The 72,089-nt window shown below is 37.7% G+C and overlaps 1 protein-coding gene across 3 annotated transcripts; it reads right to left on the bottom strand.

Moving 5' to 3' along the window:
- Positions 1-46,700: 46,700 nt before the first annotated feature.
- On the bottom strand, positions 46,701-64,619 carry MRGPRX2 (MAS related GPR family member X2). 3 transcript variants are annotated; one of them, XM_054439136.2, is made up of 3 exons: positions 64,421-64,619; positions 53,203-53,369; positions 46,701-49,004 (listed from the first exon to the last, which is right to left on the bottom strand). In XM_054439136.2, the coding sequence occupies exon 3, from the start codon at positions 48,977-48,979 to the stop codon at positions 47,987-47,989; it is 993 nt and encodes a 330-aa protein (XP_054295111.1). In that variant the 5' UTR covers positions 48,980-49,004; positions 53,203-53,369; positions 64,421-64,619; the 3' UTR covers positions 46,701-47,986. The 3 variants fall into 3 exon arrangements, with proteins under 3 accessions (XP_054295111.1, XP_054295110.1, XP_054295112.1); XM_054439135.2 differs by lacking the exon at positions 64,421-64,619 and adding an exon at positions 64,194-64,319; XM_054439137.2 differs by lacking the exons at positions 53,203-53,369; positions 64,421-64,619 and adding an exon at positions 49,270-49,396.
- Between the last annotated feature and the right edge of the window lie 7,470 nt (positions 64,620-72,089).

Raw genomic sequence — 72,089 nt, 5'->3', positions numbered from 1 at the left:
ATATTTTGTAGTTTTCCTTGCAGAGGTCTTTTAACTCCTTGGTTAGGTATATTCCTAAGCTTGCTTTTTTTTTTTTTTTCAGCTATTGTAATAGGGGTTGAGATCTTGATTTGATTCTCCACTTGGTTGCTGTCAGTGTATAGCAGAGCTACTAATTTGTGTACATTAATCTTGTATCCAGGAACTTTGCTGAATTCTTTTTATCAGTTTCATGAGCTTTCTGGAGGAGTCCTCAGAGTTTTCAGGGACTGAAGTTTTCTTCTGTAAACAGTGACAGTTTGACTTCTGCTTTACTGATTTGGATGCCCTTTTCTTTTTCTTGTCTGATTGCTCTGGCTAGAACTTCCAGTACTATGTTGAAGAGGAGTGGTGAGAATGGACATCTTTGTCTTGTTCCCATTCTCAGAGGGAATGCATTAAAATTTTCCTCATTCAGTATAATGTTGGCTGTGGGTTTGTCACAGATGGCTTTTATTACATTAAGGTATGTCCCTTGTATGCCAATTTTGCCAAGAGTTTTATTCATAAAGGGATGCTGGATTTTGTCAAATGCTTTTTCTGCATCTATTGAGATGATCATGTGATTTTTGTTTTTAATTCCGTTTAGATGATGTGTTACATTTATTGACTTATGTATGTTGAACCATCCCTGCATCCCTGGTATGAAACCCACTTGATCATGGTGGATTATCTTTTTGATATATTGTTGGATTCAGTTAGCTAGTATTTTGTTATGGATTTTAGCATCTATGTTTATCAAGGATATCAGTCTGTAGTTTTCTTTTTTGGTTGTGTCCTTTCCTGGTTTTGGTATTAGGGTGATGCTGGCTTCATAGAATGAACTAGGGAGGGTTCCTTCTTTCTTTATCTTGTGAAATGCTGTCAAAAGGATTGATACCAATTCTTCTTTGAATGTCTGGTAGAATTCTGCTTGAATCTGTCTGGTCCTGGACTTTTTTTGTTGATAATTTTTAGATTGCCATTTCAATCTTGCTGCTTGTTATTGGTCTGTTCAGGGTATCTAATTCTTCCTGATTTAAGCTAGGAGGGTTGTATTTTTTCAAGAATTTATCCATCTCTTCTAGGTTTTCTAGTTTATGTGTGTAAAGGTGTTCATAGTAGCCTGAATGATCTTTTGTATTTCAGTGGTGTCAGTTGTAATATCTCCTGTTTCATTTATTAGTGAGTTTATTTGAATTTTCTCTCTTCTTTTCTTGGTTAATCTTGCTAATGGTCTATCAATTTTATTTATCTTTTCAAGGCACCAGTTTTTTGTTTCATTTATCTTTTGTATTTTTTATTGTTTCAATTTCATTTAGTTCTGCTCTGATCTTGGTTATTTCCTTTCTTTTGCTGGGTTTGGGTTTGGTTTGTTCTTGTTTCTCTAGTTCCTTGAGGTATGACCTCAGAATGTCAGTTTGCGCTCCTTCAGTCTTTCTGATGCAGGCGTTTAGGACTATGAACTTTTCTCTTAGCACTGCCTTTGCTCTATCCCAGAGGTTTTGATACGTTGTGTCATTGTCTTTCAGTTCAAAGAATTTTTAAATTTCCATCTTGATTTCGTTTTTTACCCAATGCTCATTTAGGAGCAGGTTATTTAATTTCCATGTATTTGCATGGTTTTGAAGGTTCCTCTTGGTGTTGATTTCCAGTTTTATTCTACTGTGGTCTGAGAGAGTGCTTGATATAATTTCAATTTTATTAAATTTATTGAGGCTCATTTTATGGTCTATCATATGGGCTGTCTTGGAGAAAGTTCCATGCCCTGTTGAATAGAATGTATATTCTGTGGTTGTCAGATGAAATATTTTCTATATATCTGTTAAGTCCATTTGTTTCAAGGTATAGTTTAAATGCATTGTTTCTTTGTTGACTTTCTGTCTTGATGACATGTCTAGTGCTGTCAGTGGAGTACTGAAGTCCCTCACTATTATTGCATTGCTGTCTATCTCATTTCTTAGGTCTACTAGAAATTGTTTTATAAATTTGGGAGCTCCAGTGTTAGATGCATGTATGTTTAGGATTATGATATTTTCCCATTGGACAAGGCCTTTTACCATTATATAATGTCCCTCTTTGTCTCTTTTAACCATTTTAAAGTGTGTTTTGTCTGATATAAGAATAGCTACCCCTGCTCACTTTTGATGTCCATTTGCATGAAATGCCTTTTTCCACCCTTTTACTTTAAGTTTATGTGAGTCTTTATGTGTTAGGTGAGTCCCCTGAAGGGAGCACATTGTTGATTGGTGAGCTCTTATCCATTCTCTGGTTTTGTACCTTTTAAGTGGAATTTTTAGGCCATTTACATTCAATGTTAGTATTGAAATGTGAGATACAGTTGTATTCATCATGCTCTTTGTTGCCTGTATACCTTTTTTTCTTTTTTGTTTTTGCTTTTTAACTTGTATTTTAGTTTTATAGGTCCTGTGTGATTTATTCTTTAAAGAGGTTCTGTTTTGTTGTGTTTCTGGGATTTGTTTCAAGATTTAGTGCTCCTTTCAGCAGTCAGTAGTGGTGGTGGCTTGGTAATGGTGAATTCTGTCAGCATTTGTTTATCTGAAAAAGACTATCTTTCCTTCATATATGATTCTTAGTTTGCTGAATACAAAATTCTTGGCTGATAATTGTTTTGTTTGAAGAGGCTGAAGATACAGCCCCAACCCCAAACCCTTCTAGCTTGTAGGGTTTCTGCTGAGAAATGTGCTGTTAATCTGATAGGTTTTCCTTTATAGGTTACCTGTGCTTTTGTCTCATAGCTCTTAAGATTCTTTCCTTCATCTTAACTTTGGATAACCTGATGACAGTGTGCCTAGTGAAGATCTTTTTGTGATGAAATTCCCAGGTGTTCTTTATGCTTCTTGGATTTGGATGTCTAGGTCTCTAGCAAGGCCAGCGAAGTTTTCCTCAATTAGTTCCCCAAATGTTTTCCAAGCTTTTAGAATTGTCTTATTTATCAGGAACGTCAATTATTCTTAGGTTTGGTTGTTTAACATAACCCAGAATTCTTGGAGGCTTTGTTTCTATTTTCTTCTTTTTTCTTTGTCTTTGTTGGATTGGGGTAATTCAAAGACCTTGTTTTCCATCTCTAAATTTCTTTCTTCTACTTGTTCAATTCTATTGGTAAGACTTTCCAGAGCATTTCACTTTTTTTTTTCTTTTTTTGAGATGGAGTCTTGCTCTGTCACCAGGCTGGAGTGCAGTGGTGCGATCTCGGTTCACTGCAACCTCTGCCTCCTGGGTTCAAGCGATTCTCCTGCCTCAGCGTCCCAAGTAGCTGGGACTACAGGTGTGTACCACCACGCCCAGCTAATTTTCGTATTTTTAGTAGAGACGGGGCTTCACCATGTTGGCCAGGATGATCTCAATCTCTTGAACTTGTGATCCACCCACCTAGGCCTCCCAAAGTTCTGGGATTACAGGCATGAGACACCATGCCCAGCCTAGCATTTCACATTCCTAAAAGTGTGTTAAAGTTTCCTGAATTGTTTTTTTTTCTTTCAGCTATCTATTTCCTTGAATACTTCTCCCTTTACTTCTTGTATCATTCTTTGGATTTCCTTGCATTTGGCTTTGCCTTTCGCTGGTTACTCCCTGATTAGCTTAATAACTAACCTCCTGGATTCTTTTTCAGGTAATAACTAACCTCCTGAATTCTTTTTCAGGAATTTCTTCTTGGTTTGGATCCATTGCTGGTGAACTAGTGTGATTTTCTGAGGGTGTCAAAGAGCCTCACTTTGTCATATAACCAGCATTGGTTTTCTGATTCCTTCTCATTTGAGTAGCCTCTGTCAGAGGGAAGGTCTAGGGCTGAAGGCAGTTTTTCAGATTCTTTTGTTCCACAGGGTGTTTTCTTGATGTAGCACTCTCCCCCTGTTGCTATGGATGTGGCTTCCTGGAAGCTGAACTGCTGTGATTGTTGTCTCTTCTCTGTCTAGCCACCCAGCTCTGGGCTGGTACTGGTGGTTGTCTGCACAGTGTTCTGTGATGTGAACCATCTATGGGTCTCTCAGCCTTGGATACCAGCGCCTGTTCCAGTGGAGGTGGCAGGGCTTGGGGTGCAATGGACTCCATAAGCGTTCTTAGCTTTGGTGATTTATGCTCTATTTTTGTGCTGGTTGGTATCCTGCCAGGAGGTGGCGCTTTCCAGAGAACATCAGCTGTGGTAGTATGGTGAGGAACTTGTGGTGGGCAGCACCCTAGAACTCCCAAGATTATATATCTTTTGTCTTCCACTGCCAGGGTGGGTAGGGAAGGACCATCAGGAGAGGGTGGGGTTAGGTGTGTCTGAGCTCAGACTCTCCTTGGGCAGGATTTGCTGTGGCTGCTGTGGGGGATGTGGGTGAGATTCCCAGGTCACTGGAGTTGTGTACCTAGGAGGATTAAGGCTGTCTCTGCTGAGTCATGCAGGTTGTCAGGGAAGTGGGGGAAAGTCAGCAAGCACAGGCCTCACCCAGCTCCCACACAAACCAAAGGGCTGGTCTCACTCCCACCATGCCCTACCCCTCCAATATCCCTGAGTCCATTTCCAGGCAGAGGGCGAGATGGGCTTGAAAATCTGTCCCAGGCTACCTGCCCCCCCCAGCTGGAAATGAAAAGGGCTTGGTTCTACCCCCAACTGTGGAGTCTGAACACTGGATGTGCACTCTCCCCCAAGTTCTGGCCAGGAGGCTTCTTACCCTGTTCAAATTGTTACAAAGTTCAGCTAGACATTTTGTTCTCTCTGTGGAGTTTTATCCCCTGCTCCTCTGGCACCCTCTGAATGGATACGTGTGGTGCCAGGCAGGAATGGCCTGCTAGGGGACCCAGCACACTCCCAGGCCTTTCTGCTGCTTCCTCTACCCCTGTATTACACTCAACCCCTGTATTACACTCAGCTCTCCAAATTGACTCAGCTCCTGGTAAAGTCGGAAACTTGTCCTGCAAACGGACCTTTTACTTTAGCAGTGGGGGTGTGTGTTCAGGAGAGGAGAGTCTCCCTTTCCCACTTCTGCTGTTGGGGTACTCACAGTATTTGGGGTTTCTCCAAGGTCCTTCAGGAGCAGTCTGCTTCCTTCAAATGGTCTGTGGGTCCTCTTGGGATTGTTGGTTTGTTCTTGCCATTGATCTCGAGCTAAAATTCACAATGTGAGCCTCCACATGCTGCTCTGTCCAGAGCTGCAGTCTAGTCCTGCCTCCCTGTTTCCTTATTGTTGATTTTTAAGAGATTTTTTAGTATCTTAGATAACTGTCCTTTGTCAGCTGTATCATACAAAATTTACTCCAAGATGGTGACTTGTTTTCTTGCCATCTTTATGTTGTCTTTTGCAGAACAGATGTTTTTAATTTTAATGGGGTCCAACTTTTTAATTATTTATTTCCTATATTATTTCTTTGGTGTTGTATCTAAAAAGTCATCATACCCAAGATCATCTAGGTTTTCTCCTATGTTATCTTCTAGGGGTTTTATACTTTTTCATTTTTATATTTATGTCTATGATCTATTTTGACTGAATTTTTGTGAAGATTTTCTATTTCTTTTTGATTCAATCTTGGTGGGTTGTATATTTCCAGGAATGTATTTATTTTTCTAGGTAATTCAACTTGGTATAAAAATGTTTACAGTAGTCTCTTATGATTACTAGTATTACTGTGGCATTAGTTGTAATGTTTTCACTTTCATTTATGATATTTGAGTCTTCTCTCATTTTTTCTTAGTGTAGCTACATGTTGTGGATTTTGTTTATCTTTCCAATAAACCAACTCTTGTTTATTGATCTTTTCTATTGTTTTTGTATTCTCTATTTAGTTTATTATTTTCTCTGGTATTGATTATTTCCCCCTTTCTGTGGATTTTGGGCTTAACTTTGTTTTTCTTTTCCTACTTCCTTGAACTGTAAAGTTAGGTTGTTTATCTAATATCTTTTTTCCTTTATTTTTTTAAATTTTATTTTAAATTCAGGGGTGCATGTGCAGGTTTTTTATACAGGTAAACTCGTATCATGGGAGTTGTTGTACAGATGATTTCACCACCAGGTATTAAGTCTAGTACCCTTTAGTTATTTAACATTTTTTGTCTTAATGTAGGTGTTTATCACTATAAACTTTCTTCTTTGCACTGCTTTAGCTGCATCCATTAAGTTTGTTATATTGTGTTTTCATTTTCATTTCTCTCATTTTGAAATGTCTTCATTTTCATTTGTCTCAAGATATTTTTTGCTTTCCTTTTTGATATCTTCTTTGACCCATTGGTTTTCAGGAATTTGCTGTAAAATTTCCACATATATTTGAGAATTTTCCAATTTTTGTCATCTCTTTGATTTCTTGCTTCATACAATTGTGGTCAGAAATGATATTTGATATGATCTCATTCATCTTCAATTTGTTAAGACCTTCTTTTACAGCCTACCACATGATGTATCCTGGAGGATGGTCCATGTGAGCTTGGCTGCTTTTGGATGGAATGTTCTATATATATTTCCTAGGACCATTTGGTCTATAGCATTGTTGAAGTCTGCTATTTTGTTATTGATTTTTCTATCTGGATGATCTATCCATTATTGAAACTGGGGTATTGAAGTTCCCTATTATTATATTGCTTTCTGTTTCTCCCTTCTGTTCTATTAACAGTGTTCCTATGTTGGGTTCATATATATTTACAATTGTTATATCATCTCGATGTATTGACCTCTTTATCATTATATAATAATCTTCTTCATCTCTTATGGCAATTTATGACAATCTGTATTTTGTCTAACATAAATACAGCTACCTCTACTGTCTTGCTAACCATTTGAGTGGAATATCGTTTTCCATTCCTTTAATTTCAGTCTTTGTGTGTACTTGAAGCTAAAGTAATTCTCTTGTAAGCAGCACATAGTTGGATCAGGGAAGAAACTTTAAAATACTGTGGATTTCCATTTTACCCACAACTTTGGGTGAAGAGAGAGATGCTCATACACATTTCAGGAGTAAAGCAAGGACTGTCAACTGGGTGTCAGCAGCAGTTGATTGAAGAGTTAATTGATAGTATCTCTTTTAATCCTCTAATTAGTCATGTGAAGTAAGTACTATTATTATTCCTCTCCTTCATATGAGAAAACAGAGAAACAAGGATATTGGGTAATTTGTTCCAGTTCTTCCTCCAAATTGGTAGAGATTGGATTTGAGCCCACAGGTCTGGATTTCAGTCCTCACCCATTACCCATTCTGCTGCACCACATGGAAGGAAAATAAACAGTGAAACTTTTACTCTTGGGGATTGAAAAATAGCAACTCATACTTTTTTTTTTTTTTTAGTAAAGTAGAGTAGGCAAATTTTGGAAATAGCAAGGAAAAAAAACTCTTGAAATATGGAACACACAAAAGGTGAGTGGATAGCAATGGAAAACAAATCCTGTAACTTAGCAGATGCTTCCTATCTTTAAAAAGACCCCAGTTCATTCAGACTGCCCAGTACTGGCACAGTACAGGATGACCTGAGTGGCAGAGAGAAGCAACCTCTGGACATCAAGGACTGACTGCATCTATCATGTGATATCTTGGTCCTTCAAGCCCTGATTGACCTCATAAGAATATGAAGGTAAACCATAACTTCATCATGTTCCTTTAGGGCACCTTAGGCTTTTTATTTATGGAAGTGAACACAGTTTGCAGCTCTATTTTTTAAGTGTATAGTTCTAAGTGTATATTTTAAAAATGTATAAGAAATGATTTCTGGAAGATCACAAACCAAGTGGATGACTGAACTGAAACCAAAGCTCACGGCTTCCCAGATGTTCCCTTCCCAACCATCCCACTGTCTTTTAAGCTAGAAGGCACAAACCAGAAACCTGAGGCTGAATTCAGATTCCAGTTGGGTTCTGTTTGGCCTGCAATTAATTCAAATTAGTTTTTGTCATTTTAAAACATGGGGCATTTCATATTTTTAAAAATAACAGAATATCTGGCAACCTCAGGCTCATATCCCTACATGACAGTGACCAAATAGAGATGGAGAGCAGTTGCCTCCTTGAGGCAGGGCATGTCCAGGTTCCCACAATCCTTGCTTTTATCCCTATTACTAAAGGCATGTGTTGTTTTCCATTTATCAAATGTTTGCTTAGTTCTTTCTCTTAAAAGGGAAAGTCACACATTTCCTGTAACATATTAAAGTATTTCTTACCTGGCCCCAGCTTGCTTCATTTACCTGGAACCTGTAAGCATTTCAGTTATTATCCTATCCCTTCCCCTCTGAACCATGCATTTCTCATTTGCAAAGTGAGGAATATAAACGTGATGATTCCAAGGCCTCTTCTGGTTCTGGCTTCCAGGGCTTTCCAAGTCTACACTTAAGAAATGAGTTGTGGTGTTGACAATACTTAATTGTTCTGCAGATGGTTTTTGAGGGATTGCTCACCCTTGACTCTTTTGTCCTATAATTATGATTTATCTCAGTCCTTGAAAGAAAATTTCCTCTTGTTTTTTGGGGGGTTTATTGTTAATCTTTGAATAAAATGAGTACTTCAAAAATGCAGCATAGCTGCAGTTGCTAAGAAGACGGAACAGCAACAGAGGCTGCCTGGGAACAAGACCATCAGAAAACTCTTAGTTTACTTCCTGCCTCCTTTCCCCCTTCTCTCTTTCTGTCTCTCTCAAAGGTATCAACCTTTTCTACAAAGACAAGTCTTAGTCAACAGTAGTTTAAGTTGTCTTGAATCCAAAAAATTCAATTCTAAAGACAACTCCCAAGCAGCCAAACAAATAGTAAAATAATCTCCTTGGTTTTAATTTTGGCTCTGCCACTAGATAGTCATTTGACCTTGGGCAAGTAATTTATTTTTCTCTAGGCCTTAATTTCCCCTGTGTAAAATAAAAGAGTACTGGAATGGCTGGATGCTCTTGCACCTCCTTCTAGCCCTAACATTTTATAAGGAAACTGCCAGAGATTTAGAGAGTGAAGTAGCACCACAGGGTAACTTCTCTACAACTCTGAAACCAGGTAAGCCAAGTCCTGGGACCCCTTCACCTGGTAGCCATAATACGCAACTCTAGGTCATTGGCTTTCTCTCCTCTGACTCTCTGCTGGCTATCTAATAAATGGTAAAGGAGGGGCTTGCTTGCTTTCTACCTTTCTCACTGTATTTGATGTTCCCTAAGTATCAACTTTGCTTGGTAATATTTCTTTTAAGTTAGTTCCTGTGTTGTAGAAATGGCTAATGACAAGACCTAAATGTCTTTGATTATTTATTCTTCAAGTCCAGAATCACCTTCAGATTCTTCAGGTGCTCAGCTTCAGGGATGATGAAGTGATGATTTAAGCAACATGTTCACTCCCTGGTAACCTGTAAAAATTACAGAAATGGCTCTGCCATTTAACAAACTCTGTCTTGGCCTAACCCTCAAGGTAGGATAAAATGTACCTAAATGTCTTAGAAAGTAAAATACAGTCTACCAATGGGAAAGCTAGTGTGTCTGAGCTTGTATTTTCTCTTTCACAGATGAATTTTTCCCATTTGTCATGGCACCCTTCTGCCACCCAAGTTCTTGACTTAGCAGGATTAGGGGATATAGGGAGCTCAACACCATGCTCCTCTGCCTATCCCTCAATGAAACAACGGAGTGGACTGTTTTGGGAGATGGCATTTAAAAAACTGCTATGTGATTTCCATCCCAGGTAGATCTGGGAACTACTGGTTGAGAGGAAGACTTTCAAATGTTCATTACTTCAATTTAAACTTCACTTAAACTTTGTGTCAATGTCGATGTTGAGATCACTTTTGTAATTTCAGGTCAGGTGCTCCAGAAGCAGAATCCAAGGTGAGGATTCATATGCATGTGACTTGTTAAGGAGTGCCCTCAGGGGAAGCCTGTAAGGGAGTGGGGAAAAGAGGGCAGGGAAGGGGACAAAAACTGGGCAGGAATATGATTTCAGAAAAGTCTAGCTTCAGCTGGCTCCTGTAGGCGGCCCTGGAGTATAGACTGCACTGTAGACTTGTCCAGTTTGAGTCAGGTGAGCTGGGCTTCTGTACACTGCACATATTGGTCAGTCATTAGCTCTAGGCAGCCTGGGTTGGAGATAATGTGAACTGTGAGATCTCTCCAATCACCCAAGGACAATTCACTGGTGAGATTACAAGCATGAGTTGTTAGCAGGAATTCAGTTGGCAGCTGGGGGTAAGTGTATCAAACTGGAAAAAGGGAATCCCTGGGGAAGGGGTCACCAACAGCATCTAGCTGACATCTACTGGATTCTATTCATGTGATTGTTTCCTGCCTCTTCTGCAGTGGATGCTCTCTAGTGGGTATTACTGTGATACAAAGGGCACAGTTCAGTGGTTCTTAAGATATTCACGGAGTTGTACAAACATCATCACACTTTAATTTTAGAACATTTTCATTCTAGAAAGAAACTTTGTACCCTTTAGCAATTATTTCCAATACCTGCTTCTCTTCCCCTTGTTCTGCCTCAGCACCAAGCAACCACTAATTTACTTTCTGTCCCTATGGATTTGTCTACTCTGGGCATTTCATAGAATTGGAATCATGTAATATATGGTGTCTGGTATCTTTCACTGAGAAAAATGCTCTGAAGATTTACTTATGTTGTAGCATAATAATTCATACCTCATTTTTATGCACATTTTGTTTATCCATTCATTAATTGATATATACTTAGATTGCTTCCAGTTTTGTCTATTACAGATAATGCTGCTATGAACATTTCTGCACGAAATTTATGTACACATGTATTTTCATATTTCAGATATTTCTCTTGAGTATCTGCTTAGGTGTGAAATTGCTGGGTCATATGGTAACCCTGTTTGGTGTTTTGAGGAACTGACAAATGTTTCCACAGTGGTTGTACCATTTTGCATTCCTGCCAGGCATTTACGAGCGCTCCATATATCTTCTTTTTCTACCCCAGATGCCTCTAATACCATGGGATCTTTGGGTCATGTGGCTCAAGTGACAGAGTTGCTTGTATTGCAGACTAAACCTGCTACAGGGCCTTTTTCTTGCTTCGGGTTCCCCTCAAAACTGGCATCCTTGCACATCACTCAATAAATGAGTCATCTCAGTATCTTCCAGTGTGAACCATTCTGCCTTCAAACTCCAAAGAGACTGACCAAACCTTGAGTTTTTTTCTTGGCGGTAGGGGGTACAAGGTGCCATTATCTTGTCTTTTACTTTGAAGAAGACCACAAAGTAAAAGTAAACTGAAGCAAACTGCTTCTGAACCTCCTTCCTGATGTATTTTTAAGTAATACATTTTCCAGATCAGAAGCAATACCATACACCCAAGGTCATGTCGCTATAATTGTTACTATGGTCAGCAGCTGTGGTTGTTACTATGATTTGGTAGTTGTCAGTAGACCACTGTCATCTGCAATATCCATTTGCTTTTTACAAGAGTCAGACCAGTGAAAATAGCATGTCATTGAGACAACAACTGGTGCATCATTTAAATTGTTGCAGGTAGTACCAATCTCAGTCACTACCCCTGGAATGCAATGTTATTTTTTACTACTTTGACCAGAAGAGGGTATAATTTCAGGGGCTTCCACTTAGTCTTTCACACTATAGTAGTTTTCATTTCATGGTCAAGGAACCAATATGAAGCTTTTGCTGACTGCTAAGTAAGTCCATACCAATGGTACATTTCAGAACTGGAGAGATGACCACTAGTAGATTTTTGGACCCAGTGGGCTCAGACAGATCTGGCCCAAGATTCCATTTGTTTCTTAATTCCATGTGCCACTTCACTAACGGGGTGATGATGGTGCTTTGTGTCCCTAGGTTTCTGTGTCAGCTGAAATGAGAAATAACAGCCCTCATTAGATCTAGGTATTCTCCTTTATCCAAATACTGGCACTATAGTTACCAAAATACTGGCAATAGGTCTCTTCAGGGAAGGACTAGAGGAATCACTATTACACAGTGGTATTTCAGGGCCCTTCCTTAAGTGGACTTAGCTTTTCTTTCTCCAAAATAAAATGTAGATTATTTTAAACTTTTTTGTTTTGACATGATTTCAAAGTTACAGAAAAGTTACAACAATAGTTCTAAAAAATCTTGTACATCTCTCAGAAACCCCATTCAGATTTCAAGAATATCCTTTATAACTTAAAGATCTAGTCCAGAATCACATATTGCATTCACTTTTTATGTCCCTACGGTCTTCTTCAGTCTGTAGCAGCTTATCAGCGTTTCCTTAATTTTCATGACCTTGATATTTTGTTGAAAATTATAAGCCAGTCATTTTGTAGAATGTCCCTCAATCTGGTTTTGTCCATTATTTCCTCATGGCTAGACCTGGGTTATACATTTTGGCTAGAATACCACAAAAATGATGCTGTGTTCTCATTGCGTGCTACATGATGTGAATTCATCCCACTATCAGTGGCATTAACTTCATCACTTGATCAAAACGGTATCTGCCGTGTTTCTCCACTATTGTTATTTCCCTCCACCCCTACTTTGTAAGTAAGAATTTTGAGAGGAAGTACTTTGAGACTATAATAGATACTATTCCTCACCCCCATTTCAACCCACTAGTTTTAGCATGCATTGATTTTTCTTGCCTGAATTAACTGTTATTCTAATGGTTGCCAAATGTTGAAATCAGGGCATTCGAGTAATTGAGGTAATTGAGAAAAAGATGATTCTTCCCTTCTCATGGTTTACTGGGCTTTATTTTGAATGATGTAGTCGTTCATTTGATAATTTTTACATTTATTTTTGCACAAACTGTATTCCTGTGTGTGTTCAGTGAAGGAATGCAGTTCAATGAACACACACAGGGAATATAGTCTATGCAAAAATAAACAGTCTTGCTGTTCCTTTAGCTTGTACTTCAGCTAATCTTAAATAACAGAGATCTCCTTGAATGCAGGAGGTTAAAAAAAAGAAAAGCAACAAAATTGGAACAAAAGAAAGCAATGTCTCTCCCAACCCAACCCTGTGAAAAGAACACCTCTTCTAGTTTTTGCAGATTGGCTCTGTGTTGTGTTCTTCTTCAACCTTTAGCAAGACTTGCACTGAGCCTATGGATTCAGACTGAAGTGAAAGCTTATAGTCTTCTCAGATGTTTTCTGAGCATGAATCTTGCCCTGAACATGCACATGACTCTTGAAATTTCTCCATAAACCTGAGTGCTTTTGAATGTCCTAATTTCTCAAGGAATGTTCCCCCAGCTTTTCCTCCTGGGTTTTAGGTGATTTATTGCATGTCTTGACCCACAGTCCTTTGCTCCAAATGTCTTGGGATTACTAGTTCACCTTGCAGCATTTTTGAGCAATATCTGCAGCTTTTTTGGCTTGAGTTCAATGATGGGTAAGAAAGAGACGAGTACCTTGCTTTGGGTAGCTCCTACACAAGTTAGATCATACATTCACATTAATTTTCAAATGGAGTCTGCACTGCTCTCTTTGGAACAGGGTCTTAGGTGCCACAATGAAACAGGGGCTGCTGTCACTTCAAACTGTGCTGTGATGGGAAGGATATGGAGCAGATGACTAAAAAAGCCGCAAAGTGTTCCTAGCATTTTCATATTTCCTTTTTCTTGATTCAGCATTCTGTTGGTTGCTGTAAACATTTGACTAGTTTCTAGAGTTCTGAAAAAGTTGTTTTGGACAGTTCCTGCTTGCTTTTTGATGTTTCTGTGAAGGTAAGCTTGGGGCTTCTACTCTCACATTTTACTGAATTTACCCCCTGAATAAATCATTTCTCTAAGAAAATTTAGGGAATTTTTTTTTTTTTTTTACAAAACAATAGATCTCTAGAATTTATCCCATCTTACTGAAACTTTGTACACTTTGACCAACATCTCCCCATTTCTGCCCGCAAGCCCCAACCTCTGGTAACCACAATTCTACTCTGTTTATAAGAGTTTCACTCTTTCTTTTAGTTCCAGGAAGTACAAACTGTATGATGGATATAAGAAGGTGATGGATGTTCTCCATTCACCCTTAAGGTCTATTTGCTATTCTTCTCTAGCACAATTAACAACCCAGTCGGACACATTTCCGTACCTTACCAATGGGCTTCCTTTCCCTGTGGCTCCTTGTAAAGTTCAGTTAAAGGCAAACACTGATGAGATTAGAGGGCAGGATGTGAGGGATATGGGGATTGTTCATCTATCTCCTGGCTCTCTCCCTGCTAGGCTGTGAGTTGACAGTGGCAGTGTTATTTACCTCATGACATAGTCCCTGCCTGTTGACCCTTTCTATAGCTACAGCTATATCTACAGTCACAGCTACAGCCCTCTGAATTCTTGATAGCTGTTCCTTTTTCTTATTTCTTCAGCCTTGTAGTAAAACTCCTCCCAATTAATTGCCTTTGGGTTTTTATCTCTCTTAAGAGTTGCTTGACCTGTCCATTTTTGTAAATAGTGGTTTAATTAAACTCTTTTCAATTATTTCAGTTTGGACCCTGCATTTCATGCCAGGGCACTGCCAGATATACAAAAAGGAAAACTTTTGAAAAGCAAGGAAATCAGTGAAATCTGGGTTATTAACAGCGTTTTAGCTTTGAGAAACATGCATGTGCCCCAGCTTGCCTCTTAAATTAAGGAAAACATCAGATTCATCGCCATGACAGCAAATTAGTGTGGTTTGATGAAGAGAATGGTGAGAGTGTGCAACAAGGGGGCACAGTCCTGTTTTTGAGCATTCAGCTCTGCCACTGTCAAGCCTGCCAGCTCCCAAAGTTGCCAGGAGGGAGCGTCATGTCTCCTGTCTTTTCCTGCTGGAGCCCCTATTGCTCCCTGAATAAGCCATACCAAGGTGGAGTTATGTGAATGTTCACTAAGAGGAAAAACATAATAATGGCTTTGGAAATAAGCTCAATAAATTCTAACATTTCCTTCATTCTCCTTGCTGGAAGTGGCAGGCTGATCTGTGCTCAAGACAGTGACAAACTGCAATTGACACTTGCTAGAGGGCACTTCTCTGACCTACAGAGGTGCCTGCAGTAGTTGAAGGGAAGCCTGGTGCTTATCAAAGTACTGGACTGCCCTGTGATTTCCTGTGCAGGGATCTGCTGGCAAATGAGAGTGCAGAGTCGTTTGAGTCATGACCGCTCACGAGATGTGTCTCACCATTTAGTCTCACTCTACTCTTGTCTTTGAACTTCTGCCTATCCCTGCCCACATCCAATTCCTGTCCCTGTAAATGATGGTTGTTTTGGAGTCTTTTACTGCTCACTGTGTGTATGACCAGCAATGCCAAGCAATGTGAGCCTGTGCTGGGAGAGTTTATAACTAAGAATAAAGCACACCCTCCTCATTTGTCACTCAAGGCCCTCTGTGGCCTGTCCCACCCTTTTTCTTTATCAAAGTAGTAACATGTCCATGTTTACTCTTTCATCCCAGAGCACAGAAATTGTATTAATTCATTCTTGCACTGCTATAAATAACTATTGAGGGAGGTAATTTATAAAGAAAAGAGGTTTAATTGGTTTATGGTTCCTCAGGCTGTACAGGAAGCATGATTGAGGAAGCTTCAGGACATTTTCAATAATGGTGGAAGGTGAAGCAGGCACTTCTTTCATGGCTGGAGCAGGAGGAAGAGAGGAGGGCTAGGTGTCACACACTTTTAAACAACCAGATCTTGTGATAACTCGCTCACTATCAAGAGAACAGCTCCAAAGGGAAAATCTGCTCCCATGATCTAATCACTAGCCACCAGGTCCCACCTCCAACACTGGGGATTACAATTTGACATGAGATTTGAGCAGGGACACACACCCAATTCATATCAGAAGTGTATCAAATACAAGGTCAAAGTCTTCCTAAATCCTGTTCTCTAGAAGCAACAACTTGTTAGAGTTTTTGTTCTTAAATATTTCATTAGTTATGAATATAGCTTTGAACAGTAAATTTTATTACTCTGTTTAACATTTTTCTGTTACAACTGGATAAATTGTCACTCCTTGTGAGATGTAAGGAAGTTAACACACACACTAGTCACACTCAGCTCTCTAGGAGCAAGCATAGAGTGAGTGAAAGATGAATTTAACCAGATGGAGTTTTGTCTGGCAAGTTGGCAGAGGAAGGTGTGGAAAGGAGGTGGAGGGTATGTGCAAGGTAGTGATTACAAAAATAGGGTGTGAAATCTAAAGTTAGCAATGGTGACAGTGGGGAAGCCAAGGTCAATGAGTCATGTTGGGTGAAGATACTGGAGGCTGAGATGGTGTGCAAGAGTTGAGGCATTAGGGAAAATAAGTTGTACAGATTAGAGTTGAGGGGAAGGCAGTGCAATTTTGAAACTGAGATTGTGGAGGTGATGCCATTGGGGGTTATGACAAGATCTAAGGCTGGATGGTTAGAATGGTGTGGGTGACAAGATTAAAGGAAGGAGGTGTTTAGGAGATGGAAAGGTTAGGATGTTGGATTGCCATCTACAAGGACATTGGAGTCATCACGAATGAGGACAGGGTGATGCTGAAGAAGTCTATAAACTGGCTACTTAGGACCGAAAATATAAACATTCACATACCCACCCTGCAAATTATTAAGCATATATTAAAGATGTATCATATTTGTCACCAATTTCTCTTTAAAAATGAATAAATAAAACTACAGATACAACAAACGCTCCAACCTTGCATTGCTTCTCTCTTTGTGGCTCTTCAAAGATGTTGAAATTGATAGGCATTTTTCTGCCCATCAGAATAATGGAAGTTAACAATCCAATTTCATCTAAATAAGAAGATAGTGGAAGTTAATCCAGTTGTGATAACTGGAAGTTAACAATCCAATTGTATCTAATATGAAGATACTATCAAAAATATATTTCAAAAGCAGTGCTGTATGACATGTACAATTTTAAAATAAAGTTTCTAATTTATTTTAAAATTCTTACCTAAAAATTCTTTTTAAAATTCTTATTTTAAAATCGGTTACCCAACTCTCTCAAGACATCATCTATATCAGGGTATAAAAAGATTAAGAGGTGAATTTTTATGGTAGAAGAAAAATGTTGTATTTAATATAAAATGAGTCATCTCTCCCTCTCTCATTTTGGCCTTGCATTACAGGATTCTTTATGATGGACAACATCTTCAGCCACAGCTGTACAATTGATGGTAGATTCGCAGGGCTGACTCATAATAATTCTTAGTCTGAACTGGTGACATCACATCAAGGCACCATGCCTACTGCATGGGCTACAAACACTGTCTTCCTGCTTCTTCCCTCCTATAGGAAGCCCTCACCTATAGCCAAGATCTACAACAGCATTTGGAAGTCAAGGGTGTATTTATAGGATACAGAGTCAACAGAGTACTGAACCTGGAAGAATATAAAATCTGGAGTCAGAAAACTGATATTGTATTTTTTTTCTTTTTAGCCTTGCCTTGAAATCTGTCTCTGAAGAGAGTGGCAATGAATTCTAGTCCTGCCCTGATGTGACTCAGGGACTGTGGTCATGGCTGTTTACAGTGTGCCTTTCAAGTAATGCTTCTTTATCCTGGCAGATGGCCTAATGACTAAGTGTCTGACCCACAACCAGGTATTCCTTGCACAGGAAACTTGTTTATACTGGCAGACACCCTTGTGGCTTTTGTATTATCTGTGTCCAGTTTACTTTTTCCAAGATAGCCACTCTCTCTCTCTTTTTTTTTTTTTTTTTCTGTGACACAGTCTTGCTCTGTTAGCCAGGCTGGAGTGCGGTGGCATGATCTCAGCTCACTGCAACCTCCGCCTCCTGGGCTCAAGCAATTCTTCTGCCTCAGCCTCCCAAGTAGCTGGGATTACAGGCGTGTGCTACCACGCCCAGCTAATTTTTGTATTTTTAGTAGAGATGGGGTTTCACCATGTTGGCCAGGCTGGTCTCAAACTCTTGACCTCAGGTAATCCACCTGCCTCAGCCTCCCACAGTGCTGGGATTACAGGCGTGAGCCACCGCCCCTAGCCAAGATAGCCACTCTCTAGGACAGCCCTGACCAGGAAAGAAGTTAGGTTCAAGTGTATTGGTCAGGTAAGACAGAGGAGGTAACTCAACAAAACACCTACAATAACAGAGGTCATTTATTACTTCCAGATCCCAGAGAGAAGAGGGCTGCATGCCTCACAGGGCCAACATGAAGTGGGAATCCATCTGGGACATGAGCAGGCTATCAGTGGCAGCAGGGGGCAGCGCGGAGGGAGAGGGAGTAGAATGATGATTACCAGAGGCTGGGAGGGATAGTGGGAAGTGGGGGATAAAGAGGGGTTGGCTGATGGGTATAAATATATGGTTAGAAGGAATAAGATCTAGTGTTTGGTAGTACAATAGGGTGACTATAGTTAACAAAATTTTATTGTATTTTTCAAAATAATGGAGTGGAATTGGAGTGTCCCTAACACAAAAAGTTAGATGCTTGAGGTAGATACCTCAGTTACCCCATTTGATCATAATACATTGTATGTTTATATTAAAATATCACATATACCCCATATATATGTACAACTCGTATGTAGCCAAAACAACTAAAATTTAAGTAGATTGAAAAAAGTAAAAAGTGTTGAATAAGAAAAGATCCAGAGGAGATAATGTAAGAAATTTATTTGTATCATAGAGATATTCTACTTTGGGACTAATGATTTCTCTGAGAAAAACTAGAAAAGCCACGTTAAATATATCTATTTGAAGACATTGAAGAATAACTGAGGCACTTTGGTGGCATGAGGCTGAGAGAAGAGCAGGTAATTGTCAAGTCTGGCAGGGCAGTGTTTACTGCCAAAGTCACATCTGACTGACCAAGGCAGAGGCTTTTCGTCACTGCCTCAGTCTGCTTCCCGACAGCTTCAGGGTTTCCTGAACAAGTCTGCCTCCACCTTCATCTACTTCAGCAGTGTCCTGCAGAGCCCTCTGGAGAAACAGCTTGAGGGTCTTCCCATATTGATACTGCCTAAAGGAGCCAACAAAGAAAGCAAATAATAGGGTTGGTGCAGCTGCTAGCAGGTCAAGATAAACACAATGCAATCAAGACAAAAGAATGAATTGTAGTCAATTTGAACCCACAACCCAAGAAACAATTGAATACCAGCAGGTAGGCCGCAGAAGTGGAAGACTAGGACCAGAAGCAGGTTGTCACATAAGAGCCTGGTCAGCTGCAGCAGCTGCAGCCACACAGGAGTCTGACCAGTAGGGACAGGCTGGACCCAGAGAGAACACATGGTAATGAAATAAAGTGCCAGAAACCAAGCAAAATTAGAGTACCCCAAAAGAAGCTACAGTAGTTCCTTTCAAGGATGCTCAGCAGCAGGGACAGGACCAAGATGCCACATATGACAGCTGACTTCTGTCTCAGGTGGTGGTAACAATATACCAGATGCACCACAGTACGGACTGCAGTGCTTGGTGCTAATGGCACTGAGCATGCATAGACTCGTAATGTAAAAATAAGTTATCATAGTGATACAGAAGTAGGGGATGGAGATGGAGATGGGGTGGAAGGAGCTGATGAGTTTCAGCAGGGAATCTATAATCTGGCAGCAGGAAAGAGGAAGTCTTTCTATGCTGGTTTTCATTTTCTTTCCAATTGACACAGATGTGTGTCAAAAGGTGAAAGTCTTTTTGTTTATCCTTCCATAAGTTATTCGGGTACAGGTGGTATTTGGTTACATGAGTAAGTTCTTTAATGGTGATTTGTGAGATCCTGGTGAACCCATCACCCGAGCAGTATACACTGCACCATATTTGTTATCTTTTATCCCTCGCCCCCACCCCCATTCTTCCCCGCAAGTCCCCAAAGTCTATTGTATCATTCTTATGCCTTGGCATCCTCATAGCTTAGCTCCCACATATCAGTGAGAACATACAATGTTTGGTTTTCCATTCCTGAGTTACTTCACTTAGGATAATAGTCTCATTCAGGTCACTGCAAATGCTGTTAATTCATTCATAAGGTGAAAGTCTTATTGAATTCTAGTCTCCAGAACCAACAACTTGCTTCAGTTGTTCTTTTATTAGTTATTATGTTAAACTGTTTTATTAATTCTGATTATAGATTAATAATGTTATATATTAATGTTGTATTATATGTTAATGTATATTTTACTAGTTAATATTATAAATATTTGTGTAGATTGTTAATATAGGTTATGTAAACATAATTATAAATTTGAGGAGTAAACTTTTTATTTCTATTTTTAAAGTTTATCAGCATTAATAACAGGATCAACTGACTCCCTATATAAGATGTAAAGTGTTTAGGATATAATAGAGAATTCTGAATTATTGGATTGGAAATTTAAAATAACTGATTAATGTGCTAAGGATGCTAATGGAAAGTGAACATTATGCAAGAGCAGACGAATAATATAAGCAGAGTGAAGAAAATTCTAAGAAAGAGGAAATGCTAGAAATTAAAAAAAAAAAAAAAACACTGTATCAGAAATGCAGAATGTCTTTGATGGGCTCATCAGTAGACTGGACCCAACCTAGAAAAGAGTGAGCCTGAGGATAGGTCAACAGAAACTTTCCAAAAATGAAAAAGAGGAAAAAGCAAAAAAATCGAAAGTGAAACAGAATGTTCACAAGTGGGGGACAAATATTAAAAAAGGATAGCAACACACATATAGTAGAAATACTGAAGAAGAAAGAAAGAACAGATAAAATATATGAAGTAATAATGGCCAAGGATTTTCTAAAATTATTGACAAACCCCAAACCACAGATCAGGAAGCTCAGAAAACACCAAGCAAGATAAATACCAAACAATCTATGCCTCAGCATATGGTATTCAAACTGCAGAAAATCAAAGACAAAGAAAATCTTATTATTATTATTATACATTAAGTTCTGGGATACATGTGCACAACGTGCAGGTTCGTTGCATATGTATACATGTGCCAAGTTGGTGGGCTGCACCCATTAACTTGTCATTTACATTAGGTATATCTCCTACTGCTATCCCTCCCTGCTCCCCCAACCCACGACAGGCCCCGGTGTGTGATGTTCCCTACCCTGTGTCCAAGTGTTTTCATTGTTCAATTCCCACCTATGAGTGAGAACATGCGGTGTTTGGTTTTCTGTCCTTGTGATAGTTTGCTCAGAATGATGGTTTCTAGCTTCATCCATGTCCCTACAAAGGACATGAACTCATCATTTTTATGGCTGTATAGTATTCCATGGTATATATGTGCCATATTTTCTTAATCCAGTCTATCATTGATGGACATCTGGGTTGGTTCCAAGTTTTTGCTATTGTGAATAGTGCCACAATAAACATAACGTGTGCATGTGTCTTTATAGCAGCATGATTTATAATCCTTTGGGTATACACCCAGTAATGGGATGGCTGGGTCAAATGGTATTTCTAGTTCTGGATCCTTGAGGAATCGCCACACTGACTTCCACAATGGTTGAACTAGTTTACAGTCCCACCAACAGTGTAAAAGTGTGCCTATTTCTCCACATCCTCTCCAGCATCTGTTGTTTCCTGACTTTTTAATGATCGCCATTCTAACTGGTGTGAGATGGTATCTCATTGTGGTTTTGATTTGCATTTCTCTGATGGCCAGTGACGATGAGCATTTTTTCATGTGTCTTTTGGCTGCATAAATGTCTTCGTTTGAGAAGTATCTGTTCATATCCTTCGTCCACTTTTTGATGGGGTTTTTTGATTTTTTCTTGTAAATTTGTAGTTCTTTGTAGATTCGGATATTAGCCGTTTGTCAGATGGGTAGATTGTAAAACTTTTCTCCCATTCTGTAGGTTGCCTGTTCACTCTGATGGTAGTTTCTTTTGCTGTGCAGAAATTCTTTAGTTTAATTAGATCTCATTGGTCCATTTTGGCTTTTGTTGCCATTGCTTCTGTTGTTTTAGTCATGAAGTCCTTGCCCATGCCTATGTCCTGAATGGTACTGCCTAGGTTTTCTTCTAGGGTTTTTTATGGTTTTAGGTCTAAAATTTAAGTCTTTAATCCATCTTGAATTAATTTTTGTATAAGGTGTAAGGAAGGGATCCAGTTTCAGCTTTCTACATATGGCTAGCCAGTTTTCCCAGCACCATTTATTAAATAGAGAATCCTTTTCCCATTTCTTAAGACAAAGAAAATCTTGAATGAAAGCAGAGAGGAAATACCTTATCTACAGAGGAGCAAGGATAAGAGTAACACTAGACTTCTCTTCAGAATTCTTGCATGCAAAAAGGGCATGGCATGAAATATTTAAAGTGTTGAAAGAAAGCAACCACCAACTTAAAACTGTACCTAGTGAAATAATCGTTTATAGGAATAAAAAGGGCTGTTTCAAACAAACAAAAATTGATGACATTTGTTTCAGTAGGCATGCAATGCAAGAAAGGTTAAAGAAATTCTTCAGAGAAAAGGAAACTGATACTGATCAGAAACTCAGCCCTACCAAAAGGAAGAACTTTCAAGAATGAATAAATGAAGGTAAAGTATTTTTTATATCTGGTTCTTAACTAGCAAGTAACAGTTTGTTCAAAATAATAATAGTAATAATATTGGATGATTGTAGTTTATATAGTATGTAAGTGAAAAATGTATGACAGCAATGTTATAAGACAGCAGAGAGAGGAACTGAAAATATTATATGGTACCCACACTATTCATGAAGTGAAAGTGGACTTAGAGTGGTTGTGAATATATATTATAAATTCTAAGGCCATCACTAAAATAAACTTTTAAAAGAAGTGTAATTGATACACCAAGAGAGAAAAGAAAAAGGAATCATAAATTGCTCAGTTAAAACAAGAGAGGGCAAAAAAGAAGTGAGGAGAGAAAGAGAGAACAGGGGCAATGAATAGAATTCAATTACATATATGGTAGATATCAATCCAACTGTATCAATAATCACTTTAAATGTGAATGGTTTAAATATCAATTTAAAGAAAGAGTCTATAAGAGTAGAAAAAGGGGAATACCTAACTCTATGTTGTGTACAGAAACCCACTTCAAATACAATGACACAATGGATTAAAATAAAAGATGAAGAAAGTGATGTCATACTAATACTAATGAAAAGAAGGTTATAGTAGCTATATTTATTTCAGATGAAGACTTCAGAGCAAGGAAAACTATCAGGGATAAATAAGGGCAATGGCCCCATAATAAAGGGGTCAATTTTCCAATAAGATATAATAGTCCTAAATTCATATGTGCCTAACAGCATAGCAACAAAATATCTGTGGCAAAAAACCAATAGGAAGGTAAGGGAAAATAGATAAGTCCACTATTAGCATTGGAGCCTTAACACCTCTCTTTCAGTAATTGAGAGATCCAGCAGGCAGAAAATCATTAAGTATATATATAATTGAATTGAACAGCACCATCAATCAACTGGATCTTGTTGATTTCCAACAGATTGATCCAATAACAGTAGAATGCATAGTCTCAAGTTTACATTGAACATTCAAGATAAATCATATCCTAAGCCATGAAACACACCTTAACAAAATTAATATAAATATAAATCATACAGCATATGTTTTCATACAATAATACAATTAGCCCAGAGATCAATAGCAGAAAGACAGAAAATCCTCAAATTTGGAGGATTTGAGATTAAATAACACACTTCTAAAAATCACATGGGTGGCTGGGCACAGTGGCTAACAACAAAGGAATACTATGAATAACTTTATGCCCACAAATTTGATAACTTGGATGAAATATAATAATTCATGAAACATGCATCTACTAAAATTCACACAGAAGAAATAGATACTGTGAGTAGACCTATATCTATTTTAAAAATTGACTCAATAATAACCTTCCAAAACATAAAGCCCCAGGCCCAGATGTTTTCGCTGGTTAATTCTATCAAATATTGAAAGAAGAAATGATACTATTCTCTGCAGTCTCTCCCAGCAAATAGCAACAGAGTATTTCCTATCTCATTCTGTGAGGCCAGCATTACCTGAATACCAAAACCTGAAAGAGACATTACTAGAAACAGCATCTGGCTTTTCATCTTTATGTGTGTTGTTAGTTGCTGATTAATCATGTTTTAAATTTTTTTCTTTACTTTATTATGCTTTGACATCTCAAAACCATGCTGACCTGGGAGATACTGCCCCTCCCCAGATTAGGTAATTCTTAGGTATAGAAAACTACTCCCATGAGAGCATTATTTTTATTTGTAAACCAACCAATCCCAAGACTGTATCCCCAACCATCTCCTTTAAGAAGCTCCCACCCCTCAAGCCAATATTCTCCTGCCCTAATCAACCAAGTCCAGATATTGGACAACATTACTAAAACTAAAATATTTGCTCTGCAAAAGACACTACACTGTCAACAGAATGAAAAGGTAAGCCATGAACTGGAGGAAAATGTTTGCAAAGTACATATCTGAAAAGGACTAGTATCCAGATACACAAATAACATTTAAAATTCAACAATAAGAAAACAGTCAACACAATTAAAAATGGGCAAAAGTTATCAATAGACTTTTTTACCAAAGAAGTTACAAAGATGGCAAACAAGCATGTGAAAAAATACTTACTGTGTTATGTCATTAGAGAGTTATAAACAAACAAAAAAATGAGACACTACTACATACCTATTAGTGTTTGAACCTGAAATTTAAAACACTGACAACACTAAATTCTGGGGTAGATGTGGCGCAAGAGACATTTTTACACATAGCTGGTTGGAATACAAAATAGTAAAGCCACTTAGGAAAACAGTCTACAAGTTTTTAATAAAGACAAAGATAGGCTTGTTATAAGACCTAGCAATCATGCTCCTAGATATTTATTCAAATGAATTGAAAACTTATATCCACACAAAAACCTACACAAAAATGTTTATGGCAACTTTAGTCATAATTACCAAAACTTAGGAGCAATCAAGATATCATTTAATAGTGAATAGAAAAACAAACTGTGGAATATTTATAAGTGAAGTATTATTCAATAGAAAGAAAACTATCAAGCTATGAAAACATAAGGAAGCACTTTAAATGCCTATTGCTAAGTGAAAGAAGCTAGTTTGAAAGAGCTACATACTGTGTAATTCCAGCTATATGACATCTAGAAAAGGCAAAACTATGGAAATAGTAAATAGGACAATGATTGCCAGTGGTTTGAGGATGGGGTGGTGGGGAAGAATGAATAAGAGGAATAAAAGTTGTTTTTAGGGCAGTGAAACTATTATGTACATTACTGTAATAGTAGATGCATGACATTCTGGATTTGTCAAAACCCATCAAACTGTACAACATAAAGAATAATCCATAATGTAAACTATGGATTTTAATTTATAGTAATACATCAGTCTTGGTTTATCAATTTTAACAAATGTACCACACTAACTCAAGATGTTAAATATAGAAGAATGTATGGGGGTGGGGATAGGAAGAGGGAGTTTATGGAAACCATTTGTATTTTCTGTGCATTTTTTTGAAAACCTAAAAGTACTATAAAAAAATACTGCATTAAAAAAAAAGTGTGGCCAGTTGCAGTGGCTCACTGCTGTAATCCCAGCACTTTATGAAGCCAATGCAGCCAGATCACTTGAGCTCAGGAGTTTGAGACTAGCCTGGGCAATGAGGTGAGACCCCATCTCTCCAAAAAAAAAATAAATAAATAACCTGGTGTGGTAGCATGCACCTGTAATCCCAGTAATCCCAGCTACTTGGGAGGCTGAGGTGGGACGACGGTTTGAGCCCAGGAGCCCAGGAGGCAGAGGTTGCATTGAGCCAAGATTGTGCCACTGCACTACAGTCTGGGCCACAGAGCTGGACCTTTTGAAAAAAAAAGTCATCAACAACATGCAACATGGTGGAATAGGAGGCTCCTGACTATCCCTCCTCCCACTGACATACTGAGTAAACACTTACATATGTATCAGTTCAGTCCAAGAGAAAGACAGAATTTAGTTGAAAGACTACTACGCACCAGAATACTGAGAAAATTCCCACATCAAATTTGGTAGGAGAAGCAGAGATACACTTGTACACTAGCCCCACCTTGAGCACAGCACCTTACAATCAGGAAGGAATTTCCAACTCTCAGCTTCTTTCTGAGGGGCATGGGGTTGTACCACACATGTGATGTACAACTTTTACAGTTCCTGCCTAAGGACTTGACCTTTAAATCACCTTGCTTGAGGAACAGCATGGAGAAAGATTTTCCTCAAACAAAAAAACAAAGCAGGGTTTTGAACCATGAAAACATTCCCAGCACCTATAGTCCCCAGGACCAACACATTTTCCAAAATCCCCCTAGAAAGAGTTGACTTCACACTTTTCTGGTAGTTCCCTGTGGTTCTGGCCTCTAACAAGCCAGTATCTCGGGGGCTATGTAGCAAATAAAGAATAAACTTACTCCAGCCTAAATGGCAAAGATGGCACCTTGCACCTTCTTCCCTGGCTTGCTTCAGTGATAATTCCCTGCAATTTCTCATTGCAAGGAGACAGAGGGAATGTCACCATGGCCTAAGGGGAAAGCGGGCACTCCCCACACCTTCTTCCCTGGATTACTCCAGCAATAATTCCAGCCCTGCAATCTCTCTACGGAAAGAGAGACTCTGCCAACAAGAATGGGAAGGACAGGACTGCCTGTGCTTTCTTCCTCAGCTTGCTCCAGAAATATATCCCTTCAATCTCTCATTGGAAGAAGGCTAGGGAACCTCCCCATGCCTAAAAAGGAAAGTGTGCACCCCTTGTGTCTTCTTCCTTGGCTTACTTCAGCAATAACTGCAATCCAGAAGTCTCTCTCTGAAAGGAGGGTGGGAGACTTCTGCTTGCTTAAACAGGAGAGTGGGCACTCTCTATGTCTTCTTCTCCAACTTGCTTCAGTGATAACTTCCAGCCCTACAGCCTTTTCCTAGAAAGAGGTTGGAGGTCTCTGCCAGCAGGAACAAGAGAGATGGCACTTTCCTGGCTTGCTCCAGCAAAATATCTAGATGTTCAGACTATCTCTGGTAGTATTTTCTGTGTGCATTGAGTGCCCCACATTTTATAGCTCCTAACCAAGGGACTGGATCCTAAATTACCTAGCTCTGGGAGTTGATGAGGCTCACACTCAGTCTCCTAGACCACAGAGAACAAAAAGGTAATTTCTAAACTGAAAACATTCAGCATCTGTCTCCCCATGTTCAAGGTCAGCATTTTGAACAAGAGTATTGGCATTTGCCACAGATCCTCTTTTTGGTGTACAGCAGAACAAGTGGAAGATAAACTCTGGCACTCAGCTTCTCCACAGGAAAGAAGGAACTGGAACACACATCTAACACTCCAACTTCTCCAGCTGCATCCTGAAGGACTGGATTTTAACCCACCTCTCTCAAGACAATAGAATCATTGGCACTCTGTAGTCTCTTAGGGCCAATAAGAACAAAGAGTGTATTAGGCAATCCCAAACAGTTTAGAGGCACTTAGATTCTCTGGCAGAGTTTACTGGGGAGGAACATATACATGAGACCAGTTTAACAAAACTGAGGGGAACATCTACATGAGACCAGTTTAACAAGTCTAAGGAAGGCTATTGTCCTATCTAATGTGCAGACACCAACATAAAAAGTCAAGGAAAATGAAGAAACATGAAAATAGGTTCTAAATAAAAGAACAAGATGAATCTCCAAAAACCAGCCCTAATGAAATGGAGATATATTCTTTACCTGGCAGGGAATTCCAAAGAGCAATCATAAAGATGTTTACTAAGGTAGAGCAATGCATGAACAAAGAGAAAATTTCAACAAAAAGAAAACCTAAAAAGGTACCAAACAGAAATCATCAAGCTAAAGAATACAATAACCAAATTTGAAACTTCAACACAAGGATTCAACAGCAGACTAGATCAAGCAGAAGAAAAGATTAACAAACTTGAAGACTGGTACCTATAAATCATCCAATCTGAGGGGCAGAAAGGAAAAAATGAAAAAGTCACTTGTTACGTACAAGGGAACATATGTGAGACTATCAGTGGATTTTTTCAGCAGAAACTGCAGGCCAGAAGGAAGTAGGATGATATATTTAAAAAGCTTAAAGAAAAAAATACCCCTGCCAATCAAAAATACTACACTCAGCAATTTTGTCATTAGAAAATGAAGAGGAGGTAAAAACTTCCTGAGGCAAACAAAAGCTGATAACTACCTTATAAGAAATGTTGGGTGGAGCTGAGATGGCTGAATCAAGGCAGCTCCTCTCTGCTTCTCCCACCGAGAAGGACAAAAACTGGGAGTGAATGCTGCATCTTCAACTGAGGTACCAATGTTCTCTTATTGGGACTGACTAGATGGTTGGCGTGACCCACGGAGAGCCAGCAAAAACAGGGTGGAGCAAGACCCTACCCAGGAGCTGCAGGTGGCAAAGGGAACTCCCTCCCTCAGCCAAGGGAGATAGTGAGGGACTGTTTCCCCTCCCTGAAAACCAGGCTTTTCCCGTGGATCCTTGCAACCTGCAGATTAGAAGGTCCCCTCCTGAGCCCCCACTACCAGAGCCTTGGATCCCAAGCATGAAGCTGTGAAGAATCATGGTGGCTACTTGGGTGGGCGGCCACTTTGAGCAGACACTGAGATACTAGAGTGTTTGCATACTCTGGCTCTGGGAACTCCTGTGAGGCAGGACATCCGTCCACTCTTGTGGGGAGGGGGTTGAAGCCAGGGAGCCAAGTAGCCTCACTCCCATGGAAGTCCACAAGCTTGGCATCACTGCCGGCCACTGCACCCAGCTAGAAACTGCCTGAGAAGACTGAGTTACCGAGGGGAGGGGTGGCCGCCATCACTGCAGCTCCAGTCAGCCACCTTCTTTTGCCAGCGAGGTAGGTAGGGACCCGAATTCACTCCTTCTCACTGGGTGGGGACTCCCTGTGGGAATCTCAGCATCCCCAGCCAGGGGTTTGTGGATAGAACACTGATCCCCCTGAGAAGAGCCCCTAAGAGGAGGAGGAGGAGCAGCTGTGGTATTCTGGCTCAGCCATCTTAGTCTTTTCTGCCTGCTGACTCTGAAGAGCCAGGGGAGCCCAGGTGAGGGAGATTTCCCCGCAGCGCAGCATGCCCGCCCTGCCAAGGGGCAGATAGACTGCTTATTTAAGTGGATCTCTGAACCTCCTCCTCCAGACTGAGTGAGAGCTCCCAACAGGAGTCTCCAGACACTTTATACAAGAGCGTTTCTGCCTGCATCAGGCCAGCACCCCTCTGGGACAGAGCTCTCAGAGGAAGGAACAGGCTTCCATATTTGCTGGCCTGCAGCCTCCACTGGTGATATCTCCAGAGACAGGAGGGACCCAGGTGAATAGGGGCTGGAGTAGACCCCAAGCAAACCACAGCAGCCCTACAAGAAGAGAGGCCTGACTGCTAAAAGAAAAACAAACTGACTGCAACAACATAATGAAAAATAAACCCCATCACAAAAAACCCCATCCAAAAGTCAGCAGCCTCAAAGATTAAAGGTAGATAACCCAAGAAGATGAGAAAGAATCAATGCAAAAATGCTGAAAACTCAAAAAGCCAGAGTGCCTCTTCTCCTGCAAAAGATCACAACATGTCTCCAGCAAGGGCATAGAACTGGGCTGAGGCCAAGATGGATGAATTGACAGAAGTAGGCTTCAGAAGATGGGTAATAACAAACTTCACCAAGCTAAAGGATTATGTTTTAACCCACTGCAAAGAAGCTAAGAACCATGATAAAACATTACAGGAGCTGTTAACCAGAATAATCAGTTTAGAGAGGAACATAAGTGACCTGATGGAGCTGAAAAACACAACACAAGAACTTCATAATGCAAACACAAGTATCAATAGCCAAATAGACCAAGTGGGAAAAAGGATATCAGAGCTTGAAGACTGTCTTGCTGAAATAAGGCAGGCAGATGAGATTAGAGAAAAAAGAATGAAAAGGAATGAAGAAAACCTCCAAGAACTATGGGATTATGCTAAAAGACCAAACCTATGACTGATAGGGATACCAGAAAGAGATGGGGAGAATGGAACCAAGTTGGAAAACGTATTTCAGGATATCATCCAGGAGAAACTCCTTAACCTAGCAAGATAGGCCAATAGTCAAATTCAGGAAATCCAGAGAACCCCAGTAAAATATGCCATGGGAAGATCAACCCCAAGACAAATAATCATCAGATTTCCAAGGCCAAAATGAAAGAAAAAAATGTTAAGGGCTGCCAAAGAGAAGGGTCAGGTCACCTATAAAGGGAGCCCATCAGGCTAACAGCAGAGCTTCAAGCAGGAACTCTACAAGCCAGAAGAGATTGGGGGCCAATTTTCAACATTCTTAAAAGAATTTCCAACCTAGAATTTCATATCTGGCCAAATTAAGCTTCATAAGTGAAGGAAACATAAAATTTTTTTAGACAAGCAAATGTTGAGGAATTTGGCACCACCAGGCCTGCCTTGCAAGAGCTCCTGAAGGAAGCACTAAATATGCAAAGGAAAAACCGTTACCAGCCACTGCAAAAAATACACTGAAATACACAGACCACTGACACTATGAAGCAAATACATAAACAAGTCTGCAAAATAACCGACTAGCATCATGATGTCAGGATCAAATTCACACATAACAATATTGACCTTAAATGTAAATGGGCTAAATGCCCCAATTAAAAGACATGGAGTGACAAGCTGGATAGAGTAAAAATCCATCAGTGTGCTGTGTTCAAGAGACCCATCTAAGAGACCCATCTCACACACAAAGACACACACAGACTCAAAATAAAAGTATGGAAGAAAATTTACCAAGCAAATAGGAAACAGAAAAAAGCAGGCGATGCAATCCTACTTTCTGACAAAATAGACTTTAAACCAACAAAAATCAAACAAGACAAAGAAGGGCATTACCTATAGATAAAGGGGTCAATTCAACAAGAATAGCTAACTATCCTAAATATATATACACCCAATACACCCACACCCAGATTCATAAAACAATTTGTTAGAGACCTACAAAGAGACTTAGACTCTCACACAACAATAGTGGGAGGCTTTAACACCCCACTATCAATATTAGATCATTAAGAAAAAAAATTAACAAAGATATTCAGGACTTGAACTCAGCTCTGGATCAAGTAGACCTGATAGATATCTACAGATATTTCCACCCCAAAGCAACAGAATATACATTCTTCTCAGTGCCACATGTCGCTTACTCTAAAATTGATCACATAATTGAAAGTAAATCACACTTCAGCAAATGAAAAAGAACTAAAATCATAACAGTCTCTCACACCACAGTGCAATCAAATTAGGAGTAAGAAACTAACTCAAAACTACACAACTACATGGAAATTGAACAATCTGCTTTTGAATGACTACTGGGTAAATAATGAAATTAAGGCAGAAATCAAAAAGTTCTTTGAAACCAGTGAAAACAAAGAGATAATGTATCAGAATCTCTGGGATGCAGCTAAAGCAGTGTTGAGAGGGAAATTTATAGCCCTAAATGCCCACATCAAAAAGCTAGAAAGATCTCAAATTGACAACCTAGTGTTACAACTGAAAGAACTAGAGAACCAAGATCAAACAAACCCCAAAGCTAGCAGAAGACAAGAAATAACCAAGATCAGGGTGGAACTGAAGGAGATAGAGACATGAAAAATCCTTCAAAAAAATCAATCCAGAAGCTGTTTTTTGAAAATATTAATAAAATAGACCACTAGCTAGACTAATGAAGAAAAGAGAGAAGAATCAAATACACACCATAAAAAAATGATAAAGGAGATATCACCACTTACCCCAAAAATATCCAAACAACCATTACAGAATTCTATAAACAGCTCTATGCAAATAAAGGAGAAAATCTAGAAGAAATGGATAAATTGCTGGACACATATACCCTCCCAAGAGTGAACCAGGAAGAAATTGAATCCCTGAATAGACCAATAACAAGTTCCAAAATTGAAGCAGTAATAAGTGGCCTACCAACCAAAAAAAGCCAATGACTGGATAGATTTACAGCTGAATTATATCTGAAATACAAAGAGGGGCTGATTCCATTTCTTCTGAAACTATTCCAAACAACTGAAAAGGAGAGATCCTCCCTAACTCGTTCTATGAGGCCAGCATTATCCTTCTACCAAAACCTGGCAGAGATACAAAAAAAAAAAAAAAAAAAAAAGAAAAGAAAATTTCAGGCCAATATCCCTGATGAACATCAATGCAAAAATTCTCAATAAAATACTGGCAAACCAAATGCAGCAGCACATCAAAAAGCTTATCCACCATGATCAAGTTGCCTTCATTCCTGGGATGCAAGGCTGGTTCAACATATGCAAATCAATAAGTGTAATCCATCACGTGAATAGATCTGAAGACAAAAACCCCATGACTATCTCAATAGACAAAGAAAAGGCCTCGATAAAATTCAATATCTCTTAATGTTAAAAACTCTCAATAAACTAGGTATTGAAGGAACATACCTCAAAATAATAAGAGCCTTTTATGACAAACCCACAACCAATATTATACTGAATGAACAAAAACTAGAAGCATTCCCCTTGAAAACCAGCACAAGACAAGGATGCCTTCTCTCACCACTCTGATTCAACATAGTATTGGAAGTTCTGGCCACAGCAATAGGGCAAGAGAAAGAAATAAAGGGTATTCAAATAGGAAAGGATGAAGTCAAATTGTCTTTGCTTGCAGATGACATGATCCTATATCTAGAAAACCCCATTGTCTCAGCCCCAAAACTCCTTAAGCCAATAAGCAACTTCAGCAAAGTCTCAGAATACAAAATCAATGTGCAGAAGTCACAAGCATTTGTATACAGCAACAACAGGCAAGCAGAGAGCCAAATCATGAATGAACTCCCATTCACAATTGCTATGAAGAGAATAAAATACCTTGGAATACAGCTAGAAAGAGAAGTGAAGGACCTCCTTAAAGAGAACTACAAACCACTGCTCAAGGAAACCAGAGAGGACATAAACAAATGGAAAAGTATTCCATGCTCATGGATAGGAAGAATTAATATTGTGAAAATGGCCATACTCCTCAAAGTAATTTATAGATTCAATGCTATTCCCATCAACTACCATTGACATTCTTCACATAATTAGAAAAAACTATATTAAGATTCATATGGAGCCAAAAAGGAGCTTGTAAAGCTAAGACAATCCTGAGAAAAAAGAACAAAGCTGGAGGCATCATGCTACTGACTTCAAACTATACTATAAGGCTACAATAACAAAAACAGCATGGTATTGGTACAAAAACAGACACATAGGCCAACAGAACAGAATAGAGAACTCAGAAATCAGATTGCACATCTACAACCATCTGATCTTCAACAAACCTGACAAAAACAAGCAATGAGGAAAGGATTCCCTATCTAATAAATAGTGCTGGGAGAATTTGCTATCCATTTGCAGAAAATTGAAACTGAGGCCCTTCCTCCCACCTTATACAAAAATTAAAGATGGATTAAGACTTAAATGTAAAGTATAAAAACCCAGAAGTATAAAAACCCTAGAAGAAAATCTAGGCAATACCATTCAGGAATTTAGTATGGATAAGGATGATAAAATCACTAAAAGCAATTGCAACAAAAGCAAAAACTGACAAATGGGATCTAATTAAAGAGTTTTTGCACAGCAAAGAAACTATCGTCAGAATGATATGCAAACCTACAGTCAGAGAAAAATTTTGCAATCTATCCATCCAACAAAGGTCTAATATCTAGAATCTACAAGGAGCTCAAATTTACAAGAAAAAAACCCCAACAACCCCATTAAAAAGTAGGCAAAGGACATGAACAGACACTTCTTGAAAGAATACAACCAACAAATGTGAAAAGAAGCTCAACCTTACTGATCATTAGAGAAATGTAAATCAAAACCACAATGAGATACCATCTCACACCAGTCAGAACAGCTATTATTAAAGTCAAGAAACAACAGATACTGGTGAGGTTGTGGATAAATAGGAACACTTTTACACTGTTGGTGGGAATGTAAATTAGTTCAACCATTGTGGAAGATGGTGTGGCGATTACTCAAAGATCTAGAACCAGAAATACCATTTGACCCAGCAATCCCAATACTGAGTATATACCCAAAGGAATATAAATCATTGTATTACAAAGATACATGCATGTGTATGTTCATTGCAGCACTATTCACAATAGCAAAGACATGGAATCAACCCAAATGCCCATCACTGATAGACTGGGTAGAGAAAATGTGGTATATATACACCATGGAATACTACACAGCCAGAAAAAGGAATGAGATCATATCCTTTGCAGGGACATGGATGAAGCTGGAAGCCATTATCTTCAGCCAACTAAAGCAGGAACAGAAAATCAAATACCACATGTTCTCACTTGTGAGTGGGAGCTGAACAATAAGATCACGTGGACACAGGGAGGGGAACAACACACACTGGGGCCTGTTGGGGCATGGAGTTGCGGAAGGGAGAGCATTAGGAAAAGTAGCTAATGCATGCTGGGCTTAATATGTAGGTGATGAGTTGATAGGTGCAGCAAACCATCATGGCATATGTTTACCTATGTAACAAACCTACACATCCTACATATGTACCCCAGAAGTAAAAATTAAAAAAAAGAAAAAAAACTATCACATACAACATATATATATAAAAAAACCAAACAAACAAAAAAAGAAATGTTAAAGACATTTCTTCAAGCTGAAGGAAAATGATGCTAAATAGCCACATGAAAACACATAAAAATATAAAGCTCGCTGGTAAAAGTAAATAATAAAATTCAAAACATTCTAATATGGTAATGATGATGTGAAATCAATAATACTTCTACATATCAATTGTATCTAAGGTTGGAAGACAAAACAGTTAAAAACAATAGCTGCAATAATTTATTAAGAGACACGAATTATAAAAGTTGTAAAACTTGATATCAAAAACATAAATTGTGTAGTAGGAGTAAAAGTGTAGAGATTGTGTAAGTGATCAAAGTTAAGTAGTTATCAGGTTAAAATAAAATAACCTCCTATTAGTTAAGATGTTTTATGTAAGTCTCATTGTAACCAGTAAAGCAAAAATCTTTACTAGATACAAAAAAACATAAAAAGAAAGAATTCAAAGCATACAACTACAGAAAATCATCAAACTATAAAGGAAGACAGCAAGAAAGAAAAAGAGAAACAAAGAATTTATAAATTAACTAAAAAATTAACAAAATGGAAGCAATAAATCCTTATTCATCAATAATTACTTTGAATGTAAATGGATTAAATTATTCAATCAAAAAGGCTAGAAAGGCTGAATGGATTTTTTTTTAAAGACCAAACCATATGCTACCCACATGAGACTCACTTTACCTTTAAGGACATACATATACTGCAAATAAGGGATAGAAAAAATATTCCATGCAAATGGAAACCAAAAGAGAGCAGGGGGTTGCTATGCTTATATAAAACATAATACACTTTTAGTCATAAACTTGTTTTTACTTAAAAACAAGTTTGTTTAATACCGCTCAAGTGGTCAATCCATCAAAAGGATATAACAGTTGTAGATATATATATATAATATATATTATACATACATAAAATATATATTTATATATAAAATATATGTTATATATTATACATACATCAAATATATAATATATAAAATGTATATTATATATGAAATATAATATATAAAATATATATTATATATGAAATATAATATATATTATATATGAAATATAATATATATATTATATATGAAATGTAATATATATTTATATATTATATGAAATGTAATATATATTTATATATTATATATGAAATGTAATATATATTATGTGTTATATATGAAATATAATATATATTTATATATTATATATGAAATATAATATATATTTACATATTATATGTGAAATATAATATATATTTATATATTATATGTGAAATATAATATATAGTATATGAAATATAATATATCTTATAGATGAAATATAATATGTCTTATAGATGAAATATGTATATTTATATCTTATAGATGGAATATCATGTATATTTATATCTTATAGATGGAATATCATGTATATTTATATCTTATAGATGGAATATCATGTATATTTATATCTTATAGATGGAATATCATGTATATTTATATCTTATAGATGGAATATCATGTATATTTATGTCTTATAGATGGAATATCATGTATATTTATATCTTATAGATGGAATATCATGTATATTTATGTCTTATAGATGGAATATCATGTATATTTATGTCTTATAGATGGAATATCATGTATATTTATGTCTTATAGATGGAATATCATGTATATTTATGTCTTATAGATGGAATATCATGTATATTTATGTCTTATAGATGGAATATCATGTATATTTATGTCTTATAGATGGAATATCATGTATATTTATGTCTTATAGATGGAATATCATGTATATTCATATCTGATATATATTATATGAATATATATTATATATATTTATATATTATCTGAATATATCTCATATATTCATATATTATCTGAATATATCTCATATATTCATATATTATCTGAATATATCTCATATATTCATATATTATATAAATATATCTCATATATTCATATATTGTATAAATATATCTCATATATTTATATATTGTAAAAATATATGAGATATATTTATATATTGTATAAACATATATTAGATATTATATATAATATAATATCTAATATACAAATATATAATATATATTTATATATCATATATTTATATAATATATAAATGTATTATATATATTTATATATAATATATAAACGTATTATATATATTTATATATAATATATTTATATAATATATAAACGTATTATATATATTTATATATAATATATTTATATAATATATATTTGTATATAATATATTTATATAATATATATTTGTATATAATATATTTATATGTCATATATTTATATTTATATGTTATATATAAATATATATCATATTTATATTTACATATCATATATGAATATATAAGATATATTTACATATCATATAGAATATATAAGATATATTGACATATCATATATGAATATATAAGATATATTGACATATCATATATGAATATATAAGATATATTGACATATCATATATGAATATATAAGATATATTGACATATCATATATGAATATATATTGACATATCATATATGAATATATAAGATATATTGACATATCATATATGAATATATAAGATATATTGACATATCATATATGAATATGTAGATATATTGACATATATATGAATATATAAGATATATTTACATATCATATATGAATATATAAGATATATTTACATATCATATATGAATATATAAGATATATTTACATATCATATATGAATATATAAGATATATTTACATATATATGAATATATAAGATATATTTACATATATATGAATATATAAGATATATTTACATATATATGAATATATAAGATATATTTACATGTATATGAATATATAAGATATATTTATATATCATATACGAATATATAGTATATATTTATATATCATATACGAATATATAATATATTTATATTTATATATTATATATTACATATATTAGTATATATATAAATTTATATATTATATATAATATTTATACATTATATATAATATATATATTTATATATAATGTATATTTATAGATTATATATAATATATGTATTTACATATATAATGTATATTTGTATATAATATATATTTAATATATATAAAGAATATATATAATATATTATATATAACATATATAATATAAATATATACTATATAACATATATAATATAAATATATAATATATAACATATATAATATAAATATATCATAAATATGTATATATTACATATTTATATTATACATATATAAATATATATAATATTTATATATTATATATTATATAATATATATTTATATATTATATATTATATAATATATATTTATATATTATATATTATATAATATATATTTATATATTATATATTATATAATATATTTATATATTATATATTATATAATATATATATATTATATAATATATAATATATATTTATATATTATATTATATTATATTTATATATTATATAATATATACTATATATTTATATATTATATATAAATATATAGTATATATTATATATTATATTTGATGTATGTATAATATATATTTATATATTATATAAAAATAATTTATATATACATTTATAAATATAAATATAGTTTATATATATATTTATAAATATATATAAATATAATTTGTACATATATTTATAAATATATGTAAATATAATTTATATATATATTGATCAATATATATAGAAATATAATTTCTATATATATTGATCAATATATATAGAAATATAATTTCTATATATATTGATGTATATATAAATATAATTTATATATATATTGATCAATATATATAAAATATAATTTATGTATATATTGATCAATATATATAAAATATAATTTATGTATATACTTATAAGTATATATAAATATAATTTATGTATATATTTATAAATATATAAACATAATTTATGTATATATTGATAAATATATATAAATATAATTTATATATATTATATATAATTATGTATTATGTAATGTAATGTATTACATTATAGATATATTATATTATATATAATATATTATGTATATAATATAGAACATATATGATGTAAATATAATATATGTTATATATAAATATATAATATACTATATATTTATATATTATATATTATATATAATATATAATATGTTATACATTTGTATATTTATATATAATATATATTATATATTATATATATAATATATTATATATTTATATATTTATATATAAATATATAATATATTATATATTATATATATAATATATTATATATTTATATATTTATATATAAATATATAATATATTATATATTATATATTTATATATAATATAATATATTATATATTATATATTTATATATTTATATATAATATATGATATATATTATAAATTTATATAATATATATCATATATTATATATTATATATTATATATATTATATAGTACTTATTTATATAATATATATTACATATAATATATTTATATATTATGTACTATATTATATATTATATATTCATATATAAATATATGTTATATATTTTTATATGATATATAATATGTTATATATTTTTATATAAAATATAATATGTTATATATTTTTATATAATATATATGTTATATATTTATATATTTTATATATATATTTTTATATATAAATATATATATTTTTATTTTTTATATATAAATATATAGAAAATTTATATATATATTTATATATATTTTTATATATTGATATATATAATATTCATATATGTAAATATATATTTAATATTTATATATAAATATATATTATATATTTATATAGAATATATATTATATAAATATATTATATATTTATATAGAATATATATTATATAATATATATTATAGATTTATATATTATATAATATATATTATATATAATATATAAATCTATAATATACATTTTATTTTATATAAAATATATATTATATATTTATATAAAAATATATATTATATATAAAATATATATCATATATTCATATAAAAATATATATTATATATAAAATATATATTATATTTTATATAAAAATATATAGTATATAATATATAAATTATATATATATTCAACATCAGCTCACCTAAATATATAAAGCAATGTAAAAGATCTTATTGGAAACATAGACTGTAATATAATAATAGAGAACTTCAATACCCCACTTTCACCACTGGACAGATCAAAGAGAAAATCATTGGAAACAGCAGACTTGAACTACACTTTAGGTCAAATGGACCTGACATTAATTTACAGAACCTTTCATCCAACAGCAGCAGGATATACATTCCTCTCAAACATACCAGGAATGTTCTCCCAGGATAAATGATGTATGTTAAGCCACAAAGAAAATCTTAGCAAATTTAAGAAGATTGAAATCATATTAAATATCTTTTCCAGTTACAATGGCATGAAACTAGAAATCTGTAACAGGAAGTACCTTGGAAAATTCACAAATATGTGGAAATTAACAGGCTTCTGAGTGGTCAATGAATCAAAAGGAAAATTTAAAATATCTTGAGGCAAATGAAAATGAAAACACAATATTCCACAACTTATGGGATGCAGCAAAAGTAGTCTTGAGAGAAAATTTTACAGAAATAAATACCTATCAAAAAAGAAGAATGATCTCAAATAAACAAGCTAATGTTATACCTCAAATAACTAAAAAAAGAAGAAAGTAAGTTCCAACTTAGCAAAAGGAATGATATAACAAAGATCAGTGCAGAAATACATAAAATAGACTACAAAACAATAGAAAATATAAAAAACTAAAGTTTTTTGAAAAGAAAAGCAAAATTGTCAGATTGTTACCAAGACTAAAAGAAAAAAGGAAAGAGTAATCAAAATAAATCACAAATAAAAGAGTATACATTACAACAGATACCACAAAAATATGAAAGATCAGAGACGACTATAAACAATGATATATCAACACATTGAATAATCTAAAAGAAATGGATGTATTTCTAGAAACATACATCTACCAAGACTGAATCATGAAGACAGAAAAATCTGAACAAACCAATTATGAGTATGAAGATTGAATCAGTACTCACCTAAACCTCTCAACAAAGCCCAAAGACTTCACTACTAAATTCTACTCACTATTTAAAGAACTAACACTAATCTTTCTCAAACTCTTCCAAAAAATTAAAGATGAGAGAATACTTCCAAACTCATTTTACAAGGCCTGCATTACTCAGATACAATAGCCAGACAAGGACAGTACAGGAAAACAAAACTACAAGCCAATATTTCTGATGGACATAGATTGAAAAATTCTCAGCAAAATACTAGCAAACCAAATTCAGCAACATATTAAAGAGATCATTCACCACGATCAAGTGGGATTTCTTCATAGGATGCAAGGATGCTTCAACATATGCAAATTTATAAATGTGATACCATATTAACAAAACGAAGGCCAAAACCTCACAATTACCTGAATAGATGCAGAAAGGGTTTTTTACAAAATTCAACATCTGTTCATGATTAAAATTCCAAGTCAGATAGGTATAGAAGGAATGCACCCCAACACAATAAAGTACATATATGACAAGCCCACAGCTAACATCAAACTCAATGGTAAAAAATCGAAAGCTTGTCCTCTAAGAACAGGGACAAGACGATGATTTCTTTCTTGCCACTTCTGTTCCATATAGTACTGCAAGTCCTAGCCAGAGCAGTTAGGCAAGAAAAAGAAATAAAAGGCATCTAAATAGGAAAGGAAAGAGTGAAATTATCTGTTTGCTGGTGAAATGTAGAAAACACTAAGGATTCCCCCAAAACTGGCTAGAACTGGTTCAAAAATCAATAAAGTTTCAGGTTACAAAATCAACATACTAAAATGAGTAGCAACGCTATGCGCTAATAATGAACTATCTGAAAAATAAGAAAACAAATTCAATTTACAGCAGCATCAAAATTAAAATAATTAGAAATAAATTTAACCAAGGAGGTAAAAAATTTGTGCACTGAAAGTTATAAAACACTGATGAAAGAAACTGAAAACACACATAAATGGAATGACATCTCACGTTCACGGATTAGAAGAATGAATATTGTTAAAATGTCTGTGTTACCCAAAGAGATCTACAAATTCAATATAATCTCTATCAAAATTCCAATGTTATTTGTTACATAAATAGAAAAAATAACCTTAAAATTCTTATGAAACCACAAAAGACCCAAATAGCCCAAGAAATCTTGAGAAAAAGAACAAAGCTGAAGGTATCAGACCCTCTGATTTCAAAATATATTATAATGCTATTGTAATAAAAACAGCACGGTACTGGCATAAAAATAGACACATCAACCAATGAAACAGGATAGAAATTCCAGAAATAACCTAAGTATTCATGGTCAATTGATTTTCAATAAAGGTGTGAATAATACACAATGGGGAAAATTGTCTTTTCAATAAATTATTTGGGAATACTGGATAGTCACAGGCAGAAGATAAAATTAGACACTTATCTCTCACCACATACAAAAATTAACTCAAAATAGATTAAAGACTTCAATATAAGACCTGACTCTGTAAAACTACTGGAAGAAAACATAGGAGAAAGCTTCATGACATTAGTCTGGACAACAATTTATTGGATAGGACCCAAAAAACACAGACAACAAAAGAAAAATATGCAAATGAGATTGCATCATACCAAAAAGCTGCTGCATAACAAAGGAAACAACAGAGTGAAAAGACAACCCATGAAATGGAAGCAAATATATGCAAACCTCTCTCTATTGCAGAGTAGGATAACTAGAGTAAACAATAATGTATTGTATATTTTAAAATAACTGTAAGATAGATTTTTGAATGTTTTCATCACAAATGTGTTTAAGGTGATGGATATGCCAATTATCCTGATTTGATCATTATACAATTTGTACAAGTATTGAAACATCATGTTGTATCCCATAAATGTGTACGATTATTATGTGTTAATCATATGTTGAAAAAAGAAAATGTTTACAAACCATGCATATGATAAGGGCTTCTTAGCCAAAATGTATAAGGAACTCAAACATCTCATTGGCAGGAAAACATATAACTATAAAAATGGGCAAAGGGCCTGAATGGGCATTTCTCAAAGGAGGACAAACAAATGGCCAACAGATATGTTTAAAAATGCTCAACATCTCTGATCATCAGGGAAATGCAAATTAAAACCACAATAAGCTGTCACCTCACATCTGTTAGAATGGCTATTATAAAAAAGATGAAACATAATAAGTGTTGACAAATATGTGGAGAAAAAGAACCCTCGCATACTGTTGGTGGGAATGTAAATCGGTATAACCATTTTGGTAAATGAAATGGAGGTTTCTCAAAATACTAAAAATAGAATTGCCATATGATCCAGCAATCCCACTTCTGAGTTTATATCCAAAGGAATTGAAATCAATATGTTGAAGAGATGTCAGCAACCCCATGTTTATTTCAGCATTATTCACAATAGCTAATATATGAAAGCAACCTAAGCATTTGTTAATGAAGGAATAGAAAAGAAAATGTAGTGCTATATATACAGTGGAATACTATACAGCCTTAAAAAGAAGTTTTGTCATTTGGACAACATAGATGAAACTGGAGGATATTATCCTAAGTGAAATAAGGCAGGCACAAAAAATCAAATACTGTATGATCCCACTTACAAGTGGAATGTAAAAACATCAATCTCAGAGTAGGAAGTTGGTAACCAGAGGCTAGAGAGGGGCAGAGAAAAGGAAAAGGGAAGATAACTACCAAAGGGTACAAAGTTGCAGTTAAACTGGAGGAATAAGTTTTTGTGATCTATTGCATTACATTGTGACCACAGTTGATAACAATGTATTGTGTATTTCAACATTGCTGTAAGAATAGATTTTTTGTTATTCTTATCAAACTACCAATGACATTCTTCATAGAACTAGAAAAAACTGTTTAAAAATTCATGTGCAACCAAAAAAGAGCCCGAATAGTCAAGGCAATCCTAAGCAAAAAGAACAAAGCTGGAGGAATCACATTACCTGACTTCAAACTATACTACAAGGTTACAGTAACCAAAACAGCATGATACTGGTACAAAAACAAGCGCATAGACCAATGGAACAGAATAGGCAGCCCAGAAATAAGGCCATACATCTACAGCCCATCTGATCTTTGACAAAGCTAACCAAAACAAGTGATGGGGAAAAGACTTCCTATTCAATAAATGGTGCTGGGATTACTGACTAGCCATATGCAGAAGATTGAAGCTGGACCCTGTTCTTACACCACATACAAAAGTCAACTCAAGATGAATTAAAGACTTAAGTGTAAAACACAAAACTATAAAAACTCTGGAAGACAGCCTAGGCAATACCATCCTGGACCTAGGAACAGGCAAAGATTTCATGACGAAGACACCAAAAGCAATTGCAACAAAAGCAAAAATTTACAAATGGAATCTAATTAAGCTTTTGCACAACAAAAGAAACTACTAACAGAGTAAACAGACAACCTACAAAATAGGAGACAATATTTGCAAATTATGTATCTGACAAAGGTCTAATATCCAGCTTCTGTAAAAAACTTAGACAAGTTTACAAGAGAAAAACAACCTCATTAAAAAGTGGGCAAAGAACATTTACAGACATTTTTCAAAAGAAGACATATATGCTGCCAAAAAGCATATGAAAAAAGCTCAATATCACTGATCATTAAGGAAATTCAAATCAAAACCATAATGAGATACCATCTCACACCCGTCAGAATGGTTACTATTAAAAAGTCAAAAAAGAACAGATGCTAGCGAGGTTGCAGAGAAAAGAAAATACTTGTACACTCTTGGTGGGAGTGTAAATTAGTTCAACCATTGTGGAAAGCAGTATGGTGAATAAATACTCAGCTAAAAGCAGAACTACCATTCAGCTGAGCAATTCCATTACTGGGTATATACCCAGAGAAATATAAAGCATTCTACCATAAAGACACATGCACGTAAATGTTCATTGCAGCACTATTCACAACAGCAAAGACATAGAATCAACCTAAATGCCCATCAATGACATTGGATAAAGAAAATGTGGTACATATACACCATGGAATACTATGCAGCCATAAAAAAGAATGAGGTCATGTCTTTTGTGGGAACATGAATTAAGCTGGAGGCTATCATCCTTAGCAAATGAACACAGGAAGAGATAACAAATACCACATGTTCTCACTTACAAGTGAAAGCTAAATAATGAGAATTTATGAACACAAAGAAGGAAATAAGAGATACCAGGGTCTACTTGAGGGGGAGTGGGAGGAGAGAGGGGAGCAGAAAAGATAACTACCGGGTACTGGGCTTAATACCTGGGTGATGAAATAATCTATACAGCAAATCCCCATGACGCATGTTTACCTATGTAACAAATCTTCACATGTACCCCCAAACCTAAGATAAAAGTTAAAAAAATGCAGAACATATGAACCATGGAATACTATTCAACCATAAAAAAGAATGAGATCATGTCTTTTGTGGGAACACGGATGGAGCTGGAGACTATTATCCTTAGCAAACTAATGCAGGAACAGAAAACTGAATACCACATGTTCTCACTTATAAGTGGGAGCTAAATGATGAGAACTCACAACAAAAAGAAGGGAACAACAGACACTAGGGTCTACTCGAGGGCATTGGGTGGAAGGAGGGAGAGGAGCAGAAAAGATAGCTATTGGGTACTGAGCTTAATATCTTGGTGTTGAAATAATCTGTACAATAAACCCCCATGACATGAATTTACCTATGTAACAAACATGTACTCCCCAAACCTGTACCCCCCGAACCTAAAATAAAAGTTTTTTTTTGTTTTTTTTTTTAAAAAAGAAGAAGAGATTTGTCCATGTGCAGTGGCTTATGCCTGTAATCCCAGCACTTTGGGAGGCTCAGGCAGGTGGAGCACTTGAGGCCAGGAGTTCAAGACCAGCTGGGTCAATGAGGTGAAACCCCATCTCTACTAAAAATTTTAAAAAAATTAGCCAGGCGTGGTGGCACACGCCTGTAATCCCAGCTACTTGGGAGGCTGAGTCATGAGAATTGCTGGAACCCAGGAGGCAGAAGTTGCAGTGAGCCAAGATTGTGCCACTGCATTCCAGCCTGGGTGACAGAGTGAGACTATATCTCAAAAAAAAATAGATGTTAAAATTTATTTTTATTTTAAGTTACGGGGTACATGTGCAGGATGTGCAGGTTTGTTACACAGGTAAATATGTGCCATGGTGGTTTGCTGTACCTCTCAACCCATCACCTAGGTATTAAGCCCAGCATGCATTACTTAGTTTTCCTAATGCTCTCCCTCCCCCCACCCCACCCCCTGACAGGCCCCAGTGTGTGTTCTTCCCCTCCCTGTATTCATGTGTTCTCATTGTTCAGTTCCCACTTATAAGTGAGAACATGTGGTGTTTGGTTTAAAGAATAGATTTTTAACATTCACATTACACACACACAAATAAGTTGGTAAGGTGATGGATATGTTAATTAGCTTGATTTAGTCTTTCTACAAGGTGTACATTGATCAAAACATCACATCGTGCCCCATAAATATATGTAATTGTTAAAAATAAATAAATATGTAAAAATGAATAGGCAAACCACCAACTGGATAAGTATAATACACATAACTACCAAAAGAATCATTCAGCATATGAAAAAATGTATACAAATTAATAATGAAAAAGACAAATACTTTATAAAAATAGGCAAAACTTAATCAGACACTGCCAAAAAAAAAGAGTAGATAAAAAGCACTTAAACGATGCTCAATTTAATAAGTCATTATGGAAATGCAAATTAAAACACAATGAGATACTACTTAAGACTCATTACAATGACTAAAATTCAAAGACTGGAAATACCATGTTTGTTGGGAGCATGTGGAGCAACTAGAACTCTCATACATTGCTGGTGGGAATGTGAAATGGTACAGCCATTTTAGAAAATAGCTTGGTACTTTCTTATAGAATTAAGCATACATCTTTCCATCATCCTGCAATTTCATTCCAGGTTGTCTATACAAAGAAATGAAAACATATATCTACAAAAAGACTTGAATAAGAATGTTCACAGCAGCTTTATTTATAATAGCCAAAAAATTCATAATACATCGCAGGTTGTCAGTATGAAAATAGTTACACCATAGTACACTCACACAATTAAATAGTACTCAGCTTTATGAAAGGAACAAACTACTGATACATGTGATGCAATAACATAGGTAAATTTTCAAAATATTATGTTGAGTGCAAGAGCTAGAAACAAAAAATACACATATTATGATTCTAAAAAGATACAGTTGAAGGTCAGGCAAAGCTAATATTTGTTGATTGAAATAGAAACAATGGTTGCCTCTTGGGGCAGGAAGAATGAGGGAGCACAGGGGAACTTTTAGAGATGATGAAAATATTTTGTCGTGAATAAAGTTTGAGTCACATAGGTGTATTCATTTAACAAAACTCATTAAGCTGTACATTTATGATCTGTGCATATCATTCTCTTAATTATACCTTAATTAAAAATAATAAAAAAATTATTAAAAGATGCAGCATTTACAATTAGTATTTTATTTTGTGGAACACGTAACTTTTAAAAATATGTGCAATTTAATTAACAAAATAAATGCTCTGAGTTCTTTGGAATAAAAGGTAAATCTGACATAGAGCCTGTCCTCCAAGAACATGGAGTCTATAAGACCATTGGAAACTTCCAGAATGAATTAGAGAGCCCCCAGAGAGGGAAGATTAGAGCAAAGGCAAAGGGGAAGGAATGGGAAGGCGTGTAGCTGGGATTTTAAGGGATGGCATGTGAAAGGAAACCGCAGGAAGACAGTGTACCTCAAACTTTAAATATGTGTTGACATTGATTTATCTAATTATAAAACTTAATTTCATGTTTGCAAAATTCAGAAGTAGTGAAAGCAATAAATTTAGTGACTCAAATCTGGTAAATGGAGACTTTTCAGAGGTTTAACTTAAAAATTAACCAGTTTATTCATTCATTAAGCCATTCAACAAAGATTTATTAAGCTAGGGGGATATTCTAAGGTCTGCCAAAATGAAAGACAACTGCTCTTTTGGAGCTAGATTTAAATTTAATTCTTCTAATTTTGTTGAGACAGAAATTGTACAGAAGAGAAAAAGAAATTAATTAAAAATATAATATTCTTTGAGTCCCTATCAAGTGCAGTGACCAAAGAAATGTAGACTTTTTCTGCCCTGCTTTCGGCCTTCTGCGAAAGGTAGGATTCATTAAAAGTGGGAACAGTCATGGACCCCAGAGTTGGCAAAGCTCTCATAGGGCTGTGGTGGAAGGCTGTAAGGCAATTCTACAGACACTGCACTTAGTGTTTGTTTCATAGGCACTGTTTCACTTAATCCTCACAAGGACTCTCTTAACTGTTTTAAAATCAGGGCTGAGAAAGTTTAGCAAATCAGATAGACAGGGGCAAAGTTGCCTCTCAAAGCCACATATATCTGATGGAAGTAGAGGCTGTCCATCTCTACACCAGACTGCTTCTCGACATCTCCGGGGTGCCCTGACGGAAGCATCCTTCACTGTGATCCACCTCAGCAGTGTCCTGCAGAGCCCTCTGGAGAGCCAGCTTGAGGATCGGCTGCTGCAGCCGCCACTGCTTCCTAAAGGTGCCCACGAAGAAGTAAATGATGGGGTTGGCACTGCTGTTAAGAGATGACAGGACAACTGAAACTGGATGAATATGACAAAATAAGACATCAGAATTCTCCCAGATCCATAATATTAGGAACCACTGAATGCCAAAGGGCAGGCCGCAGAGGAGGAAGACCAGCACTGTGAGCAGGATGGTCAGGTACAGCCTGGTCAGTGGCAGACCCCGGGAGCCACAGAGGATCCTGACCAGCAGGGCCAGACTGGACCCACAGAGAACCATGAATAAAAAAATCAGCCACGCTGCAGTGATGAAATCAAATGTCTGACACCAACCAGAGTCACCATCACTAAAGAAGAAGCCACAGAACTTCCCTTCCAAGATGCTCAGCAGTAGGGACAGGGCCCAGAGCAGGACACACACGACCGCTGACAGGTGTCTGGGGCGGCGGCAGCGATACCAGATGGGCCACAGGACTGACAGGCAGCGCTCGGTGCTGATGGTGCTCAGCATGCTCAGGCCTGCAAGGTAGGCACAGGTCATCACAGTGGTGAAGAAGCTAGGGAAATCGATGGAGATGGAACAGAAGAAGTTACTGAGGTACACCAGGCAATTTATAAGCTGGAAGCAGAGGAAGAGGAAGTCGGCCCCGGCCAGGCTGAGAACGTAGACAGAGAAGGCGTTCCTGCGCATGCAGAAGCCCAGGAGCCAGAGCACAAACCCGTTTCCTACCAGCCCGACCAGGGCAATGAAGAGGATCAGGAAGACCGGGATCAGGGTCTCCTTGCCACAAAGCAGAGGAAGGGCTTGGTCATTTCCATTCATTGTTGTACTTTCGTTTCCCCAGGCCGGGGTGGTTGGATCCATGCTCAGAAAACTTCCACTGGTGCCCCTGGGAACAAAAACAAGACTTGAGCACCTGCTGCATATTCACTGATTCTCATGACCAGCCCGTTATGTGGTAATTACCGCCCCTGTTTTACAGGAGAGGAAATCAGAGGCTTGAAGAGATTAAGTCATTCATTAAGGGCCAGGGAGTCCTAGCACCTGGATTCAAACTCATTTCTTGCTGACTCTAAATCCTGGGCTCCTTTCTATTACAAGGTAGATCCTCTGCTGGTATGGGAATATTTTAAGGCCCAAACACCCCCACTCACTGTCACTGTGTCATGTCTCCTGGAGGCAGGAAGAGAAAAGTCTAGGCAGAATATGTGGGGCAGCAAGAGACGGGACTCTGAGTTCAGCATTCTTTTTATCCTGGCATACAGATTTCCACTCAGGGGCCAGAAGAAATGACCCAGGCCATGACCCATGGCCACCCTAAATGACTGAGAGGGGTCCATCAACAGTCAGAATGGAGATCATCATTTAGGGTCATAATGGAGATGTGACTTCTTGCTAGGACAGGTCTGAGGACAGCCAGGCCTGTCAGGCTAGAAATTGCTCAGTGGGTCAGCTTTATGAAAACAGGAAGAATTTTTCTCTTATCCATTTCTGTGTCCTCAGTGCCTAGCTCAATGTGAGGGCATAGTAGAGAGTCAAGAAGTTTGTACCACATGTAAATGAATGAATGAATGAATGAATGAATGCATGGGGAGCCAAGAGTAGTTGAAAATTTGGGCTAAATGGAACACCAACATTTTAAAATGAAATTAGTCACTAAAAAACATACATGTAAAGAAATGAAGAAAATATCATTCCTCATGTTTCCTTCTGGGAAAGCTCTGGTGTATTTGAAGGGATTGCTTCTGCCTACACAGATAGTGAATAATGGCCACTGTCATATCTTCAATCCAGGAAGGGCTAGTATATGGCTTTTGCCCAGCACCCAGAAGAGTTTAAACTTCCAGTTTATGGAGAGGATTCAGGGTTTATCTGAATTTCTCTGCATCTTGGAGGAAAAGGGGGCAATTTGGGAAAAGGAGACAGAGGTGGCAGTTGAGAGTGTCTAGTGTCTAGAGGTGACTAGAGGGTGTTGCGGTATGAATACATCTAAGGTGGACCCATTACTTCCCCCAGATGATTTTGAGCTTTCTTTGCAAATTAAAGCATTTGTGAACAGGATTATTTGGGGAAAGGAGTGGGAAATTAGAAAAAAAGAACCATGTCTACACTGTGCAGGGCTTTGGGGGAAAAGGCATATGCTTATATAAATTACACTTGGGAAGGAGCCCTTACTCACAATGGGGTGAACAATAGCGGCTGGCTGAGTGCTCCTCAGGTATAGCCTCTTTAAATCGTCTTCAGAGCCCGGTGAGGTCAGTACTATTATTAGTCCCATTTTACAGATAAGGAGATTAAAGCACAAATATATTGAGTAATATGCTTCAGGTCTCACAAACAAGTAGGTAGAGCCTGCATTTGAACCCACGGTTCCGGGTCAGAGGGCTTGTTCTTAACCAGCCTTGCAGCCCCATTGCAAGGGTTCAATGCCAACTACACATGAAGAAAGGAGAAAAGCAACAAGTAATGCTCATATCAAATCCAAAATGGAATGTCAAAATTGCAGTTTTTTAAGCATAGATTAAGCAACTTTAAGAAACAGTAAGGAAGAGAAATTAATCAAATAAGGAGAAGAGATGTGAATAGAAGCCAACTGAGAATAAGCAACTGAATGCAAGAGCTCTTTCTTGCTTCAGAAAAACAGCTATCAATCACTCCACACTGCAGAAAACTCTCACGGGCTGGAGGCCTCCAAGGGGAAAGTGAATGTGTCCTCCATGGGGGTGCAGAATTGGCATCAAGGACTGAATGCATCCATCACATGCTGTCTTAGTTCCTGTAGCCCTGGTTGGCCTATTGAGGATATGGAAGAAAACCACTTCTGTTGTCCTCCCTCAGGGCAGGTTGGCCTTTTTATTTGTGGCACTGAACACAGTTTGCACCTGTATTTTTTTTTTTTTTTGAGACAGAGTCTCGCTCTGTTGCCCAGGCTGGAGTGCAGTGGCGTGATCTCGGCTCACTGCAAGCTCCGCCTCCCGGATTCACGCCATTCTCCTGCCTCAGCCTCCTGAGTAGCTGGGACTACAGGCGCCTACCACCACGCCTGACTAATTTTTTGTATTTTTTTTTTAGTAGAGATGGGGTTTCACCGTGTTAGCCAGGATGGTCTCGATCTCCTGACCTCGTGATCTGCCCGCCTCAGCCTCCCAAAGTGCTGGGATTACAGGCGTGAGTCACCGCGCCCGGCCCTGCCACCTGTATTTTTAAGTGTATGTCTGTTTTTTCTTTTATCTCCCTCATTAAACTCAACATTTTTGTTGTGATTGTTCACTATTATATCCCCAGCCTCCAACACATGTCCCTTGGAGCCCATCTATTGTAATATGCTCATTTAACAAAGAAAGACAGGCTTAACGTGTACAAAAGAGTTTCCTGAATCACATGGTGAAAAGCAGGTCCAATACCAGCTCCAGTCTCCTGGGGCCCTGTCCTAGGTTTATTTCTGTTCCATGTCTACATCATTCACTATTTGTGAGGCAGTCTTGAGAAAAATCTCCATGTGAGCACAGATGCTAAAAGAGAATCAGGGGCTATAGAGACTGCTTGTTGCCCCAAAAGCCATTCTCCTTTTCTCACACATAATAATTCTGAGTCTTAGATCAGAAAAAGGCCCATTTCTCAGCTTCCCTTTATGCTAATGGCACCATGTAACCATATGTGATGGTCAAGGGGAGGTGAGAGGAAGTGATATAACCAGCTCCTCCTGTATTCTTTCTTCTTTTCTCTTCTCTCTGGCTGGAACGCTGATGTGTTTGGGAGCCACGTAGGACCATGAGGGTAAGGGTACCGCTTTAGGGATGGGGAAATAGAAATTGGAAGGAGGCTTGATGTTTGATGTCTTGGAGTCATCAGCCCAAGTCTAATAAACATTCTTTTTGATTATCACTATAATAGGTTTCTTTTTAGAGAAGCCAAAATCATAAACTTACATTACACATACCTGTGTACTTATACCTGGGAGTACCTATGTACTCCCAATCCCTTTGTTTCCCCAACCACATTCCATTCTCAAGGCATTTATGATGATAGTGAGAGACTAGTCCAAGGAAGTGACACTAGATGGGAAGGTCAAACAATTAAAAAAAATGGGAGGTGATAGAATGAGAAATTGATTCAATCACATTAATAGAGAAAGTCTCAGGAAATACAAACTGAGAAGAGGCTATGGGAAGAAATGGACTTTTCCTGTTTGCCATTAGGATCTCATGTCCATCCTTCTCTACCTGCCTTTGCATCCTGGGAGGAGACATGTCTGAGCCTCGTCAATGGGCTGTCTTTCACTCAGGCTCCAAAGGGTACACATTGACAGGAGATTGGAGGGTGACTTTTTTTTTCAGGCAAAGGGACACATTGACAGGAGATTGGGGGATGATTTTTAAAAAATTTCCTGGCTCTCTCCCTGCGCTCTGAAGGGCTATGAGTTGGCAGTGGCAGTGTTTTTCTACCTAAGGACATAGCCCTGTCTGGTGGCCCTTTCCTGTAGCCGCAGCTACAGTTACAGTTACAGCTACCGCTACAGCACATTCTGAGTTCTCAGAACTTCTCTTTCTCCTTATCACTTCAGACCTAGCAATGGTAACAGCCCTCCACTATCACTTGCCTTTGAGGGCTTCATCATTCCTTAATCCCTGTTCACACCTTTGTAAACAGTCTCTTCACTAAACTCTTCTAAACTACCCCTCTAGAGTGTGTGATGTGTGTTTTCTGCTGGGACAATGACAGATATGAAGGAAAAACCTTTTGAATAACAAGAAAATCAGTGCAACCTGAGGTTTTAAATAACAATTTAGCTTAGGGAAGTAATGACTTCATTCTAGCCTGCCCCTAAATTAAAATTAGCAAAATCTTTCTCTCCATAGTTGCAGATTTGAATGGTTGAAGAGAAGGTGAGAATATAGGTAGATAGAAGAGAAGTAGGACAAACCTGCTTGACCCCATTCGGATCTCCCACCATCTAAGCTGCCAGCATCCAAAGCTCCCTCAAAGGAGCTTCCTGTCTCCTTTTCCTAATGAATTCATCAGAATGTGGACTAAGGTAAAAACCAAAACTGCCTTTGAAAGAAGATGGTTCTTGAACAAACTCTTACCTTAACACACTTCTTTCTACTGGAGTTGGTGAGTTGAGAAGTGCTTTCCTGGGACTGGCAAACAGCTGAGGATGGGGAGATGCCTGCAGGAGCTGGAGTGAAACCTGATGACTGAGTAAAGCTTATCAAGATGCTCAACAACCCTGTGATTTCCTGTACAGAGGGTGCTGGAAAATAAGAGTATGACACATGAAACCACATGAGATGTTTCTCAGCATTTGCCCTGACTCCAGTCACTTATCTTGGTTTCTCCCCTACCCTCTCCGGCCCCACTCCCTGCAAGGAATCACCATCCTGAAGTCTTTCGTTGCCCACAATGAGCATCTGCAGGAAGCAGACCAATCAAGCAACGTGAGCTTTCATAACTAAAGAATAGTCTGCCCTCTTCTGCTTGGCATTCAAGGCCCTGGCTTACTTGATCTTTTAAAATTGGGTTTATTTCAAATGACACTACGGTGTATAAAATGAAATGCAAAGTCTCTCAAAGTCTCATTCCCCAAAAGCAACCACTGCATACAGTTTCCACTCTTTTTTTAAAAAAAGCTTTGCATAATAAAACAACATTTCTATTTTTGATTTATCAATGTTAACAAGTAGATATATTGAGTCTCCTTACAAAATATAGGGGACTTAGCACATCACATGCACCATCTGTCACGTTTTTCCCTCTACATCATGATATTTATTAGCTAGATTATTTTTAGATCATCTAGAGCCAACCAATATTTTCAGCCTTATCTCCTATGACTTCCTTTCATGTGCCTATGCTGCAGCCAAATTGAGTTATAAGTAACAATTTTGAAGCATTTAAGACAATCAGAAGAAATTATTCACTCATTTATTCATTCATTCAATACTGTTTATTGTTTGCCTATGATATGTCAGGTACCGTTCCAGGCAATGAAGACACAGTGATGAACACCATACAAGATCATGCCCCTTTGCATTCCAGAGCAGCTGGGTGACCTCAGAGAGGGAGCATGTGTTGATTGAGGCGAGTTCTGAGACTCAGCATTTTCTTGTATTATACTTTGGTTCAGTAGGTAAACCATGCATTTGTCCCCAGAAATCTGCTTTCCTCACTAGCAACACCAGGACTTTAGAAAGCTTTAACCTCTGTTACCGTCTAACCTACTGTGCTCTATTATTTTATTTTGATTCTGTTTCCCTCCAACAAATGAAATACTTATTATTGTTTTAAATAGTCAGTGTTTGTTCAGATTTATCCACATAATCACCAATGCTTTTGCTCATCCTCCCATTTTACATCTCATAGCTTCCATTTCTCAAAACGCATTCTTCAGGAGTTCCTTTTGTGAGAGTCTCTGCATGGTACATGCCTCCTTTATCTGTCTGAAAGTGTCATTGTTTCACCCTCGTCTTCTAAAGATGGTTTTTCTAGGCATGGCATTGTAGGGTGATAGTTACTTTCTTCCAGCACATTGAAGATCCACCTTCTGACTGCCAGTGTTACTGTTGTGGCCATCATTATGGTTACTGTTGCAGCCATCAGTCCGGTTGCCATTTGCTTGTGGTGATCTGCCTTTTTTTCTCTAAGAGCTTTTATTTTTCTCTGCTATGATACATTCTCACCAAATTGTATCTGGTGACTGTTTTTCAAATCATGTTTGGGATTTGTGGAGTTTCCTAGATTTTAAAATTATTTTTTAAAAATCATTTAATATGTTTTAACAATTTAATGCTATAATCTCTTGAAATATTACATAACAGTGAAGAACACAAGACCAGGCTACTTGGCATTTCTCCTATGGCACCTTAGCCAGATTTTGTAACTCTGTTGTGTTTGTTTCCTCATCAGTAAAATGGGGATAACATTATTAGTCTATAGGTTTGCTGTGAAGATTAATAATTTAATGTATATAAATGATTTACAATAGGAGCACATAGTAAGTACTATACAATTATTAGCTCTCATTATCACTTTTAGTATTATCTCTTTCTGGAAGTCTAATTCAACATATGTTAGCCCTCTTCTTCTATCATCCTTATTTCTTAACCTTTTCCTTATGTCTCGTCTCTTTGTCTCTGAGGCTGCTTTCTGGGTAATTTCTTCAGATGTATCTTCCAGTTAACTAGATTCTTTCCATTGTGTCTAATCATCTGCTTAATCTATCCACTGAAGTTTAAATCCAATTTTTATATTACTAATTTCTAGAAGTTCTATTTTATTTTTTTAAAATTATATTTTAAGTTCTGGGATACATGTGCAGAACGTGCAGGTTTGTTACCTATGTATACACATGCCATGGTGGTTTGCTGCATCCATCAACCTGTCATCTACATTAGGTATTTCTCCTAGTGCTATCCCTCTCCTAGCTCCCCACCCCCTGAGAGGCCCCAGTGTGTGATGTTCCCCTCCCTGTATTCATGTGTTTTCATTGTTCAACTCCCACATATGATTGAGAACATACAGTGTTTGGTTTTCTGTTCCTGTGTTAGTTTGCTGAGAATGATGGTTTCCAGCTTCATCCATGTCCCTGCAAAGAACATAAACTCATCCTTTTTTTACGGCTGCATAGAATTCCATGGTGTATATGTACCACATTTTCTTTATCCAGTCTATCATTGATGGGCATTTGGGTTGGTTCCAGGTCTTTGCTATTGTGAATAGTGCTGCAATAAACATACGGGTGCATGTGTCTTTATAGTAGAATGATTTATAATCCTTTGGGTATATACCCAGTAATGGGATTGCTGAGTCAAATAGTATTTCTGGTTCTAGATCCTTGAGGACTCACCACACTGTCTTCCACAATGGTTGAAGTAATTTGCACTCCTACCAACTCTGTAAAAGTGTTCTTATTTCTCCACATCCTCTCCAGCATCTGTTGTTTCCTGACTTTTTAATGATTGCCATTCTAACTGGTGTAAGATGGTATCTCATTGTGGTTTTAATTTGCATTTCTCTAATGACCAGTGATGATGAGCATTTTTTCATGTTTGTCGGCTGTATAAATATCTTCTTTTGAGAAGTGTCTGTTCATATTCTTCACCCAGTTTTTGATGGGGTTGTTTATGTTTTCTTGTAAATTTGTTTAAGTTTCTTGTAAATTCTGGATATTAGCCCTTTGTCAGATGGATAGATTGCAAAAATTTTCTCCCATTCTGTAGGTTGCCTGTTCACTCTGATGATAGTTTCTTTTGCTGTGCAGAAGCTCTTTAGTTTAATTAGATCCCATTTGTCAATTTTGGCTTTTGTTGCCATTGCTTTTGGTGTTTTATTCATGAAGACTTTGCCCATGCCTATGTCCTGAATGGTACTGTCTAGGTTTTCTTCTAGGGTTTTATGATTTTAGGTCTTATGTTTAAGTCTTTAATCCATTTTGAGTTAATTTTTGTATAAGGTGTAAGTAAGGGGTCCAGTTTCAGTTTTCTGCATATGGCTAACCAGTTTTCCCAACACCATTTATTAAATAAGGAATCCTTTCCCCATTGCTTGTTTTTGTCAGGTTTGTCAAAGATCAGATGGTTGTACATGTGTGGCATCATTTCTGAGGCCTCTGTTCTGTTCCACTGGTTGATATATATGTTTTAGTACCAGCACCGTGTTGTTTTGGTTACTGTAGCCTTGTAGTATAGTTTGAAGTCAGGTAGCGTGTTGCCTCCAGCTTTATTCTTTTTGCTTAGGATTGTCTTGGCTATACAGGATCTTTTTTGTTTCCATATGAAATTTAAAGTAGTTTTTTCTACTTCTGTGAAGAAAGTCAATGGTAGGCTGATGTGCATAGCATTAAAACTATAAATTACTTTGGGCAGTATGGCCATTTTCATGACATTGATTCTTCCTATCCATGAGCATGGAATTTTTTCCATTTGTTTGTATCCTCTCTTATTTCCTTGAGCAGTGGTTTGTAGTTCTCCTTGAAGAGGTCCTTCACATCCTTTGTAAATTGTATTCCTAGGTATTTTATTCTCTTTGTAGCAATTGTAAATGAGAGTTCACTCATGATTTGGCTCTCTGTTTGCCTATTATTAGTGTATAGGAATGCTTGTGATTTTTGCACATTGATTTTGTATCCTGAGACTTTGCTGAAGTTGCTTATCAGCTTAAGGAGATTTTGGGCTGAGACGATGGGGTTTTCTAAATATAGAATCATGTCATCTGCAAACAGAGATAATTTGACTTCCTGTCTTCCTATTTGAATACCCTTTATTTCTTTCTCTTGTCTGATTTCTCTGCGCAGAACTTCCAATACTATGTTGAATAGGAGTGGTGAGAGAGGGCATCCTTGTCTTGTGCCAGTTTTCAAAAGGAATGCTTCCAGCTTTTGCCCATTCAGTGTGGTATTTGCTGTGGGTTTATAAAAAATAGCTCTTATTATTTTGAGATACGTTCCATCAGTACCTAGTTTATTGAAAGTTTTTAGCATGAAGGGGTGTTGAATTTTATCGACGACCTTTTCTGCATCTATTGAGATAATCATGTGGTTTTTGTCATTGGTTCTGCTTATCTGATGGATTACGTTTATTGATTTGCGTACTTTGAGCCAGACTTGCATCCCAGGGATGAAGCCCACTTGATCATGGTGGATAAGCTTTTGGATGTGCTGCTGGATTCGGTTTGACAGTACTTTATGGAGGATTTTTGCATCAATGTTCATCAGGGATGTTGGCCTGAAATTTTCTTTTTTTGTTTCGTCTCTGCCAGGTTTTGGTATCAGGATGAGGCTGGCCTTATAAAATGAGTTAGGGAGGAGTCCCTCTTTTTCTATCATTTGGAATAGTTTCAGGAGGAATGGTATTAGCTCCTCTTGGTACCTCTGGTAGAATTTGGCTGTGAATCCGTCTGGTCCTGGGCTTTTTTTGATTGGTAGGCTATTAATTATTGCCTCAATTTCAGAAGTTGTTATTGGTTTATTCGGGGATTCGACTTCTTCCTGGTTTAGTCTTGGGAGAGTGTTTGTGTCCAGGAATTTATGCATCTCTTCTAGATTTTCTGGTTTATTTGCATAGAGATATTTATAGAATTATCTGATGGTAGTTTGTATTTCTGTGGGCTCTGTGGTGATATCCCTTTTATCATTTTTTATTGTGTCTATTTGATTCTTCTCTCTTTTCTTCTTTATTAGTCTTGCTAGCAGTCTATGTATTTTGTTAATCTTTTCCAAAAACCAGCTCCTGGATTTATTGATTTTTTGAAGGTTTTTTCATGTCTCTGTCTCCTTCAGTTCTGCTCTGATCTTAGTTATTTCTTACCTTCTGCTAGCTTTTCAATTTGTTTGCCTTGCTTTTCTAGTTCTTTTCATTGTGATGTTAGGGTGTCGATTTTAGATCTTTCCTGCTTTCTCCTGTGGGCATTTAGTGCTATAAATTTCCCTCTAAACACTGCTTTAGCTGTGTCCCAGAGATTCTGGCATGTTGTGTCTTTGTTCTTATTGGTTTCAAAGAACTCATTTACTTCTGCCTTAATTTCGTTATTTACCCAGTAGTCATTAAGGAGCAAGTTGTTCAGTTTCCATGTAGTTGTGTGGTTTTGAGTGAGTTTTTTAATCATGAGTTCTAATTTGATTGCACTGTGGTCTGAGAGACTGTTATTATTTCCATTCTTTTGCTTTTGCTGAAGAGTGTTTTACTTTTAATTATGTGGCCAATTTTAGAATAATGCAATGTGGTGCTGAGAAGAATGTATATTCTGTTGATGTGGGGTGGAGAGTTCTGTAGATGTCTATTAGGTCTGCTTGGTCCAGAGCTGAGCTCAAGTCCTGAATATCCTTGTTAATTTTCTGTCTCATTGATCTGTCTGTTATTGAGAGTGGGGTGTTAAGGTCTCTCTCTATTATTGTGTGGGAGTCTAAGTCTCTTTTTAGGTCTCTAAGGACTTGCTTTATGAATCTGTGTGCTCCTATATTGGGTGCATATATATTTAGGATACTTAGTTCTTCTTGTTGAATTGATCCCTTTAGCATTACGTAATGGCCTTCTTTGTCTCTTTTGATCTTTGTTGGTTTAAAGTCTGTTTTATCAGAGACTAGGATTGCAACCCCTGCTTTTTTTTTGCTTTCCATTTGCTTGATAAATATTCTATTCCTCCGTCCCTTTATTTTGAGCCTATGTGTGTCTTTGCACATGAGATGGGTCTCCTGAATACAGCACATCAATGGGTCTTGACTCTTTATCCAATTTGGTGGTCTGTATCTTTTAATTGGGACATTTAGCCCATTTACATTTAAGGTTAATCTATTTGATATTTTGTTTTTCTACTTTCATAGTCATTTTTTTATTTCTTGATGCTGACTTGTGTTGTCAATTCTTCCTTTTATGTCTTTAATCCTATTAAGCATGGCGATATTATAATTATCTGATAATTCTAGTGCTAAAGTCTGTGTGTGTCTGACTTTACTGTCTGTAATTTCTTCTGGCACTTTCATGTGATTTGTTTGTGATTTTTGACTGTGAGTTGCCACTTGCCTTGGGAGCTTATTTGTGGAAATTCTTTAAGGCTTGAATTGTAGTTGAGTTCTTTTAGAGAGGTCTTCTGTTTTCTTTTTCTAGTTGACTGGAGGAACTTCCCAACATGCTTTCATGTATCAGGTTGTCCTCAGAAACCTCATTTGTCGTTTGAAATTTCAGGAAGACCACAGGCTGTATGAATTTGGATCACAATGTGATACTGACTTATGGTTATAAATTCTCAAGAAAAGCTTTTTGTTTTGTTTTTGTTTTTGTTTTTGTTGTTGTTGTTTTTGTTTTTTTTCCCCAGAGCCAAATGTGCATCAGGCAGTTTCTTGGCAGTTGTATTTCTCATGAATTAGAATACACTAAAGGTTCGGTCTTTTGAAGTCCTGCATTTTCATGAGGTTTTCCTGTTAGACTTTCCACCATGAGTTGTTCTAAACTCTTTCATTCCTTTTAGGCTTGTAGCCATAATACGAAATGAGAATCTCCTTCTGAGAGGAAAAGATAACCATTTAGGAAATGAATTGATCATGTCTGTGCTTCAGAAAAGTCTTATCAGGCTGCTGAATGTACAAGATATAAAATATAGATGAAAACATAAATCACTGGTTATACTTCTACATGGAAACAACTGCATAAATACTTTAGTATATGCATACAAAATATACAATTGATACTGTTTTATAATATGTGGTTTATTTCTAATTTGATAATTATTGATTGTGGGACCTCCAGCATAAATTACAACTCTTTTGATCTCAGTTCTCCATCTGTAAAATGGGATGCCTTACAGTTGTGATGAATCTGAAACTAAGAGAACTCTGGTGCCTATGGAGGTTTCTCTCCTCCGGGTACCAGAGAGAGTAGAGACCTCAGATAGGCCTCTCTCTGAGGCCAAACTTGGAATTCCAGGATGACTCTCATCTTTTAGATCCTTAGTGGCTTCCAGAGTTTTCATAACTATGATGAAGTCATCAACCTGGGCCCCTCTCCATGGCTTGCAGTGTGATATTTCAATACATGTATACAATGTATAATGATCAAATTGGGTTCATTAACATATCCATCACCACAAACATTTATCATTTCTTTGTGTTGGGAATATTCAAAATATACTCTTCTAGCTATTTAAAAATATACAGTAAATTGTCATTAATTATAATCACCCTACAATGCCCTAGAACTCTAGAACTTATTTCTCCTATCTAGCTGTGATTTTGTATCTGTTAACCAAAATTAGGCTATCCATCTCTCCATCCTTCCCAGCTTCTAGTAACCTCTATTCTACTCTCTATTTCTATGACATCAACTTTTTCAGCTTTCACATGTGTGAGAACATGTGGTATCTGTCCTTCTGTGCCTGAATTATTCCACTTAAAATAATGTCCTCCAGACTCATTCACATTGCTGCAAATGACAAGATTCTTTCTTTTTTGTGGCTGAATAGTACTCCCTTGTGTATATGTACCATATTGTCTTTATCCATTCATCTGTTGATGGACACAGGTTGAGTCCGTATCTTGACTATTGTGAATAGTGCTGCAATAAGCATGAGAGTGCAGACATCTCGTCAACATATTGATTTCTTTCCCTTCAGATATATATCCAGTAGTGGGATTGCTGGATCATGTGGTAGTTCGATTTGTAGCTTTCTGAGGAAGCACTGTACTGTTTTCCATAATGGCTGCACTAATTTGCATTCCCACCAACTGTATAAGGGTTCCTTTTCTCTGCATCCCCACTAGCATTTATTTACTTTTTGTCTTCTTGATAACAATCATTCTAACTGTATTAAGATGATATCTCATTGTAGTTTTGATTTACATTTCTCTGATGATTAGTGATTTTGAGCATTTTTTTCATATACCTGTTGTCTATTCCTATGTATTTCTTTTAAGAGACTTCTATTTAGCTCATTTGCTCATTTTTAAATTGGATTGTTGGTGGGTTTTTTTGTTTGTTTGGTTGGTTTTTGCTTTTGAGTTGTTTGAGTTCCTTGTATATTCCAGATAGTAATCCCTTGTTGAATAAATAGTTTGCAAATGTTTTCTCCCATTCTGCTAGTTGTCTCTTCACTCTGATGATTGTTTCTTTCACTGTGCAGGAATTTTTTAGTTTGATACAATCCTATTTGTCTAGTTTCTCTTTTGATCCATGTGCTTTTGAGGTCCTCTTCACAAAGTCTTTGCCCACACCAATGTTCTGATATAATGTTTTTGTTTTCTTCCAATAGTTTCATAGTTTAAGGTCTTATATTTGAGTCATTAATTCATTCAGAGTTGACTTTTGTATATAAGAGATAGGAATCTATTTTAATTCTACTGCATGTGGATATCCAGTGTTTCCAGCACCATACTATGAATATTTGTTCACTTAATGGTGTCCCATAAGTCTTATAGGCTTTCTTCACTATTTTTCATTCTTTTTTTTCTCAGACTGGATAATTTCAAATGATCTGTCTTTGAATTTAGAGTTCTTTCTTCTGCTTGATCAAGTCTATTGTTGAATCTCTCTATTGTATTATTTATTTTATTCATTGAATTCTTCAGCTTCAGGGTTTGTTTATTTTTTTTAAAAAATCCACCTTTTGTTAAATTTCTCATTCATATCATGAATTGTTTTCCTGATATTGTTAAATTGTCTTTTTGTATTTTTTTGTATCTCATTGAGTTTCCTTAAAATCATTATTTTGAACTCCTTTTCCAGACATTTTTAAATTTCATTTTTAGCAGGGTCTGTTACTAGAGAGTTATTGTATTCCTTTAGTGGTGTCATATTTCCTTGCTTGCTTATGTTTCTTCTGTCTCTGCATGATGTTTCTTGTATCTGTGCATCTGATGGAACATTTACCTCTTCCAAACTTTCTAGAATCATCTTTGCAGAGAAAGACTTTCACCTGCAGTTTGGTCTTAGTGTGCTGGTTGGTGAGGACAACTCTGTTTTTGGGTAAGTTGAGTGATATAATCACTATGCAGCTTCCTCAGCTGTATTCACTGTTGGCTCATTGAATAACTTTGGGTGCCTCAATGACTTAGGTTGTAGAAGTTTGTGGGGGTGGCAGTAGTGGTGGAGGTTGTTAAAGTCTTCATGGGCAAGGGCTTTTGGGGTCCTCTTATTCTTATTTCCCCCACAGTGTGGAGACTTAGCTGAGAAAATCCTTCTTGGTATCAGGTCAGACATGGCCTACATGCAGCTGCAGTGGTACTAGGTTCCAGGTGAAGCTGCTTAGAGCATTTGAGGGGCTGGGGTCCTAGGCTCAGTGTATCACAAACCTATTGTGGCACCTGGGTCTTGTGGTGCAGGTTTGCTCTCTGTGTTTGTTTATTGGATGTAGGTTGTCCAGAGAGCCATGATCTGGGACTCTGAGGCACCCTTAGCAGTTTGGGCTCAGGGGCTGGGTTGTAGCTGCAATTCTACTTCTAGGGGCCAGGGCAAAGATCTGGTCTGACTCAGGAGACGAAGGAGTGCTCTGGAGGTTTGGGCCGGGGGAGCAGAATATGGCTGCAATTTGGGAACCTGAGCCAATAGGGCTTGGTGGCAACTCAGGTGTCAGGGATGAGGAACCATGTGGTGACTCTAGACCTTGGGGATGGTGGGGTGTATTTTAGACTCTGTGAGGCCAGGTACAATGGCAGCGAGGACCCTAAAATGTCAGAGCACAACTGTTGTCTTGGTCCTAGGGGGCAAGGAGCAGCACAGCAAAAACTCCACTTCCTGGGGAGTGAAGTCTGACACTTAACTTTTTGCAGTACTCATTGTGTGACCTTTAAGAAGCTCCTTAACTTTCCTGGATCTCTATTCCTCATTCCTAAAATAAGACTAATCCTGTAGTTCTCCAAGAGTGTTTTGAGGGTCATTTGGTTAACTTTTGCATGCTTCATAAATGAAGGTATTGGTTAGTCCTGAGTCTTCTGCATAATAACTGTTTGATATTGAATAAGCTATTTTCCCTCTCAGAGCCCCAATTTTGAAATCTGTTAAATAAGTATAAGATATGCCTCATAGAAGTATCAAATTAAATTGTAAATTAAACAATATAAAGCAACTGGTACAATGCCTAGCTTATAGATGCTTGATAAATAGTACCTGTTATTCTAATTCAAATTTCACTGCCAAGTTTTGAGTTAAATTTAGAGCTTCAACTTCATAAAAATTTCACTGTTATATACTTTAATGAAGAATTTTTTTAGGGATTCTGAAGCAGGGAGCACAAAGAGCAAGCTCTTAACATTCTGGCTTCTGGTTACTGAAATACTTAATATCACATCAGATTATGAAGCGATAGAAAAGAAATGTAACGTTACCACATTAAGCCACTAGGTGGTAGTCAAGGATCATTGCTTTGTTAGTATGAGGTAACCCTTGACTGGCCAGCAGGGGGCCCATGTCAATGACATTGCTGGAAAAAGTCTGGATCTCAAGCCGGCATGTATTTGTGCGTGGTGTGTGTGCCTGCGAGCAAGAGGGAACCGGGAGGGAAGGTGAGGACAGAGGGAGGGAACAGGAAGATGAATCCAAGTGAGACGAATGCCCTGTGAAGTTTGGGAACCGGTCTCTACTCACTGTCTACTTACCCACGCCAATTTTCTTTTGTTTTTCTTTTCTTTTATTTTCCTTTCTCTTTTTTTTTTTGACAAAGTTTCCCCCTACACCCAGGCTGAAGTGGAGTGGCAGGATCATAGCTCGCATCTCCAAACTCCCGGGCTCAAGCCGTCCTCCCACCCCAGCCTCCCGAGTAGCCAAGATTATCCATCCCAATTTAAAGTAGAGCAATGAAGGGGACCCATGTAATTTTTGCAACCTGAGCATTCACGGATGGCAGCATGTACAGCAGCTCCTGCGAGTGTCTATTAATCAACCACTGAAATGCTGGTCTCAAATCCTGATCTACTAAGTCTATGAATCCAGGTTAGGATTACTAATTTAATCTTACTGTCATGTTGCTTAACCTCACTAGTCAGTCCTTGGCTTCCTCATCAGTAAGATGGCTGTCGTGAGGTATTCAAGGTGCACACGTGAGTGCTTAGCACATGCTTAAAGCCCTGTGACATCAGAATGTGCTCTCTGTCATCGTCAGGACCATCTTTATTATTTCACCGACTTTCCCAGTCTTCCACAGGGTTTCTGAAGCTTGCTCCTAAAATCCCAATCCCCAAGGCCAGCAGGGTCTGAAACTGCTCAGCACGTGTCTGCCACGTTAGGCTTTGGGGCAGGGCAATAGCCTGAGGACAGCAGATGGAAGCGCTGGGCAAAGATGCGTGCCTGCACCTGCTGCTATGCGATGGAGGGAGGGATGCCCCAGGTTCCCTTCTGTTCCCGCTTCTCTGTTAGAGTGGATACCTCATGCGAACATGGGCTGGAGACTGGATAGCCCTATGGAAAGGGTTATTACCTCTGGTATAATTCTCTCATTTGTTGGGGAACAAAAGAGTAAGACTTACTGTCCATTAGGTCTCAGTAACAACAACTGATCTCCACGTCTTTCTGACTTTCAGGGAGCCCCAGTGACCTTCATGTCACCCTCTTCTCCCCAGGTTCCTTCAGGCCTGGCTGCCATCTGGCAAGGCCTGCCTGTCTGGTTTTCCCAGGCTTCCCTCTGCCAGTGTTTGGCCAGGGCGGGCCAGGGAGAGGCTGTAGGGACCAGCTGCCAGGGGTAGGCAGGGTGTGTCTGACCCCACGGTGGAGGGTTGGGCAGCCAGGGAGGAGGGCAGAGTGTGGAGCTCTGGGTCAGTGAAGACCTGGGTCCAGTGAAGGCCTATAGCTCAGGAGGCTAAGGGCGACTCCCTGAAGGTTGGGCTGGTCCCAGGCTTTGCTTGTTGGATGGAGGAGACCTGTGGGGTCTCTGTGTCAGATCAGCCCCTGTGTCCAGCCCAACTTCAGAAAATCAGTGTGGGGGAGCCAAGCTTACTCCAATCCACAGATAACTGCACAGTTTGGAGTTATGCTTTGAGAGAGCGAAGGGAAGGGCTTGTCGGGGCAGGATGTGTTCCAGAATATAAGGATCCGAACAGTGTGAGCCGTTTCTCACATCACTCTCAAATGCTAACCTGCTCAGCCTCCAAGCCCATGCTCCGCAGGCCTCTGTGCTCTGCACTTCTCTCTCCTCTTTGCCTTCTGTAATCCCCTTTACCTGTTAGGCCCCAGAAGGCTCCCCTTTTGGGGTGTAACCCAGCTCCTAGGGCACTCCCCTCATCGGAACTCTGTAGCTGCTGCACCTGTCTCCTCTGCTCCTCTAGGCTGAAAGCTCCCTGAGAGCAGGGCCTATGTTATTCATTCATGGATTCACTCATCCATTTCTTCAATGAATATTGATTGTGCACTCCTTGCTACTTGATAGGCCTTGTTTTAGGTGCTGGAACTGGCACACTGGGCGAGGTCTGAAATTCAGCTCCTGACTCCTGGCCCAGTGCTCTTCCCAACAGATTCCCATCCCCACCTACCTCACCCAGAGCCCAGCCTCCTGGATGTAGGTCAGGGAAGCAGTGCCCAGAGCACCACCTTCCCCTCAGGGCCCTGATAGGATATTGCCTGCAGCATTTTCCAGTAGGCACAAAGGGCTGAGAGGTACATCTTTGCAGTTTCCTTCTTCCCCTAGGACATTCTGGGAACCACAGGGATATGCACTACCCTTTCCTTCCTTTCGCAGGGTGGCGACAGGGACCAGGGCCACACTCACTGGGCCTAGGGGCAACCCTGGTTCAGACACTCCAGGCTACATGACCTCAGGTGTCTCCTGTAACACCTTTAAGCCTTGGTTTCCTCATCTCTAAAAAGGTGATAGTGATGTAGGAACTAGAAAGAAATTATTTAGGCAGATACTGAGGGTAAGAGAGTCCTCAGTAAGGTTTCCTTTTAATAAAAAGCAGCTCCTAACTAGTTTCTTTTCTAAGAAAAAGCAACCTGAAGAATCAAGCTGCAAGCATAGATAAGCAAGCTAAAAGCTTACATAAGTAAATACTGGCAGCTGTGGCAATAGAAAAGGGATATCTGGAAGCCAGGTATATTCAACACGGAGGCTCCCTCTTCCCTTTTCTTTGTCACCACATGTGCAGTAAAAAGCAGGCAACATGGCACCGGCCAGGTAGAGACCCCATCTGCATAATAAAAGATTATAGTGGGATGACCATCTTCTTTGCATGCTATGCAAACAGCACACCTGGTTCCACCAATCTCTCATGCCCTATGTCAATCAGACACTTCCTCCTCAAGCTCATCTATAAAACGCCTCCATGCATTTCACCGTGGAACCGGAAGACCCACTCCGGAGCCCCTCTCTCTGCAGGAGAGAGTTTTTCTCTTTTCTCTTTCACCTATTAAACCTCTGCTCTTAAACTCACTCCTTGTGTGCATCCATGTCCTCGATTTCCTTGGAATGAGGCAATGAACCTCGGGTATTGCCCCAGACAAATGGCACCACTTCGATACCAAGAGTATCTTCTCCCTGAGGTGTTTTGAGAATTCTTTGATTCCATGCCTTCAATAAATGGTAGCTCCTGTCCTCCCTGCCCCTACCCCACAAGCCTGAGAACTGAAGTCAACTCCCATCCATGGCAAATCAGGCTCCAACTTAGCAGACTCGGAGCTATAAGAAGCCCCGTCTCCCCCTTCTAGTGCTCAGCCCTAGGGAGAGTAACAACAATAATAATAGTTATTATAACAATGTTGATCTTTTTGATAGCACTTGCTTTGTGTCAGGCACTGTTGTAAGCACTTTACTTTATTAACTCATTTACTCTTTGGTACAATCATACGAAGTGGTATCATTATCATCCCCCTTTTTCAGATGATGAAACCTAGAGAGGTTAAGCAACTTGCCCAAGATCATACAGCTGATAAGTAGCCATTAGAAATCAAGAGACATGGTCGGGCACAGTGGTTCATGCCTGTAATCCCAGCACTTTGGAAGGCCGAGGCAGGCAGATCACCTGAGGTCAGGAGTTTGAGACCAGCCTGGCCAACATGGTGAAACCTCATTTCTACTAAAAATACAAAAATTAGCCAGGCATGGTGGCACATGCCTGTATTCCCAGCTACTCAGGAGGCTGAGGCAGGAGAATCGCTTGAACCCGGCAGGCGGAGGCTGCAGTGAGCCGAGATGGCACCATTGCACTCCAGCTTAGGCGACAGAGCGAAACTCTGTCTCAAAAAAACAAACAGAAATCAAGAGACATTCTGGACAGCTGTCAGGCTACATTTACATATAGTTGGTTGCCACATCAATGGCCAAGGTAAAAAGGTGAGTTGAGAATATATGAACTGGGTCATAAATGATGTGAACACAGCTAAGGACCTTCCCAGGACACCTGGAAACCAGGCCTCTGCCGGCTCACCCTCTTTTTGTGCCCACTGAGTTGTGCTGCCTGGCACCTGAAAGGGCGCATCAATGTTCTGGAGAAGGAAAAGTGTGGCAGGAGAGTAACTGGTCTCTGCTCCCTCCTTGGGGCACACAGGGCTTCCAGAAATTCTCGCAAATGTGCCTGAGCCCACACAGGTGCTCTGAAGTAAAAACCACAGAGCTCACTCACACCCCAGAAGTGTTCCCAAATACATTCCCCCATGAAAATTTTCTCTAATACATTTAACTCTACCCACCCCCCAAAATGCTGATGGCAATTTAAAATGTTATTTTCCATTCTGCCTCTGTTCTCATTTGTAGAACAGAGGAAGCCAGAGAAACATGGGCTGAGGGAAAATTCATGAGGACTTAGCCACCTGGGAGGTGTTTCTCAAGAGCTGCCAGCGTCGTTGGCTCAGCCAGGGCTCTTGGCAACATGGAGACAGAGCCAGGAGGGCAGGGCTCACGTCTGCTGTGTCTTGCTTCATTCTTAGGTTCTGTGTAAGAGTCCATTTGGAAACGGCTTCTGTGCTAAAAACAGAATTTGAGGGCTGTTGGGCTAGATAATTCCTAGATTCCATCTTGACTGCTACCTCCTAGGGCTCATTCATTCATTCTTCAAATATCATGCAAATACCAGGAGTTCTGCAGGCACTGAGGATCCAGCAGTGAATAAGAGTTATGGTCCCTGCCCTCATGGACCTCAAATCCAATGTGAAAAAAGATGAAAAGTAAGAAAATAATGAATAAATGGAATAATGATGCATTATCATAGCTGCCATGAAGGAAATCAATAGGACAAGGTGATGGAGAGTCACTTGGGGGCTCCTTTGGATAGAGTAGTCAAGGAAGGATTCCCTGAGAAGTTTAAGCTGAGCCCAGGAGGATGAAAAGGAACCAGATTTGTCAAAAACCAAGGAAAAAACGTTCCTGGTATAGGGAACTGCGAGTGCAAGTGTCCTGAGGCAGGAAAGAGATTAGAGTTTACTGTGGCTGGAGCAGAGGGAGGGAGAAGTCAGACCTAAGAGGAGGTTTATTCTAAGTGCAAAGCCATTGAAGAGTTCTAAGCAAGGAAGAGGCACTATCTGATTTTCTCATTTACATTAAGCAGATCACTTTTCTGTGGAGAGGAGAATGCCTTGCAAGGGGCAAGGAGATCCCCTAGGAAGCTATTGGCAGAAGTGGGTGTTAACTAGGGCTGGGGATGGCCATGGAGATGAGGGAAGTGGATGGTTTGAGGCAGAGCCAACTGGATTTGCTGAAGAACTGGCTGTGGCAGGTGGGTGCAGGGGTGAGAATTAAGTTTCCTGAAAGGGTGAAACAGACCCCATTTTCCCACTTGGATGATATGGGTGCTCCCAGAGGTGCCTCACCCTCCATCCTCACTCACTGGAATACTTCTGTTTGCTTTTGCCACTTGTCACACTGCTTCTCTGTGCTCAACACCCCAAACTCATTCCTACCTCAAGGCCTTGGCACTGCCTGGGCTGGCTGCCCTGACCTTCCTGTGGTTGGTAATTTCTTGATACTTGGGGCTCAGCTTAGCCATCTCCTCTCCCCTGCCCCAGCTGGCCTTTCTTGAACACACAACTTGTAGCCTGACCCACACCCTCCTCTACTCACTCTATTACATTACCCTGTTTAATGCTCTTTACTTTCATGATCTGGAAAGATCTTGTTCATTTATCTGCTTGGGATTTTCCCCATCTGCTTCCACTAGAATGTAAATTCCATGGGCAGGCGGCCCCTTGTCTGTCTCATTCAGCAGCTCTGAAGGGCAAGGCTGGCTGGGGGTGGCCCTGCAGTGCTAGGCCTTCTCCACAAGAGGGCGCCCACAAAGTTCCTTTTCTGCTTTTGTCTAGAAAATCTCTCCCGGAGTAAAATGAACAGAAAACAGACTCAAATTGCACACTTTACCTAGCTGGGTACACATGCTCTCATTTTTTTTTTATGGTTTTTAATGTTTTGTTTGAGAGTTTAAAACATGTTTTTCTGTGGAACTTCAGATGTTACCCTGAGACAGGGGAAGGGGGGAATCACAGGGACTCTGTTCCCCTCGGGTACCTCTCCATCCTTTGCTATGCTTAGGCTGGCTTTTGCCCGAAAGAACCTGTACTTATGTCTCCACTAACTGTAGCCAGTGATCTCCAAACAATTGGGACATAAATTAACATTTCCTTGATCCTAAGACCGTACTTGGCAATGACCCAAAGATTTCTCAACCAACTGGGTAACTCTGAGAAGGTTTCAGTTCAGTTTGATGAAAACAGGTGAGGGTTTAACCTATGTAATAATAAAGAACAGACAGTGCTGGTTGGTTATTCATCATTGCTCTAATTGGAGGTAGCTTGAATTAGTAGAAAGAGCACTGGGAGATGCCAGATGTGGGTGTGAGTCTTCTTTTGAGTCTTGGCTCTGTCCATTTCTAGCTGAATGACTATAACTCTGTGAGCCTGTCTCCTTCATTTGTGAGGAGGGCCAAGCTTTCATAGACATAAAAGGTATTTTGTAAAGAAGCATGTAGATGGTGGTGGTAGCACGTAGTGTGTTTATAATAATTGCTGCTAGCACAGTCATATTTGAGACCCCCTCACACTTGGACTGAAGGTGCCCCATGAAATGTGGAGTTGAGAGGGGAGCTGAGGAGTGTCTGAATGTGTCACCTAGATAAGGAGGAGGGCCAGAAGTTGGTGCCTGGAACTGGGAAAGGGATCCAGGGAATCCCAGAGCTAGGAAAAGCAGGACAAGAGGAATGGGTCAGGCAAAAGGATGATTCTGGAAGAATATTTATGACTGTTTCCTGCTACTGGCACAGGATGCATTTAATAGTAGGGGGTGGACTGGACATTTTCTAAATTTTTGTCTAATAGGAAGTGTGTTGGCTTTCATAGAGGAAGCTTGGGATATTTCTTCATCATTAGTAGGCACTTGGATTATTTTTCAAATCTGCCTGGTCATTTTCATATTTTGTTCTTGACTCACTTTTTATTCTTTCTTTATTAAATTAGTGGAAAGAGCACTGGACCATGCCAGAAGATGTGGGTGTGAGTCTTCTTTTGAGTCTTTCTTTAATATGTTTATTTAAACATATTAAACATAATTTTTCTATAGTCTATATGTATCCCAATATCTGAAGTCTTTGTGGGCCTGGTTCTATAATTTGCTGTTTCTACTGCTACTGACTCATGGTGGTCTGTTTCCTTGCACACATCATTTTGATTGTGAGCCCCTAGTTTTTGGAATCTTATGATAATTCTGTAAGGCTTGGCTTGAGGGTGCATTTCTGCAGGGAAGATTCCTGATTGCTTCTGTCAGGCATCAGGACATACTGATGACAGAATAGAGTTCACTTTATTTTTTTCTTTTTCAAGGTCCACTTAAATTCAATTGATCATCTTGAGGGTTTTAAGACCATGTGTAAATTAGTGTCATTTCAGAATCCCTAGTTATGCAATGGTCAGCCAGTAGCACTAAAACCTCAGGGCACTATTTTCTCCCCCAACTACCCTAAATCAAGGTGGACACAGACACTTTTCCTTGCTGCTTAGTTATACTGTGCAGGTTTTATGTTCCGTTTGTTTTATTTTTCATCAATCATCCTTTTTCTCAGAGAGTATAGCTGTTTCTGAGTCCTGGCTTTATTCAGAGGGCTCTCTAATTTGACTCCCTGCACTGCATGGATATAAGGATTAGTGCAGAGTCACTCCTTCATTCCTAGTAAAGTTCTGTGTGTAACAGGTCTAGGCCACCAGACTGTACAGAATTCCCCAGAGTGTGTGATAGTTTTTTCCCATGTATTCACTTGGGTCTGACTTTACTTTTGGCCTTAGGTTCCTCTTCCTTTATATGTTAGATCCTCACAACAATCCCCAAAAGTATTTGTTTTAAAGATAAGTACACTAAGGATCAGAGATGTTAAGTAAATTTCCCAAAGTCACAAAGCTAATGAGTTGTTAAGCTGAGATTTGAATTCAAGCCTTCTGATACCTCAAGCTGTGTATTTTCAGCTACATTCATCTCTTTAATTTGGAGGACTTAGTCTTGGGAAGGGTTGTCTCAGGGTTGATGCAGGTGGTGGAGAGGTCTATACATGGCCCTGTGGCTCCAGAGGACGGACCCTTGAGCAGTGGGTGAG

This window comes from Pongo pygmaeus, chromosome 9 (assembly GCF_028885625.2).
Source record: "Pongo pygmaeus isolate AG05252 chromosome 9, NHGRI_mPonPyg2-v2.0_pri, whole genome shotgun sequence".
NCBI lineage: Eukaryota > Metazoa > Chordata > Mammalia > Primates > Hominidae > Pongo > Pongo pygmaeus.
The sequence above is the reverse complement of the archived record's forward strand: the minus strand, read 5'-3'. Positions and strand labels throughout refer to the sequence as shown.

Bases quoted from the DNA above. Each gene is read 5' to 3' on its own strand.
- MRGPRX2 (XM_054439136.2), bottom strand. From the start codon at position 48,979: ATGGATCCAACCACCCCGGCCTGGGGAAACGAAAGTACAACAATGAAT.